The 72,089-nt window shown below is 39.6% G+C and overlaps 1 protein-coding gene and 2 non-coding genes across 3 annotated transcripts; all 3 read right to left on the bottom strand.

The window, feature by feature from the left end:
- Positions 1–40,676: 40,676 nt before the first annotated feature.
- On the bottom strand, positions 40,677–40,748 carry trnak-cuu. The gene has a single exon. It is a non-coding gene; the product is annotated as a tRNA-Lys (tRNA).
- A 553-nt stretch (positions 40,749–41,301) lies between these two features.
- trnav-cac lies at positions 41,302–41,374 on the bottom strand. The gene has a single exon. It is a non-coding gene; the product is annotated as a tRNA-Val (tRNA).
- Positions 41,375–55,056: 13,682 nt separating this feature from the next.
- LOC121400396 (vomeronasal type-2 receptor 26-like) lies at positions 55,057–55,806 on the bottom strand. The gene has a single exon (XM_041583362.1). The coding sequence runs from the start codon at positions 55,804–55,806 to the stop codon at positions 55,057–55,059; it is 750 nt and encodes a 249-aa protein (XP_041439296.1).
- Between the last annotated feature and the right edge of the window lie 16,283 nt (positions 55,807–72,089).

Genomic DNA, 72,089 nt, shown 5'->3' with positions numbered 1-72,089 from the left:
GTATCTGAGCTGCAGCCGACGGCTCTTTCTGTATAAGCTATAGAGCAACAGCCAATGAGGGAGGAGTGGGCGTGTCTGTGATATCTCTCTCAGTCCTTCCCTGCAGACTTCTGTTAACCCTTACTGCTGGTTTTCCTTTCCCTGCTCCTTTCTCTCCCTCTCTGCCCTATTTATTTAACCCCCTCTGTGTCCTATGTATTTAACCCCCTCTCTGCCCTGTTTGTTTTCCTCCCCCTCTCTTCACTGCTTGTTCCTTTCTCTTGCCCTGCAATAATTGTGGAAAAGAAAGAAAAGCAAACTTCGGTATAAATAAAACATAATCTGCAGCTAAATGTATTTTATTCTTTTATGGGGGCAATCAAGCTCTTTTTGGGTTTTCCTTTGTAGCTCCCTGTATCTGTTATTATATGTTATACAATTCCATCAGCTGCATTTATTCCCTTGCAACTCCCTGCAGCTGATCATAAATTGTACCAGAAGTGCTGCATTTATTGCCTTGCAACTCCCTGCACCTCCCTATAAATTGTTCTAGAACAGCTGCATTTACTACCTTGCAACTCCCTGCACCTGATCATATATAAATTTGAAGGAAAACAAACTTAGAGCTGTTATTATGGAATATTATACCAGTAAATACTAATGGACACTGTTTGTATAAGTGTATAATATCATAGAGGCAGGGAGTTGCACAGTGTATAACAATATATTATGGACTATAGATTATGTCCAGGTACATGTGTGACTGATGCCTATTTGCTGTGGAACACAGGACAATACTGTTGTACTTTAAATAAAAGAAAATACTACTATTACATTACTATTACAGTTTGTATTAACCTTCACATCTATTGATTTATGTTGAACATGTAAGATATATAGTTATAAGTGAATGATCAGGCAGCAGCATAAGACAGTTATGTACAGACTGGGACACACAGGACAGAGGGTGGGAGGGGTTTGGCTGCTACAGCTCAGGAGTTCAGCCTGTCAGTCAGTGCTGTGACCACTTCCTGTGAGAGAATGAACAGACACGCCCACTCTTCATTTCAGCCTAGACACCGAGCGAGAGGTTCTCTCTGCAGCTCTGATATAATGACAGTTCTAGGAGGTAAAATGCTTTCAAAACGTTTTTCTTTTTGCATTATTACATGTTTTGAGGAAGGATGAGTAATATATCTGAATATGAAGGTTATATGAAATGTCCCCTTTAACAATACGCATCTGCTATGAGACCTCTGGGAGCAACATGCAAGGGTTTCTTGAGCAACATATTGCTCACAAGCTATGGGTTGAGGATCACTGATCTAGAGAAATCTAACATATTCTGTATGTCCGAATGTTGTTCCTAGTACTTATGTGTGGGTCAACAAACTGTTGACTCCTTTGACTGCCCATCTCCGGTAGATAACTGATTTTTTTTCAAGTTTGTAGATGACATGACATTGCTCTGTCATTCACATGAATATATTGGTGTAGCATCGCAGTATCACACGACAGGGAAAATGTATTCTTCAAACAATTGTCAAAATGGCTGAATGTCTTATCGCATCCATCACTATCCAATCTTGACACTGCCACTTGCAAGAGAAATATCAAATCCAGAACAGCAACCCCAAATTCTCTGGGCGTAAGCTATTCATCTGGTACAGACACCATTTTCACTAAGGCAGAGAAGACATAAAAACTAGAAGGAAGAGATTATCCATTAACTTTATTCTATAAGCTATTAGAGCAATCACCAAAGAGTCAAGATGTAATGTACCTATTGCACAACCTTATTATTTATTTCATCTTTTTATCTATTGTATATTAAATAGTGAACAGATACATTTTTCGCCAGATTTCATCTCATTTTTACCAAAGCAAAACGGACAGATTCACCCATCACTAATTGTAAAAAAAAATGTCTTACTTCACTACTGTATATTATAAGAATATATTTTAAGACTATGGATTATTTGGATAATAGGAAGTCTATGGGAGACATGCTTCCTGTAATTCAGAGCTTTCTGCAAAATGAGTTTACGGATGATGGATGTCATACTTATACTTGATTTGACTTGCTCAAACCCCACACTGTAGCACCATCAACATTATCCTCAGGAAATCATAGACCACTTCAAATCTAAAATGAATCTTATACACCAGAGAATCTTCTGACTCCTACAATGCTATACTACCATCAATACTAAGCTATCCTGAGCATCTCTCCTTTCTATGTAGTATAATAGCTGCTCTCTTCCTCCCAAGCCACCGCTTGCTCTATCAACCTCAACTCATCACATCTCCTAAAAGATCTCCAATGCACAGTTTTTCCTGCATTACTCTTTTCCCAAATCACAACAATACTCTCAATCTTTTTATCTTACAGGCAAATGTCATCCCTGCTGTTCACCTCCAACCTCCTCAAAGGGATTGTGTCTAACCATTTACAGAACTACATCACTTGCACAGGAATCCTTTTATTGACACATTCCAGTGAGGTTACTTCATACATATTTCTTATGAAACCACAGTGAATGAGTCAGGCTCTGCTGGGATTTGGTCCAGGGAGCTCCTGGTTGGTGGCTACTTGACCTAACCACTGAGCCAGTAGAGCAGCCAGCAAGCGCTAATCTCCTTTGCATCCGGATCCATGGATTTGTTCTTGCCCCAGCAAGTTTATTGATGGTTTGGGGGTCAGCCAATCAGGGCTGACCCTGTCCTATTTAAACCCATCCTACCCCACAGACTGTGCCTGGCCATTGGCCTTTCTGAGGCTTGCCCTTAGCTTTGGTTTCCTGCTCTGGCTCTGAACTTTGCCTTGTCCTATCTGCTCTGTTATCCAATCCTGCTATCCAATATTCACCTGCACCATCCTGCTCCTGTCCAGTTTCTGTTCTCTTTGCCCTCATCACCCTGATCCTGCCCATTTCTCTCCATGTCCCTTGAGCACTAACAGATCCGGCCTCAAAAACTCACCCTTCCCACCTCTGCCTCCACAGTACCCCTACCTATCCCTGAGAATGATATCCATACTTCTAAGGACCAAGGATATTGTTTATGCTCATACTCCTTGATCACTCTGCAGCATATCAAATAGTTTATCATTATCTCATATCTCCTATATCCTGGTTCAATCTCTCTATGGGAACCTTCAGTGTAACAGTTTGTAAAATGACCTCTTCATCGGTTGGTCTCTCTTATGGCATCTTTACATTCTTTCTCTTGGTGAACTCATCACATCCTTTGTCTCTTCTTATCACCTTTATGAAGATTGCAAACAAATCCATCTCTCATGTCTTGATCTCAACCCTGCTATTCACCTAATTTTTACAGTAGTGCTAAGCAAATTTTTTTGGCCATGCATAGATCCACAAAGAAATGTCACAATTTTTTTTTTTACTAAACTGTGGCGATAAAAAAATTCTCTGAAACAAAAAAGTAAAAAAGTTGCTGCAAGAAAAAAAAATTTACTTTAATGTATTTTGAGTGAGAAAAAAAGTCAAGCACATAAAAAATTGTTGTCTCAGACACATTTTTTCAACTATTGACTTCAATGTGTATTTTTCAACAAAACAGAACAGATTTTCTCATCACTGCTATTTTGTTTCCTACCATGACTCTGGAATGCTCTACTATTTTCCCTCAGAAAAGCTCCCATTTTAACTCTAAGGGTATTATTTACTAAACCTTGATTTTGATGGACACTAAAGACTAAAAAAAGAATATGGTGGGGGCGTGGCCTGGACATGGTGGGGTGAAGACGTGTGTTCCTGAGCTTCGATCCGTAAGCCATTTAAAAGCGGTTATTTTAGCTCGACTACCTATTATTTCGCTATGGGGAAACAAAAGAAAGGCAAGAAAAGCCCGGAGAAAACTGAACAACAGCAGAAAACGCAGCTCGCAAAGTATTTTCAGCGCCGTTCCGTTTCCTGCTCGGATGTGCAACAAGCTGCGCAGCATCGGGCGCCATCTTGCAGCCCCCCTCCTCCTACGCAACATGCCAAAAGCCACTCTCCTGATGGTCGCGGGACGCCTGTAGATGTACTGCAGCAACAAAAGCATGTCTCGAAAGTGAGTAAGCACTTATTCTCACAACCAGAGCCCTTACTTCACGAACCTTCACTGAGCTGGGACAGTGGTGACGACTGGCAACTGATGCCTCCGTCACTCCAGATGCCAGTTAGGCCCGAAGATGACGGCGTTGCAGAGACCCTCCATCCAACCGCAAGTATACCTTCACTTCCTGTCTCCCCCTCAGATGGTATTGTGAGTGGCCTTGTTTATGACGTGCCTGGAGTACAAAGCATTTTGTCCCCTGACCATCCTGCCCAGCCTCAGGCTGATGGGCCGCACCCATTAGTGGATATGGAGTTGAGATCTCATATACTCTCATTACCTTCCAGGCAGGACATTGTGGCTCTCATATCCCATACGGAATTGACTCTGAAATCTGAAATTTCGGCTGTTCATACAGAACTACTCCAACTGGGCGAAAGATATGGAGCGTTGGAAAAGTCGGTCTCAGCCAATACACTTGGCGTTAAACATGTGGCAAAAGATGTTGCTTATTTTGATTCACGGCTCACTTATTTACAAAACATGCTGGACGATCAAGAAAATCGTTCCAGGAGGAATAATGTCAGGATCAAGGGTTTGCCTGAAACGGTCTTGCCCCAAGACCTGTCCAGATCCGCTACTGTTCTGTTTAACTCATTGCTGGGTGTACCTCTTGACACACCTATCGAAATTGACAGGATACATAGGGAACTGAGACCCAGAGATGCAACTTCTGAATTTCCCAGAGATGTAATTTGCAGAATTCATTTTTACAAGGTGAAAGAGGCGATTATGATTAAAGCTAGAGATCGTGGGGATATGGAGTATGAAGGTTCCACGGTCAGATTTTACCAGGATCTCTCCAGAAATACCCTCCGTCAACGTCGACTTTTGAAACCTATTCTGGATTTACTCAAAGAACGCTCTATACGCTATAAATGGGGGTATCCTTTTGCTCTGATCGTTGTCAATAACGGTAAATCATACTCGGTGAGATCCCCTAAAGATATCCCTCAATTCTTGAAAGGCCTGGGTTTACCCCACATTGATGTTGCGGACTGTGATTCTTGGGACTGGTTTCCGTCTGCAAGGGCCCCTCAACAAAGTCAGAACTCTTTGCAAAGGTTTACGAAAAGCAATATCCCGAGAAGTGGTCAGTCCACTCCAACGAAGAAGCGTATCCTGAATACCTGACTAGCTCCTGGACATTAAGCTACAAGGCTTAGTTGGTTTGTCCTATTTCTGGTATCGTGTGTTATTTGTTCTACTTTTTGGTAGTCGAACTTCAGGGTAATGTCTCCCATACCTATATGGCTTAGTTTAAGGTTACGGAGTGACGGAAACTTCATTTTCTCTTTTTTTTTTACCCCCTTTTTTTATCTTTTTTCTCTTAGTATTTTTTCTATTGCATTTGACTTTCACAAAATGCACCCCATACTGAACCAGCTACGACCCCCCCATAGGCCCCAGAATCTGACTCAGGAATGCTTAGACCATTGTTGTTCTATTGTGTGTTTCTGCACAGATTTCTCGACTGCTTGCAGTTGTACTCTCAACCAGTTTTGTTCTATTTTAGAAACATTGTTTTTAATGTTTTTTGCTCTTTTCTCTTTCTTTCTGCTCAGTCGTTCCCATTTGATTATGCTTGCACTAAGAGACAATCATGGCTGACATGAAGATATGCTCCTACAACGTTCGTGGTTTCAACTCTCCGATGAAAAGGTCACAAATCCTTACAGGTTTACATAAACAACATGCTATGGTAGTGTTTTTGCAGGAAACACATTTTAAGCTTGGTCACAGGCCTAATTTTAGACACAGATATTATCACGATTTGTATGTTGGCGACAATCCTGAAGCTAAATGTAAGGGTGTTGCAATAGCCTTTCACAAAAACTTTCAATATACTTTAATTGATACCTTTATTGACCCCCATGGACGATATCTTTTGTTAAAGATTAACACTGCAGGGCATGTGTTTACATTGGCTAATTGCTATGCGCCGAATCAAAATCAATGTACTTTTCTTGAAAAGGTTGTGACCAAGCTTGAAAGTTTCTCCCAAGGAATACTTATTTTAGGAGGTGATCTGAACCTTGCTTTGGATCCGAAACTGGATTCATCCTCGGGTAAAACTAATTTATCTTATAAGGTTTTAAAACGTATTAAACTGTTGCTTCACAATAATCAATTAATGGACAGTTGGAGAGTTTGCCACCCTTCTGATAGGGATTACTCATATTTTTCCCATGTACACCAGTCCTACAGCCGTATTGACTATTTATTTCTCTCTCATTTTGCTTTGCAATGGATGATGGACTGCTCTATTGGATTGCAAATTCTATCAGATCATGCCCCCCTATTCTTAACGTTATCTATTCCATCTGCTGAACGTAAATCATGGACTTGGAGGCTTAATGAATCACTTTTGAGGGATAGTGAGTGTCTGGCGGAAATTATACGGGAAACGCAATTTTTTGTCAAAACCCATCAATTGGATCCATCTCATCCGGTTATAAAATGGGAGGCCCTAAAATCGGTCCTTAGGGGTATATTTATTAAACATGGGTCTAGACTTAAAAAAGCTTTCTCTCAGCGCCTCACGGACCTTTTCAATAAGGCATCTATTTTGGAACAAAAGCATAAAAATACGTTTGATGGTGAGACGCTGACGGAACTTACAGCTACACGTGAATTGATAAAAGGGGAGCTAAATAAAAAATCTATTTCGGCTTTACAGAAATGTAAGTGCCTATATTATGAACATAGCAACAAGGCTGGTAAACTCTTGGCCAAAACAATTAAACAAAAACAAGGGCTCTCGTTTATCTCTGCTATAAAAACTCAAAAAGACTTCGTAGTTCATAAAACCCAAGAAATTGCTAAGGCGATGCATACATACTATACTGGTCTCTACAATATTAATTCCCATACATCTAATTCGGATGGGGCTTTTGTAGAAAAGCTTAGAGATTACGTATCTCGGACAGCCCTGCCTGGTCTTTACCCAGAAGACATAGATTTCTTAGAGACTCCACTGCCTAAGGCAGAATTGAGTTTTTCCATCAGTACTACTCCTTCGGGGAAAGCACCTGGCCCTGATGGGTTTCCGGCATCCTTTTATAAAGCCTTACATTCGGAATTATCAGATACACTTCTGCTAGCATTTAACAATTTGGATACGAATCCTTGCTCCCCTTCGGCAATGTTGGAAGCACATATTTCTTTGATCCCTAAACAGGGTAAAGACCCTTTATCTTGTGCCAGCTACAGACCCATATCTTTATTAAATGTTGATATTAAATTGTATGCAAATATCTTAGCGGAAAGACTCAAAAAATATTTACCACACTTAATTGACGCTGATCAGGTAGGCTTTGTTCCATTTAGGGAGGCAAAAGATAATACCCTTAAGGCTATCTCGATTCTTGACTATGCCGGACGCTCTCATCTCCCCATGTTGGCCCTGTCGACGGATGCTGAAAAAGCGTTCGACAGGGTCAACTGGACCTTTCTCTACTCTCTACTTCTCTAGTCTCTAGTCTCTACTTCAAATAGGAATGGGCCCTAGGGCTATTCTCCGTATTATGGCTCTTTATAACAGACCTCAGGCTCGGATTAGAGTTAATGGGCAACTTTCGGATCCCTTTTCTATAAGCAATGGGACTAGGCAGGGCTGCCCTCTTTCCCCTCTCTTATATGCTATAGTGATGGAACATCTAGCTATTGCTATTCGTAATGACCCAAATATTACAGGCGTATGCATTAAGGGAATTGACCATAAAATTGCATTGTATGCTGATGACCTCTTAGTATTTGTTACTCAACCTATCACCTCTCTTCCCTCTTTGATGCAAAAATTTCAAGAATATGGGCGATTCAGCAATTACAAAATTAATTTTGATAAATCTGAGGCTCTTAATGTCTCCCTCCCTGTTCACTTGCAACAAGTTTTGCAAACTACTTACCCTTTTAAGTGGAATCGCACTTCCTTGCGATACCTGGGTATTCATATCCCGGCAGACTTCACTGTCCTTTCATCTATAAACTATTCGCCTTTATTGTCTCAAATTTTGATGGATCTGAAGCGCTGGCGATCTCTCCCACTGTCCTGGTTCGGCCGCATTAATTTACTTAAAATGAACGTTTTGCCCAGAATCTTGTATCACTTTCAAACTATACCTGAAGCACCCCCCAAATGTTTTCTAGACACTCTCCAGGCCGCATTTGGATCCTTTATTTGGAAAGATACTAAACCTAGGATTCCTAAATCTACATTAATTAAACCTAAATCATTAGGGGGTGTGGCTCTTCCACATCTAGACAGTTATCTAAAAGCGGGTATGTTGAGTAGAATAGTGGAATGGTTTTACTACCCTATGCATAAACGATGGATACAATTTGAGCAACTCATAACTAATAGACCATTGCAAGCACTATGGTGGCTCCACCCCTCTCAAAGACCCTCTTTCACTACCTTACCCAAAGTCTGTAGGGAGACTTTGATTCGAGCCGATAAATATCTTCTTAAATCTCCTTCTCTGATTTCACGTGAGGGTCTTCTTACCCCTATTATTGGCAATCCACATTTTGCTCCTGGCATGCTGAGTGCTGGCTTTCTTGGGAGACGGTATAATGAAAACTTTACTTGCGCACAGGTCTTGGATAAGGAGGCTTTGTTACCATTAACTCACATTTGTCCTGGAGAACCAGACTCTTTTCTGCTCAGGTTTAGATATAATCAGTTACGTCACTGGCTCATGGCTCCTCAAAGGAGAGTGCTGCGACAATCACCTCTTTCCCCTTTCGAAGCTCTTTGTACGCTTAAACCCCCAGCTAGACATTTGATTTCTAGATTATATCATCTTACAGATCAGATGGGAGTACACCCCTTGCCTACATATACAACTAAATGGGAGAAAGAATTACAAACTGACTATACGTTAGAGCAATGGAATACCTGTTTCTCTTTAACACATAAGTTTTCCATAGCATGCAAATCGCAAGAAACTAATTATAAGATTTTATCCAGATGGTATAAATGTCCCGAAATTTTGCATAAAATATATCCTTCTGTATCAAACTTATGCTGGAGATGCGGTGCTGAGATCGGATCTCCATCACATGTCTGGTGGTTTTGTTCAGCCCTCCAACCTTTTTGGACGACTATTTTTCAAACTATCAATAATCTTACTGGTGCAGACCTGGGTGCCGACCCCGCTATAGGCCTTCTATCCATGCTACCTGGTTCTCCTTCCAAATATAAAAAATCACTTACTGGTTTTTGTCTCAGTGCAGCTAGAACAGTGATCCCTCGCCATTGGCGTTCTACTTCTCCTCCTACAGTTGCAGAATGGTGGGCAGAAGTGGGGTCGATCATGCGCATGGAGGAGTTATTAAGCTTTGCACATGGTTCACAGGATCAATTTGTTAAGACCTGGGCCCCTTGGGTACTGTTTATGGAAAATGAGGCCCGACCTCATTGATCGAAGGATGAGGAGCTTTTTTCTTACCTTTTACTGTTGCCCTTATATTTGTCTGTCATATAGGTTGGGAACGACTGAGCATACTTACCTCTTTTTCCTCTTTTTCTCTTCTGTTTCTTTGGCATCTATGCTACTCTACTTCTTTCGTTTTCTCTTTTTCATGATTACTTTCTTATTTTTCATTAAGTTAAACCTTTTTATTTGAAGGGAAAGATGTTTATATACAAGGTTACGTGTTCATTGCCTTGGTTACTATGCTGCAACTGGATTGTTTATCTCTCTGTTGCTGGAATCTTTATTTTTCATTTTACTACTCATTTGCTGAGATGATCTTTTCAGGATTGTGTATCTGTTAACATGATTATTGTGAAAAATAACCTGTTCCGAATGTGAATTTTTGTGTGACTTTCTTGTGGACCTTGTCTCAATACTTGTCATGTTTGATCTATATTGCCTTTCTCTTGCAATAAAAACAGATTATACAAAAAAAAAAAAAAAGAATATGGCTATAATGTTTGTCTATTTGTTTTGGGCTCTTGTACCAACCCAAAACTACCAAAGCTCTACAGCAATGAAGATCCATGCACCAATCGCTAAAAGGGGTCAGGAAGGAATTTTCCTCATAGTGCTAATTGGCTTCAAAGCACTCAAGTTTTTGTCTTCATCTGGGGTACCATTATGTGTGTTGGTCAACAGTACTTACCCATGGCCGGATTTGTGGAGAGGCCACCAAGGTTTTCTCTGGCGCTTGCGAGGGGACATGATTAGACTTTACAAGTACATTAGAGGACATTATAGACAAATAGCAGGGGACTTTTTTACCCATAAAGAGAATCACGTACCAGAGGCCTCCCCTTCAGACTAGAGGAAAAGAAGTTTCATTTAAAGGAACAGAGTAGGGGGTTACATAGTTAGTTAAATTGGGTTGAAAAAAGACAAAGTCCATCAAGTTTAAACCCTCCAAATGAAAACCCAGCCCCATACACACACCCCTCCCTACTGTCACATAAATGATATATACTCATATCTATACTAACTATAGAGTTTAGTATCACAATAGCCTTTGTATTATGTCTGTCCAAGAAATCATCCAAGTCCCTCTTATAGTCATTAACTGAATCATCACCCGGCAGTGCATTCCCCAACCTCACTGTCCTCACTGTGATGAACCCCCTACTCTGTTCCTTTAAATGAAACTTCTTTTCTTCTAGTCTAAGGGGAGGCCTCTGGTACGTGATTCTCTTTATGGGTAAAAAGGTCCCCTGCTATTTGTCTATAATGTCCTCTAATGTACTTGTAAAGTCTAATCATGTCCCCTCACAAGCGCCTTTTTTCCCAGAGAAAACAACCCCAACCTTGTCAGTCTCCCCTCATAATTTAACTCTTCCCTCCCTCTAACCAGTTTAGTTGCACTTAGTCTCTGCACTCTCTCCAGCTCATTTATATCCCTCTTAAGGACTGGAGTCCAAAACTGCCCCCCATACTCCAGATGAGGCCTTACCAGGGACCTATAAAGAGACATAATTATGTTTTCATCCCTTCAGTTAATGCCCTTTTTTAAAGACAGAACTTTATTTGCTTTAGTAGCCACAGAATGATACTGGCTAGAATTAGACAACTTCTTATCTACAAAGACCCCAAGATCCTTCTCATTTAAGGAAACTCCCAACACACTGCCATTTAGTGTATAACTTGCATTTATATTATTTTTGCCAAAGTGCATAACCTGCATTTATCAACATTGAACCTCATTTTCCAGTTTGCTGCCCAGTTTTCCAGTTTAGACAAATCACTGTGCAAAGTGGCAGCATCCTGCATGGAACCTATAGTTCTGCACAATTTAGTATCATCTGCAAAAATAGAAACAGTACTTTCAATGGCCACCTCCAGGTCATTAATAAACAAGTTGAAAAGCAAGGGACACTGATCCAATTAGAAAATGTTCCATTTACCACCACTCTTTGTAGTCTATCTTTTAGCCAGTTCTCTATCCAGGTACAAATACTATGTTCCAGGACAACATTCCTTCAATAAACCAGTAACCTTTTGTGTGGCACTGTATCAAATGCTTTAGCAAAGTCTAAGTAAATCACATCCACTGCCATCCCAGAATCGAGGTCTCTACTTACCTTCTCATAAAAAGAAATTAAGTTAGTCTGGCAAGATCTATTACGCATAAAACCATGCTGGCACAAACTCATAGTATTATGATTTGCTATGAAGTCCAGTATCTATCCAGTATCTATCCTTTATTAACCCTTCGAAAAGCTTTCCTACCACTGACGTCAGACTAACTGGCCTATAGTTTTGAGGCTGAGAACGGGATCCTTTTTTGAATAGAGGCACCACATTAGCAATTCGCCAGTCTCTCGGCAGTATGCCAGATCTCAATGAATCCTGAAAAATTAAGTAAAGAGGTTTGCCAATCACAGAGCTAAGCTCGCTAATTACCCTGGGATGAATACCATCTGGCGCTGGACCTTTGTTAATCTTAACATGTTCTAGTCTCTTTTGGATTTCTTCATGTGTGAACCATGCATCATTAGTTGTATTACTAGAATTGGGACTATTAAGAAGGAAACCTTCACTTACTGGTTCCTTATTTGTGTAGACAGATGAAAAATATGAGTTCAGAATCTGCACTTTTATTTTGTTTTCATCAACCAGCTGACTCCCCTCTGATAGTAAGGGTCCCACCCCTTCCTGCTTAATTTTTTTACTATTAACATATTTAAAAAATAATTTTGGATTTCTTTTTTTACTGCTTGCTGCAATATCCTTTTCTATATAAATTTTAGCTTGCCTTATAGCTTCTTTGCATGATTTATTGGCCTCCTTGTACCTTATAAATGATTCGGCTGTACCAGCTAACTTGAAAGCCTTAAAAGCAGGTCTTTTCTTACCCACCTCAACACCAACACTTCTATTGAATCAAAAAGGTTTTGCTTTGCAACGATGTTCCTTGCTTACAAGTGGAATATACTGACAAGTATATTTATTAAGTAGCATTTTAAAGACTTCCCATTTTTGTTCTGTGTTTAACCCTGTGAAAAGCATTTCCCACTTAATATGTTGCAGAGATGCCCTTATACTGTCGAAGTTTGCACGTCTGAAATTTAGTGTTTTAGTTCCTCCCTTATAGAATTGCTTCTGCAACAGAATCTCAAAGGAGACCATGTTATGATCACTATTCCCTAAATGCCCCTCACCCACACAAATGTTAGAGATGAGTTCAGTATTATTAGTTATTACAGGTACAAAAGAGAGTTATTCCTAGTAGGTTCTTGAACGAGCTGGTTCATCACAGTGAGGACAGTGAGGTTGGGGAATGCACTGCCGGTTGATGTTGTGATGCTGATTCAGTTAATGACTATAAGAGGGACTTGGATGATTTCTTGGACAGACATAATACAAAGGCTATTGTGATACTAAACTCTATAGTTAGTATAGATATGGGGATATATCATTTATGTGACAGTAGGGACGGGTGTGTGTATGGGGCTGGGTTTTTATTTGGAGGGGTTGGACTTGATGGACTTTGTCTTTTTTCAACCCAATTTAACTATGTAACTGTGTAACTATGTAACTATAAATAAATAAATGATGATGATGAACTATCTAATCTCCCAGATATTCATTGATGCATGAATGTGATTTATAAGGTTAGACCTCACCACAATAAATCTCTACTAATCCCTTTTCATTTCTGTGGGATTTACAAAGGCATAAACATCTCAAGTTCCCCATAGACGCAAAGATTTTTCTTGCAGAAAGACCGATTTTAGCGACCGACCCTTCAAAATTATCGTGAAGTTAGTGGGATTCAAACGATCGTACATCTTACGATTTTTTGGCTAACATCTGTCAGAAAATTGGTCGGCCAGGTTAAAAAATCTTTATGGGTCCCAGTGCAATCTATCTATGTCTGCAGGGCCAAGCAGGCAGCTACTCTTCAGTTTTACTGGCAATATTGCCTGAAATGATCTATTTAGTTGATGGACACATCGTACATTTAAACGATCATTTTGAGATAATCGTGGTCTCACAATAAGGATTGGATCTTTTAAAAATCTTTACATCTATGACCAGCTTAATGCTGAGCTCTGATTTCACACTCTGCTCAATCTGCCCCCTAATCACTCACAGATAATCAGACATGGAGACTAATATATCAATTGTAAAGCTTACCTTGTACCTGTAATTATACATCCCTTTGTACATTCCAGACGTTTCCATACCAAACAAGTAATGCGTATGATACAGGGCACTAGCAAAAATTTCAACTGCCAATATCATGTTTAAAGTATGAAATCCATTATCAAAGGTATTAATTTTTGAAAGACTTTCTTGTCCAGAGCAATTGTGCAGACGTTTATTAAACTGTCTTTCAAAGAGCTTGTTCTTTTGGTGATTTGTTGACAAACACAAATGGTAATGCATCCATATGTTTTCAAGTAACTTGTCTTCAGGGTATTTTGATGGGTGGAAGTGCTTTGAGAATGCGACATATGGGGAATTACTGGGGTAATCTGCTTTATTTTGCATTATTACCAAACTGCCTTGAAACCATTTATGACCAAAGTTTAAAACATGATAATAATGTAACCAGTGAAATGGGAAAATATATGTTTTTTTACTGATTGTGTCATATAGATATTTAAACTGTAATACAGTTTGTATATTAACTGCTCCGCAAAAAATAATTACATTTGTAGAGGATTTCTGTATCATCTCCTCGGACCTTATGTCCCCAAAAAATGTATCAATTATCTTTAGTGTGAACTCAATGCAGATGTTTTCACTAGAGAGATAATATTTCAGCAGTTGGAGATCTCGCTCTCATCATCAAATAATATAATTCCAACCCAGTTCCATTGGAAATACTTTGCTATTTTGCTTATAACTAAATAATAACTGTCATCACTTCCTGTTGTGCGAAAAAAGTATGGGAAGTTGAATCTGTCGCTCAACACTGGGTCTGTAGCTCCGTAACTGATCTGTAAATATAGAAAGGAATTGAAATACTAATATATTTCAGATCGGCTCATATTTTGCATGTGTGGGTTATTTTTACATCCCACTTAAAACCATGTCATAAAGTCTTGGGTGCTCTTTTTTAGTGATAATGAATTGGAGTCAATTTGTGTTTTTTTCCCATGTGTTTTTCTTATGTCAAATGTATTAGAGTGAATGAGACTATTTCCCCAGAACAAATACACTGACACAATCTGATAATACTGTTAATTCTGGTGAAACAAAATACATTTCTAAATTCTAATTTTAATAATGTTTTTTCCCCTTTTTGTGATTTTTCTCAAATAAAAAACACAATTCTCCCCCATCAAACAAAGCACCTTGCTGTTGGTTATTCTTCTGAACATAACAGGACCATTTGCCAGAATCTTTCTTAATTCTCAATTTCTCAAGGGAAATACTTTGAAGAAAAAATATTTCTAATGCTTAGTTAAATAAAATTGACATTTTGCCCAATGTTTGTAAACGAGCCCCACTATATTAAGAGAAACATTTGTTGCATTTATTACAATCTGGCACATAACCTGGGGACTGCCTGTATATTAATTATAAAAGAATGAACATGAAAGGGACAGTACCACTTTCACCGTGCAATACAACTGAATCATTTTGATGAGCAAGCCATACTCAAGCAACTGGGACTCACCCTGGATCCTATTGGGCAAAATAGCCAAAGTAGCAAAAATTATGGAACTGTACCCAAATATGTGAATAATTAATAAACCAATGCAGTATCTGAGCTAATAGCTTTCAAATTCCCATAAAATGTATTACTAAAAAAAAGGACAAAAACTTACAAAAAGTGGCATCATAAACACACTAGAGAGGTCCTCAAAGGTAGTAATAAATAAGTGCAATGGTAAAACTAGTGAAATAGATAGAAAAAATAAAATCATCAAATACAGTGAATATAGCTTGAGTCAATGACAAGACAATTATACAAGGCAGTTAGCTTATATCTTAATAATATATATCTTATATCTTATAGAACTATGGATACTATCAGCAATTGGTTTCTATGGATTACTACCCAAGTTCACGTTTGTCAAGTTTTAAAACACGAGCCCCACTCTGTTTCATTAAATGTCTCACCTGTGTGTAGCCAAACACACTCAGTATCTGGGCTATGGGTACAGTTGTCTCTGAGGTGAGATCCCCAATAAATCCAGCAAGTGTTCCCTTTCCCACACAGGAGTAATTAGGAACCGGCTCCCTGGATCCAGATAATATCTGTAATATACTCTTTATAGCCTTCCGCGGGTCTCCACAGGAATTATATATACGGTATCCAAGAGTTGTGTTGTGTGGACCAATTTTTTTTTTATTAATGCTGTCAATCACATAAATAAAATCTACAAGATATTTGTAATTTTGGACACTTGGACTTGAAGAAAAAACAAATGAATTACTATAATGCCTATTAAAGTTCTAACAAACATTTTTATATATGTATTTTAGGAACTGACATAAATCGTTATCTTGTAAGTTAAAATCTGTTTCAGCATCTCACTCACTGGGCCAGATTCAATTCAGTGAGAAAAAGTTTTATCACGTAAAAACTCATGGACACGATTCAAATTGAGAAGAAAAAACATTGTTTCAAATTCAGTTCCAGTTTTTTTCCCATAGACTTCAAAGGAGTTTTCATGTGATAAACCTTGAGATAAGTTTTTCTGAACTGAATTGCATTTCAAATTGAATCTTGTCCATGAGTTTTTACATGATGGACCTTTTTCTCACTGAATTGAATCTGGTCCATTGTTAGAATATGTTCATTATCAGTGACCCACAACCTTTTTTTTCAACCAAGAATTCCAGGAACACTCAACACTTCAGAGCAAGAGAAGCCAAATATCATCAATGGAAAGAAATCCTTAATATATGTTAGTGGGAAAGGAGAGGGGAGTGTTCAAAAATTCAATCAAAAATGAGGCATCTGATGCATTTTGGATCCACTGAGAATCACTGGGCTTCCCTTTAACTTTGTGAGAATAATTGAAGGGAACTAACAAAGCGGGATTTCTGCATTAGAATTGTATAAGTTCAATATTAACGTTTAATACATTCTAAATTCATTTAAACTGCACAGTAATTAGACCTGTTGCATTATACAGAACATATTATAACAATGTTTGCAAGAAATAAAACAACCTCCGTGCCCCCCCAAGCAAAAAGAACTTTACAGACTAACGTCTGTCTAGTAATTCACAACAGCCAATTAGATGGGAGCTTCCAAAAAGGTGACCAGTAATTTTTTCCTGATGCCCAACCTTTGCACCTATTATTATATGATGCACTTAGTTCTTTATTTTCTACTCAGCAAACACAGAGCAGAATGAGGGGCCAAATCACACAACTTTCAACTGTTTGGTTAATGTTAGCCACCTTGGCTTGTTTACTTGCAAGAAATGCCACTCACTAGTTACACGTCAGTCCTGTGAAATAATCCGCTGGGTGAAACATACTGACAGTCATCACCCCTCCGATCATGATGTCTCCTTCCTGAATGTATTCATGTTCCTCAACTGTTTTAATGATCTCCAGGTGACAAGCAGGTTGGATGATTGGGGTCTCAGATCTGCAGGGTCCCACACACATTACAATTAGATAGAACAATATTTTTATTACAGGAGTGTCTCCCAATATTGCATGGAATATAATGCACCACAAAGCAAGGCAGAACATTTCCTCCACTAGGTCAGTAACTGGGGTCCCAATAATGAATGTGGTGTTTGGCAGCACACGTAGAACAATACAAGGGACGTGGCTAATCCAACCTCATTTTATAGAGAGAAGAGAGAAGATATAGACACAGGTGCCAGGGGATCTCTTCTCTATTCTGAAAGTGCTTAGAATTATTATCTGTTTTGTAGTTAAAAAATAAAATAAAGTCTGAAATAAAGTCTCTCAGTTTATTGGATATTTTGGTTCCTTAGCAAGTGTACATGTTATAGCACTTTGCACACTGCACTTCTATTACTTTATCACTTTAAATCAATAGTGTAACTATCGTACAGCAGACCCTGCAACCCTGGGGGCAAAAGTAAACTTCTTCCATATCAACATGTGGTGTATGGGGTGCCGTTTGTCCCAAATACATTCTGTATACAAAACTATCCCTAATACACAGAATGAATGTCTCTCATGGTATATAAGTATTTGTGACCATACACAGAGAAAAAAAATATACAAAAGACTTATTTCTATTAAAGAATGAGAACAAAATCTGGTTCATGCACAAAAGGATGTCATTATATCACAAACTCCATTCTGTACATTATAACAAGCAATCTGTCTCACAAATGTATAACCTCCATGTAACGGACACACTTATGTGCAAAGTTACTTACAGAATGAATTATGTAAAAACAAAGTTGGACATAATATATAATAGTGTAAGTAACTAGTGCTTGTCAAGCTAGATTTGACTGACAAAATAGATATCTGTGACAGAAAGCAAGATTTTATAGTACAGGATTCATTCTTTCCACAAAATGACAGTTTTGTTTCACAAAATAGATATCTGTGACAGAAAGCAACATTTTATAGTACAGGATTCATTCTTTCCACAAAATGACAGTTTTGTTCCACAAAACAGATAAAATATCCATTCTGTGAAGCAACACTGTCAGTCACATTCCTGAACCAATAAGAACAAAGCTTATTGTCATATACAAACAAGATGAGAAGTGGCCAGCTCTGCTCCACATGGCTACTTATGAACCTGTAGTGTTTAGCAGCAGCTCTTTTAGGAAATGTTTGTTCATGTTTATTACTATGCAGCACAGGGGACATTAGAGGGCGCCCTCTATATCAGGTCAGATACTTTGCCTTAGCCACGTGGAGCAGAGCTGGCCACTTCTCATCTTGTTTGTATATGGCAATAAGCTTTGTTCTTATTGGTTCAGGAATGTGACTGACAGTGTTGCTTCACAGAATGGTTATTTTATCTGTTTTGTGAAACAAAACTGTCATTTTGTGGAAAGAATGAATCCTGTACTATAAAATCTTGCTTTCTGTCACAGATATCTATTTTGTCAGTCAAATCTAGCTTGACAAGCACTAGTTACTTACACTATTATATATTATGTCCAACTTTGTTTTTACATAATCCATTCTGTAAGTAACTTTGCACATAAGTGTGTCCGTTACATGGAGGTTATACATTTGTGAGACAGATTGCTTGTTAAACTGTACAGAATGGAGTTATATAATGACATCCTTTTGTGCACTAACCAGATTTTGTTCTCATTCTTTAATAGAAATAAGTCTTTTGTATATTTTTTTTCTCTGTGTATGGTCACAAATACTTATATAACATGAGAGACATTCATTCTGTGTATTAGGGATAGTTTTGTATACAGAATGTATTTGGGACCCCATAGTGGTGGGGGGAATTTATTTCTAGGAGGAATGTCTCAGTATCATTGCTTTTAGTGGCATAACTAGATGTTGCTGGACCCCACTGCAAATTTAATTTAAAGCACTAAAATTGGTAAATTGACTTTCTACCAAGTTATATTGAAATCTATTTATAATTCAAGTCTTACCGGACCTTCTAACCCCCCTCCCGCACATTTGAGGGGTCTACTTCCTCTATAGCTTTGAAGATTATGGAAATAAATGATTCTGCCCTCTGCATTCATATATTTGTAACCCTTTACTGAAACACTCTCATTTCAATTAACATCTGGCCTTTGCTTCCAGCATGTTTTCAGCACTTCTCCCACCTCCCAGCCAATTGGATTGCTCCCTGCATATAACCACAGGACATACAGGCACAGGAACTGGATTGCTCCCTGAAAGGAATACAGACAGAACTGAAGAAAGAACCCATTGATCTATTATATTATTCTGTTCAACAATCCAGACTCAACTGGGGAGTCAAACCAGTATTTTTTCAGTGGCGCACTCTCTGGAAAGTTAACTGCTCTGCATTCACTGGCTTAAAATCTTCTGTGGTCCTTTACCTTTAGCATCAATATCAAGTGGAACCTTCCCAGGTTTTTTTGGTCTCTCAAGATGTATCCTTCATCTTGAGCCCCCTATATGGTGGACCAATTCATGCTCTTAGTTGTTTATTGGTGCAGCCACTTTGATGTGGTCACATGGACACTTAGATGCAAGTGTATTTCATGTGCCAAGTATTCAGTTTAGTGTGAGTAGATTATGTTTCCAGACTAAAACTGACATTTCCTTTTCATGTTATCTTTGGTTTTGGCTTTGGCTCCTGTTGACTCCTTATTAACAATGCTGAATGATTCCTGCCCTGACTAGTGATGGGCCAATCTGACCCCTTTCACTTTGCCAAAAATTTGTGAAATGGCAAAAATAAAAGATACCAAAATATTGGGAATTAAGTGACCCGTAAATGGAATTTTAATAGTCAAAAACAAAGTAGAAGGAATCAAACAACTCCATGCAGTAATTAACGAACTTTAAATGTTTTTATTAGTAGTTTAAACATTCTAGTTCTTTCAGGCAATGCCCTTATCAAGGACGCAAAATTGCCTGGAGCTGTTTGATTTACTGTACTTCATTTTTGGCTGTTACGGTTAAGGTGTAACACAAAGACTTACATATAATCTACAGCCATATTAATTTCAATTGCACATGCTTAAATCAAACTCTCTATTTTTTAATGGAACTTTAAGTAGCCAAATCTGAAGGGAACTTTCCTTGCATTCCGTGACACAAGCAGAGGCATTAACCCTATAGTGCAAGAGTCACACTGGGACTAAAAAGATGCACAATGTCCATTTTCCTCTCTTTTCTGTATTTGTGGGCACAGTATGCAGGCCAACCAGCATCAACAGTCTGTATACAAACACATAAGAGGATGGTCTCTTTCAAGAAAGAAATTCACTATAGCATTCTGCTGAGCAATTTTTTTATGAGGATGAGGATCATTTTAGATTCTACGGAATAGGCCTGAACATGGTATCCTGGAACCAATAACTGTACTCTAACCCTATTGCTCTAATAAAGGTCAATAGTTCCCTCTTACAACCAATCCACATAAGAAAGGGCACTAGACAGGGCTCCCCCTTCCTCTTTCTTCTATCACTTTAACCCTTTTTAAATACAATAAGGCAAAACCCAAACATAAATGGCTTGAATCTCCATCACAAAATCCTATCTTACACAAATTATTCATTGTTTACCATTACAAAATGATCCAGTCTATCACACCTAAACAAGGCATTGGAAAAATTGGGGAGACGTAGCAATTTAAAAATCAACCAAAGCAAATCTATAGTTCTAAACATTTCTCTACTAAAAGAAGTAATAAATTCCATGCAACCAAATAGCTCCCCTACATTTGGACACCAAACACGCTAACATACTTAGGTATAAAAATATCAAAAACACAGAATGGATAGACATAAACAAACTTTAGAATATATTAAAAGAACAATAACACAAAAAAAACTTTAATTTTTTGGAGTAATTCATTTTTTAACACCGGGATACTCAGCCAATTTCCTGGTTTGGGTGCATCAATGTGGTAAAAATGAATATTCTCCCAAGACTACACTACACTCTGCAAGCGATACCTATGCCTGTACCAGATTCATACTTAAAATTATACAATATACAAATGTAACCCTTTCGTGGCAGGAAAATCCAGGGCCACACTGTGGCGCTAACAGTATAGATCCCAAGCCTCCGCTAAGTGGGATATTAGTGGGGTTTAGATAAGTTTAAGCCAGGGCTAAAACCAGATATTGGTGGTATACAACTCCCTGGGAACTGCAATAGCAGTGATTTTGGTACCAATTGTAGCAGACAATAAACCACACAATAGGCAGATATGCAGTAATATGTAATATTAGAAATGCAATATATGCAAATGCAATAAGAACAGTGAAATAACAATAATACCATGACTATAAGACAATATAATAAGTATCACCCTTGGTATGAAAATGTCCACTGTCACTTTAAGAATGGTGAGTGTGCACACTAGAGGTCTGAGGGGATATAACAAAGTAGTAAGATCAGAGGTATGTGTTGCAACACTAGATTGATGCCCCCGGGGTGTGTAAAGTGAAGGTCTCAGCAACTCCCAGTGATAGTGAAAGAAGAAGGATCCTGTGAGGCAGAGCAGATACAGGGAAGCAGTCTGGCAGCTTTAATCCACACTGAGCTTGGAATGCTGGGAAAGGCTTCCTGAATTCCTGAGGATCCACTGTACGTGTCACAGAGGCTGATGGGAAATCCACAGTCCAGATCGGGTGTACACGCTGGCAACTCACTACAGGGCTGAAGTCCTCTCTATCCTACAGGGATTACTCCCCTAGCAATAGCTCAGCTGCACTAGTTCCACTCACTATGATGGCTGACTGGAAAGGGTTAACTCCCTGTGCTCTGACTATGGGATTCCCTATATGGGTAAATATTCTATAGGTGAAATCCCTGACTTCCTACTCAGATAAATCAGCAGGAACATGATGTGAGGAGAAATCTCAGGCTGCTCTCAGTATTTCTGTGCAGAGACCAGGCTTTCTTCTTCTCTCCTTCCTGGTTAACCTCAGCCTCACTTTCATTTTGGCTCCAAACTTCTTTTAGAGAGGTCACAAGGTCAGAAACAAGTCCTTCTTGCTGATTGGACAGGCTGTGGTAGAAAACGGTCTCACTGCAGTGCAAGCAGCAGCCATGTTTTTGGTGGCTCCAGATTTAAAGTCACAGGATTATGCAGTTAGGGAAAGGGCAAATAACACTTCCCTACACAAATAAATATTAAAAATATATGAGCCCTACTCACTATATTCATTTGGTTAGAGAAAAAACGGAAAATACTGAACAGACCACGTCAAAAAACAGGGACAGGTCTTCCAAATATTGAATACTACGACTATGCAGCAACAATAGATTGGGCCGCACCACATTTAATACAAACTGTGGGTACAATTAGAGCAACAGACCAGCAGTACCCCCTTAATACACCTCCCTTGGATAAACAAAATGTTACACAAAGACCAACCCCTGGTATAACACATGGGATAAATTTAAGACGTTATACTCCTTAACTAAACATCCTTCACTACTAATACCTTTATTAATAATCCAGCATTCCTGGTGAGTGGTGAACCAGGATCATTCCAGCATTGGCTAATACATGGGAATCTACAATTATTGTACTTTATGGAAATGGAGAATTCATTAGCAAACAAAAATGTCAAAGTCTTACATTTTGCTCCTAAAGATCATTTAAAATTGTCACAAATTACACATTACTACAGAACAGCAACTGTATCTGGACCATTAAGGAAAAATATTTTGCACCCAGACACAACATCATCATGATCTACAAGTGCCTCCAGAAATTCAATGACTTATGAAACCTGCACCGATCTAGGACTTACACTTACAGAGGACCAGATTGGTGACCATATATGAAAACTCATATGCAGCTGTAGGTGCAGTTGACCAACTGAACTATTAAATCCTTACAAAGTGATATAGGACTGTAGCAAATCTTAAGAATTTATTTCCAGAAGTGTCAGATATATGCTGGAGATGCCTAAGGGGCAAAATATACATAGTTACTGTACATAGTTAAATCAGGTTGAAAAAAGACCAATGTCCATCAAGTTCAACCCCTCCAAATGAATCAGCATCACAACATCACCCGGCAGTGCATTCCCCAACCTCACTGTCCTGACTCTGATGAACCCCCTACTCTGATCCTTTAAATGAAACTTCTTTTCCTCTAGTCTGAAGGGGAGGCCTCTGGTACGTGATTCTCTTTATGGGTAAAAAGGTCCCCTGCTATTTGTCTATAATGTCCTCTAATGTACTTGTAAAGTCTAATCATGTCCCCTCACAAGTGCCTTTTTTCCAGAGAAAACAACCCCAACCTTGTCAGTCCCCCCTCCTAATTTAACTCTTCCCTCCCTCTAACCAGTTTAGTTGCACTTAGTCTCTGCACTCTCTCCAGCTCATTTATATCCCTCTTAAAGGACCAGTAACATCAAAAAAAAAATAAAAAATTCGTTAGTGTACAACGAAAAATAAACACCAAGACAAATGAAACTTTTAAAAAGCAAAGCCTTTATTAAGAAATAACTTACAGAAAATCCACTTCCTGTCCTCTTCAGAATCGGTGAAAAGACGACCATCGATACTGCATCGATCGATTTCTCCTCCCTGGCTCCTCACTGACAGGCATCCACCTCCCGACGTCCAGCAGCAGCCGTGTCTCAGGCTCTTCTCTCCTTCCCCGTGCATCGGCTTCCCTCCTCCGCTCTCCTCACCTCGCTCTCTGTCTTCCCTCCTCCCCTACTCTCAGAGAGAGACATGCGGCACCTGATTACAACCCAGGCAGAATAGAAAGGCACCAGGTCCCAAGCATTCTGGATAAAGGGTCCCATACTTATAAAACAGCACACGATTCTTTGCAAAAAGTGTATATTAAATATCAGAACATTAGTACAGCGACGTTTTGGGCAAGCCATATAAAAAAATCAGGGTTACACACGCGAGATTTAAAAGCAACATACAGGAAATGACTTCATAATTTGCATAATGACTGATCCACATCCATCATTACACTAATTTAACACTATACAAACATTTAATGGATTAAAGAAACAAAAATAAATCATAGTCCTAGTTGAAAGCAGACTTCATCAACAGGGGCTACAACCCCATGATTGTAGATCAATACATTCATAGAGCCACCAGGATTCCCAGAACTCACCTTCTACAATATAAACAAAAACCTGAAATAAATCGGGTCCCCCTAGTGGTCACATACAATCCACAACTAAGGAACCTCAGAAAAATAGCCAGAGGTACATTACAAGGTGCACCTCATAAGGACGAGAGGCTCAAACGTATATTCCCAGACCCACCACTCCCAGCATTCAGCCTCCCAACCTAAAGTCACTAATAACAAGAAGTGCCTTATTGCAACCCACCAAAAATGGAACATATCCATGTGGCAAAAAACCTGCCCACACATCCTGACTTCAGACAAAATACCAATTCCAGACACATTAGAGGAATACAACATCCATGGTCACTTCAACTATTCTACTTCTAATGTGGTGTAGTAAATGCAATGGGGTGTACATAATACAATGTGGTATACTCAATACAATGTGGTGTACTTAATACAATGCATTAAATGCATAACAGGGGGACTATATATATAGGAGAGACTGGGCAAAGCCTGAGAAAGAGAAATAATCACCACTGATTCATTATAACCAATAAAAAACTGGACACACCAATAGGAAATCACTTCAATGGCCTCGTCACTCCATAAAGTATTTAAGAATTTTAAAACAGATAATGAAAGATGTGCGGATACAAATTAATGGAAACTTCCAATTCTCAGAAGAATGGGCCTTGGATTTCTGGCTAATTATATGGACAAAGAAAGGACTGAACCAGGTCACAAATACTAACATGTCTGGATTTGGACTAAGAGGAATATGGAATTCTTTTGACTCTACACTCCAATAATTCAGCCCTAATTTATACTCAGTCTCTTTGACCCACATTATCTTGTACCTTATCTGCTCGTCTCTTGCAGATCCCCTCGTAAATGACTTTACACCTCACACATAGATTGATATTCCTTTTTGTTGGTCATTGACCTATGAGCTGAATGTTGTGTGTATATATATTTATATACCAGAGAACAGCACAGCTTCAGTGTATTCAGCTTGAAAAAGGAACTAAAATGTTCTGAAAGCTTGTTATGATTATATAAGTTATGATTTTATTAGTTAGCCAATAAAGGGATCACCTTTATACCACTTTTGTTATTTTTTTATTTCAAAAGTATTGCAGTCTAAGCAACCTTATTTCAGACCATGGCTGTACCATATTTGATAATGGGTATATTCCTTTACCAGGATTTTTATTAATATGTACAGATTTGCTCACTACTACTATATGTATATAAAACCTTATAGATACAGTCCATAATGATGTCTTTAAAGCAATGCCAATTATACTGAGCCAGGACACCCAGAAAATAATCTAAGCCACACTCATAAAGGCATATTATTTATTAACATGTATTTATATAGCGCCAACATATTGCGTAGCACTGTAAAGTAACTGTGATTATACAACTACATCACATGAATTACATACATAGAATATATGGAGTAACAAACATCACAATCAATACAGGTACAAAGAGGTGAGGAAGGCCCTATGCATAGGCATACAGTCTAAAGGGAAGGGAGTAATACACAAGGTGTGGGAGTGGGCAAGATCGAAGTAAGTGGGTGAGAAATGTGGTGTTGTATGTGGTGTTGCGTTTGGTAGTTAAGCAGAGTGAGGGTAGGCTTCTCGAAAGAAGTGCGTTTTCAGAGATTTTTTGAAAGCAGAAAGGTTGGGAGAAAGTCGGACAGATCGTGGGAGAGAGTTCCAGAGGAGGGGTGCAGCCCTTCCAAAGTCTTGAATGCGAGCATGTGAGGAGGTAATGAGAGAAGAGTTGAGTAGCAGGTCAGTAGAGGAGCGTAGTAAGCGAGTGGGTGAGTATATAGAGATGAGTTCAGAGATGTAGGGTGGGGCAGAGTTGTGAAGTGCTTTGAAAGTCAGTGTCATTAATTTGAATTTGATTCTGAAAGGTAATAGGGGCAACTTGCACCTTCAAAACCCCCCATGACTTGCTGTATTTTACTTAAGCCACTGATTTAAGGTTTTATATATTCAACATCAGTCTGTGTTCATCCAGTACAGTATGCAAAGTGCTATAGCATGTACACCAGCCAAGGAACCAAAATATCCAATAAATTGAAGGACTTTATTTCAGACTCTTTAACTACAAAACAAATAATAATTCTAAGCACATTCAGAATAGAGACACAATCCCCTGGTGCCTGTGTCTATATTCTCTCTCTCTGCTCTCTATAAAATGAGATTGGATTTGCCAGTTCTCTTGCATTGTTCTACATATGCTGCCAAACACCACATTCATGATTTGCTCCCCATTTACTGACATACTGGGGGGAATGCTCTGCCTTGCTTTGTGGTGCATTATATTCCATGCAATGCTGGGAGACACTCCTGAAATAAAAATATTGTTCTATCTAATTGTAATGTGTGTGGGACCCTGCAGATCTGAGACCCCAATCATCCAACCTGCTTGTCATCTGGAGATCATTAAAACAGCTGAGGAATATGAATACATTCAGGAAGGAGACATCATGATCGGAGGGGTGATGACTGTCAGTATGTATCAGCCATCGGATTATTTCGAAGGACTGACGTGTTTCGTGTAAGTTGCCCTTTCTACAATTAAACAAGCCAAGGTGGCTAACTACAATTAACTCAATCAGCGCAATAAACAGTTGGATATTGTGTGTTTTTGCCTCTCATTCTGCTCTGGGTTTGCTGAGTAGAAAATAAAGATCTAAGACAAGAATATAATAATAGGTGGAAGGGTTGCACATCAGGTAACATTAACTGGGCACTTTAGTGAAAGCTCATATCTTATTGGTTGCTGTGAGTTATGAGATGAAGCCAAACTTTAGTCTTTGGTACATCCCCCTATTATGTTACTTTTTCTTTTGTACCTTATTACTTTTACTTTATTGTTGGTTTTAATGTCTTCTTGAATTCATTGTCATAGGTTGTTCTCAATAATGTAACAGATTACATCTGAAATGAATTTGTGTAAAATGTAAATATTGAACCTATAAGATTATAAAGCAAAAACAAACCCCCCATTCTCCACTTTTCTCTTCAATTATTCTTGAAATATAGAGAAGCCCAAACACATTTATCTGTGATTCTCAGCTGAACCAACATGAAAAATGAAAAGTCACTGATAAATATCAGTGACTTTTCATTTTTCTTTCATCACTTCCCAACCTTTCCCACTAACATTAATGGTGATTCCTTTCCTTTGATAATATTGGGCTTCTCCTGCTCTAAAGTGATGTGAGTTTTTATAATTGTTATGGAAACAGGAGGCAGTGGGTCACAGTTTTAGTATAAAGAATTGTAAGAATTGCATAAAAATAGCTTGGTTAGAACTCAAAAATATGCTACAGTTATTGGACTTAACAAAGCAATTGAGTTGATATTTTTTTTTCAGTCCAAGTGCCCCAAATTACAGATATCTTGTGGATTTTATGTATGTGATTGACCGCATTAATAAAAATCAATTTGCTTCACACAACACAACTCTTGGATACCGTATATATGATTCCTGTGGAGACCCGCGGAAGGCTATAAAGAGTCTATTACAGATATTATCTGGATCCAGGGAGCCGGTTCCTAATTACTCCTGTGTGGGAAAGGGAACACTTGCTGGATTTATTGGGGATCTTGTCTCAGAAACCACTGTACCCATAGCCCAGATACTGAGTGTGTTTGGCTACACACAGGTGAGACATTTAATAAAACAGAGTGGGGCTCATTTATTACCTTTAGAGACAGCCTATGAGTAAGTGCCCTAATATGAACGATGTTCAGGATGTTTTAGGATTTTTAGCCACTTTTTGGCTATTTATTTCTTTATTTTTATAAAACTCACAATTTCTGTTGTTGTCTCATTTATTACTTGACAAATGTGCACCTGGACAGTAACCCACAGAAACCAAAACAATCAACACGGTTCTGCTTCTTTGACAGAGATTATAATGTACTTTGGCTCAGCCATAAATGAGATTATAAATATGAAATACTCCAATCTGGTCAGATCTGATGTCCCTTATTAGCAAATTAGAAGGAATAATTTAAACTATTGTATCCCCCCCCCCCGAGGTCTCTGTGAAGCTGAAGGACCAGAGTAATTGACCTCTTTCAGAAAAGACAATTTACTCAGTACTGAGCGCTGACCAAATCATGTCAAGGGACGCCTTGTGTAGTTTCAGTGCAGCTTTATTACAGCATACAGTGCTTTACATGCAGTGGGTGTGTAGAGAAATCCATATTAAAGCACTGTATGCTGTAAAAAAGATGCACTGAAACTACACATGATAATCCAGTTTATCATAATCTACTGAAAAACCAAGTCTGAATAGAGGCGGGGGGGGGGTGCGACATCTATTGTCTGCCACATACAATGATGTTTTGGCTCCTCTCCCTGGAAGGCACAATGATGTCATTAAGTGTTGATTATATTAGCAAGATTGGAGCTTTGATGTGTTATTAATAATAACATCACATCAAAGATCCAATCTTGCTAATACAATCAACACTAAACTTAATGACATCATTCTGGATTATGATAAACAGAATATGCTGATTGGAGCAACATTCCACCTGTCACAACTTCTGTCACACTTCCCTGGTTATATCCCAAAAATCATTACAGCCTACCAGATACACATCCTCTCATAACATATACATTACAGACCTTGGACTCCTTCAAGTTCAAAACTACTGTAAGATGATGTCTGAGAAATCACTACTTACAGCCCTAATACATAATCCTGACTTTCCCCCAGGTATACAAAAGGGGTACAAAAAGGGTACTTCACCTATTGGGAAAATGAACTAGTGCCATAAACATTTCATATATACTCAAGGCAGAGCTTCCCAGATGGGAACAAATAAGAGAGTATTTTATACTCCTTCCATGGGAATACTTTAAATATCAACAAATTGTGAGTTTACTTTTATGAGTACCACAGGTGACCAACTCTACACAAGCTAGAGGGAATCATTCTCAAGTCATTTATGGGACAAAGGAACTGTAGAGTACAGGAAAATAACTACAAAACACTACTTCAGACAAATGCTGGCAATTTAGTCCCTCCCCTGAGACATCACTACATATACTCTGGAAATGCATGGAGATACGAAAATTTTGGACTGAGATACTAGATATTTGCAATACTAAACTACAAATAAAGATTGAAAAAGTAGCCTTAAACCCTTGAGGGTAGTAAAGTCACAGACATCTATTCACAATGGTTCCAATAAACTTCAGTAGGATGTTTGCTGAAACTCACACGTGTGTGAACATTTCATACAGTCACAATGGTACCATGATCCTCGTTGAGGAAGGTGTTAGGGTGGCCATACACGATGATCCACTCTTTTTGTGACCTCGCCAAATGAGCAGATCTTTTCCCAATATGACCACCTATGGCAGTGCAATATCAAGTTAATCTAAACGTTTAGCCCTAGGGCCGATAATCGGATTACAACAAAGAGAATGGGCGCCAACGGATCATAGGACCACATCAACTAGACAATGTGGTCCTCTATTGCCAGAAAAATCAAACTTTACCAATTGATATCTGGCCAATTTTTGGCCTGAAAGTGATCAGGGAGACCCATTGGAATGCCCCATAGATTGACAGATAAGCTTCTGAATCAGTCTAAAGGACCGATATAGGCAGTTTTAATCTGCCTGTGTATGTCCAAATTTAGTTTTTCAGTGTACAGATGAAGCCCATGGGGTATTCACATATTGGCACATTGTGTCCAGACACCATTTAGAAAGTGTCTCTGGCCTCTGGATGCTGCCAGAGGGCATATTTTTTCAGAACATAGCCTGACATGCTCCTTGTGATGGACTAAAGCTAAATCAAGAACTCCACAGGCAGACGGCACATCTGGATATATTTATTGGGAAGGCTGCTGTAAACTGCCTAACGCGTTTCGGGATTGTATCCTTTAATCATAGGCTAAACACATGCCCAGATTTTTCAGAAGTGCCAAAATGCACAGTCCTGAGGTGGAAAGTAATTAAAGAAATAGTTCAGCGTAAAAATTAATAAGCAATACCCCTTACCCCCCATCATTGCATTTCTTTGTGCTATCTAGGGCCCCAGGATGTCTTTATAAAAGGATTTTGTGGGGATATAAACATGACACACGCCTGCAGAATATGAATAATGTTATTGTGGTATTAATGTTTGTGATCTCCTTTCTATATTCACAGATCAGTTATGGAGCTACAGACCCAGTGCTGAGCGACAGATTCAACTTCCCGTACTTTTTTCGCACAACAGGAAGTGATGACAGTTATTATTTAGTTATTAGCAAAATAGCAAAGTATTTCCATTGGAACTGGGTTGGAATTATATTATTTAAAGATGACAGAGGAGAGAGAGATCTCCAACTGCTGAAATATTATCTTTCTAGTGAAAACATCTGCATTGACTTCACACTTAAGTTAACCAGTGTTCTTCTTGGGAACATAATGGTTATGGAGACCTTGCAAAAATCCTCAACAAATATTATTATTTTTTGTGGAGCAGTTAATATAGAAACAGTAATACAGTTTAAATATCTAAAGGAAATGGCCAGTGAAAAGACATTTATCTTTACAACTAACTGGTTATATTATAATCATATTTTGACCTTTTCCCAGGAATTTTTTTATGGCAGTTTGCTATTAATGCAAAATAAAGCAGACAATGCCAATAATGACCCGTATGTTCTATTCTCAAATCAATTCAAACCATCAAGATTCCCTGATGACAAATTACTTGAAAATATATGGATGTATTATCATTCATGTTTGTCAAAAAATCATCAAAAGAATAAGTATTTTGAAAGATTATTTAAAACAAGTCTGCACAATTGCTCTGGACAAGAAAGTATTTTAAACATTATTTTGTTTAATAATAGATTTCATACTTTTAACATGATGTTTGCAATAGATTTGCTCACCAGCACACTGTATCATATGCATTGCTCATTTGGCATGGAAACTTCTGGGATGAACAGAAAGATGTATAATTACAGGTACAAGGTAAGCGATACAATTGCTAATACACAAAATACGGGTTGGGGGAGCACTCCAAGACCAAGTACAATATATAAGTAAAATTGAAGTGCAGCTGATTTGGTCAGATTATCTATAATCATACAAAAGAGATTGGATTGATCAATGCACATTCCCTGGTCCCCTGGTTCAGTAGTAATTTAGTATATATGCAAGGTTATATATTTTAAAAACCAGGAGTTTTAATTTAAAGTGTTTTGACCATAGAAATTGCAAGCCACCATACTACCTCCAGATAAACCACATATTGTGGTCCCAACTATTTACCATGAATCATATTATTTATAGGCATGTAAACCACTGTTTATGAAAATATATTGGACACAGTGTTTATTAGTGCACAATAATTGCAGAAAAAAAACATCAGAAACATTATATTAGATTGTATTAAAACATACCACAAAGCAGTGTCCTCCCGCTTTCAGGATATCTCATGTCACCTCCTCTGATGAAGCGCCCAATGGCACAAAATGCCCCAAGAGGGAGTGGTTGACATGAGGTATACTGACAGAGGGCGGACACTATCTCACAGTATGTTTCAATACAATGTTTCTGATGTTGTTTGCTGTGATTATTGTGCACTAAGAAACACGAGGCAGTTTATGAAGGGTCAAATTGAAAAATCTAATTTTTTTTTATTTTTGAGCTAATTTTAGTGTACTTTGACGAATATTCAAAATTCAATTCAAATTTGAAAAAAATGTGACTATTTGAATATCAAAATGTATCAGGTACTGTCTCTTTAAAACTTTGACCATTCGCAGTCTTAAACCTGCCAAATTGCTGATTTAGCCTATGGGGGACCTCCTAGAAACTATTTGGAGTCATTTGTTGGACCTTGAAAAATCAAAGTTTTTTGGGGGGATTCAAATTATATGGAATACGATCCAAATTCTAATAGAAAAATCAAATACAGCCTATTCACCCAAAGTTTAAAAATGTGATTTTTATTTTATTACATTTCCGTTTTATTCCAATATTGAGGTGATCACCTCGAAATTCGACCATTGATAAATCTTCCCCTTAATTTGAGCCACCTTGCATATTATTTATTTTTCACTATGGTGGTTATTATATTAAAGGTTTTAGAGTTCTCTTTACCTTGCATGAACTCAATTAACTAGGAACTTGAATGGTGTCTTATTTAAGAAAAAACTGAAATGACAAATAAACAAATTTGCGAGTTTGAGTCCTGCAACCCGAAAACTCAAGTTAATTGAGTTTTCAGCAAAAAAAACCTTAAATTGTTCAAATAATTTCAGTTTTCAGGCAAAACTCTCAGAAAAAAAACTTGAAAATCAAACAGGCTATTAATATCTTCAAATGGTTGCAGGGACCTCTGCCATTGACTCCTACATGACCTACACAGGTTTTAGATGGTATATTTTCAGATTGAAGCTTTAATAAATATTGAGTTTTCAAGTTTACAAATTTTCATCGAAAAAACAACTTTAAGCTTAATCAATATGCCCCGATATGTTTTTGGACCCTATGTGAAGGGGCTCAAATGGTGATAGTAAACATTACATATTTTGTTAAATTGGCATATTCAGGAATTTGTTTTCCAGCAATGTAATTTGCTTCTTCTTTAGTCTTTACTTTCTAGAGGAGAATATTCAGTCAGGAGATACAAAAAGGGGGGTTGTGGGTGCACTACTATTCAGTCGGGAGATAAATATTTTTGACTTTTTCAGAAATACTGATTATTGATGTTCATTGCTGGGGACAATAGTATTTCCTAGTAATTGATTCCTATCCTACAACTTTAGGTGCATCACTATCTAAAAAGAATTAATATAAATTATTCTAGAATTGAAATCCTTTTCTCGAAAGAAAGGGGAGAGTTTGTTTCACAGTATGTGATTATGAATTTATATGGCAGATCAGATCAAAAATCTGCTTGGAAACAATGTGGAACCTACATCCCCTGGGCTCCAGCACATCAGCAACTGTATATCACACCAGATGAAATACAATGGAAAACCAAAGGCAACAAGGTCAGAAACTTATTGATCCTCTTCTTAATTTTTCCAGTAGCATTTCAGTGGCCAGAAATTCCAGGGTTTTGTCACACCGGCTGGGACACAATTCAAACCATGTGCAACATTTCTCCCACTCACCATTCCAAATGTGGAGACAAAATTCTGTTATTTCTGCTTTCAGAAATGAATGTGTAAATCAAGTGTTTTAATTATGTTAATTATTGTCCCAAATTAATCACATTCAATTAAAAACATACTGCTTACTGCTGAATCTCTCAGTTCTGGTCCCTCCACCTTCAGTACTTCCTCTGATCCTGATTCACTGGTAAATACCTACAACTCAGTTCTGTCTCCTGCTGCTATCAATATCCATGCTGCTTGGGATCCCTGGGCCACTTAGGGGTGCCAATTACTAACAACTGAATTCATTTATTTCCACGAATCTTGAACATTTTTTGAGTTTTTTCTATATTTCTTAAAAGCACTAAAATTTGAGACTTATAGGAGCAGATTTGTCAAGGGTCAAGTTGAAAATTTAAATTTTTAAATTCAAATTACACTTAAATAAACTAGAAATTTGAATTAGTTTATTTTAGTGTAATTCAACTAGGGAATAGTCCAAATTTGATTTGATTTAAAAAAAAATCAAAATTCGAATTTTTAGATTTATTATGTACAGTCCATTTTAGAATTCAAATTCAACTATTCGCCATCTAAAACCTGCCAAATTGGTGTTTTACAACCATTTGGAGTCATTTGGTGGACTTTTAGAAACAAAAAATTATGAAAAAACTCAAATTCGATTTGATTCTTCGAAATTTCGAAAATTTGATTCTTATTTACAGGTTGATCCTATTCGCTCGAATTTAAAAAAATAGAATTTTAAATAATTTTTTCTTACGAATTTCGAGTTAGAATTTTAAATAAGTTTTTCTTCCGAATTTCGAGTTATAGGAAACTCCCATAAACTCGAAATTCAAACCTTGATAAATCTGCCACATAAAGTGAACAAAAAACATGAAAACCTCTAAGGCAAAACATTTACTAATGACAAAGTAAATGTTGTTGAGATCCTGCTAAATTTAATGGGGACTGCGCTGATCTGATTGGACTGCTTTAAATGAATTTGTACTTTAAGGGCTCTTACTGAGGAGCGGTTGAAGCTGCGCTCCCCTGCGTTCCGTTTTTCTGCATTCAGCTGCAGGGGAGCACAGGAATAGACACATTAAGCTTTTTTTCAATGGGGCTGTACTCACACAGGCGTGTGTAGGCGCTCAACGCAGGAAAAATGCAGCATGTTACATCTCAACCTGCATTTTTATTTGCCTACACCCGCCTCTGTGAGTACAGCCCCATTGGAAAAAATGTAATGTGTCTATTCCTGCGCTCCCCTGTGGCTGAACGCAGAAAAACGGAATGCAGGGGAGTGCAGCTTCAACTGCTCGTCATTAAGAGCCCTTAGAGGTTTTCGGATTTGTTTTTGCTAGGAATTGTCTGAAATTTTTTAGAGGTTTTTGAGGTATTCTTATATTTTAGTGCATCGTTCAACTAATTTTTCATTCATGCTTTTTTTATTTGGATTTTTTAATAAATTCAATGACAACTGTGGTTTAAGAGTTTGTGAGTTTAGTCATTTAGCTCTAAAACTACTAATATTCGACCTTTAATAAATCAGCCTCTAATGGGGGAATGTAATATTTTCCTTTAGCACAAAAAACATTTGCAAAAGCCACTGCAAATTTTAGCAGCAACCTTTGCGTCCTTTTTGACGAATTACAGACCTCAAAGAATTTCTCGCAAAGTTTGCGAGCAAATGGCTTTCAAAAGATTGGCAGTGTATGTAATAAAGTTTCACAATTGCAAAGCAATAGAGAAACTCTTGGACAATAACATAACCTCGTGTTGTTAAGTTCTAAATAAATATGTTTAAAGCAGAAGTTCCGCCTCGGTATAACATTGGATGGTTTCCTTTTTAAAGGTCCCAAGAGCTCAGTGTTCAGACTCATGTCCCATTGGATTGAGAAAGACACCAAAGCCAAGAGCCCAGTCTTGTTGTTATGATTGTTCCCCGTGTTCTGAAGGAGAAATTTCCAACACAACAGGTAAAAATGTTTACAAGATTATATGTTCTTTATTAGACATTCCTAAGTATATATGGCCTCTGTTTAATAAATGGTGTAAATACAAATAAATAAAAACCAGAATAACATTTTGTTCATTGTACAGTTTTGCACTGCAAACATTATTTCTGTGTTGTGCACCTTTAAGACCAGATTGATGTATTTTTTTAATTGTGTAAAGTAAATCTTTATAATTGACATTTTATTACAATCACTGGGCACTGTTGCGAACATTAAATTGGTGGTTGCAATGTATAGTTTAATGGTGCGCAAAGGAAAATTTGTATTATATTTATTTCCCACAGCAGTAATTTTTTCATAAATGCTTTTTTTAGTAAAATCTGCCCTTTATATAAATAAAAAAGCCATCAATTAAGTCAAGAGATCTGGCAAGTGGCAAACTACATGAAATATTATAAAATCAACAGGGCTCATTTATGGACAGAACAGAAGTGGCAGCAAAGTTGACATCACATTCATGAAAGGCATTCAGCTTCTAAACTCAAGTTTAGGAGCTGAAACGATAAAATAAACCACTGAATTTTTCACAAAAGATCTGTGAGTGTAGTTCCTTCCTTTTTTGTACATATATATATATATATATATATATATATATATATATATATATATATATAATTGCTTCAGTACCATATAGCTTTTATTAAGCCAACATACATCAACCACCTTCTGTGACAACCCACAACATATTCCTCTCACCTCCTGTGAGCTCTCTACTCCTAAAAAAAAGATATAAAAATGGCCATACACATACACACAGTATACCGACTTGCACATACAATCAAATAAAATGCTAATCACAACAAATGATGAAATCTGTCCCAAACTCCCTTTGCTGACAAATTGTTTCTTGATCACCACCTCTATACCAGGTGAGACCAAACATATGATTAATATTTGTGAAATTCCCATTGCCTTATTTATTTGATGATGGTTTTGCTTAAACCTCCATAGCTGTTCCTATCCTAAAGGAATGCAAAATAAAATCCTTGTCTTGTAAACCATAAACTGGAATTCAGAGTGAATTGAACTATCCTCATGCAGCAGCGATGAGGTCCTTCCTGACTTGTTCCACAATAATCCAGAAGCATAAGGATAAATGGGGTAACACCTCCCTCAGCCCGCTTGGACCAGATAAATAATTCCCCAAAGCTGAACACCCCATAAAACCAAAGGCTAAAACAAAGTAATTTCATAACTCAATCTGCAAACCTTTCAAGTTATCCAAACAAAGCCTCCAGCAGTGCAAAATTCATGGGCCACAGACACACACCAAAAACTTACTGAATGGCACATTCAATTGACTATGTAACCACATGTTGACTAGAAACCAAAGGAGCAAATTGTCCCTCTCCACATCCCCTAAGGTGCCAGGTACATAAACCACTGCTGCCTCCCACTGCCTCCATAGAATAGTAAATTGTTGACCAACAAGGAGCATGAGATAACATTGTAAATCTTTAACACTACTGCCATGTTGTATAACTGAAAAACACTTTTTTATTGGCCAAAATCTTTTCCCATACTTCGACTGTCATACCAGTAGGGAAGATTTAGGGAAGCACTCTAGATTTCTGGTGAGCCCTTCTGAAATAGTGGCTTTGATAATTTCTTCTACTAATTCTCCTACTAAAAGGTTTTCGAATTTCAGTTTTCATTACCATATTTTATCATTCCTAAGAAAATCTATTTTCTTCTCATTTTTTGTTACCATAATAGACAGTGAAAGCTGCATTAGATGCCCATACAACGAATGGCCCAATCAGGAGCAGAACCAGTGTATTGCCAAAATGGAAGAATTTCTGTCATACACTTCTGATGCTATTCCTGTGTTTTTTTCAGCAATTTCAGCCCTTTTACTCCTTATAACGATGATAATATTGGGAGTTTTTGTTTCATATTGGGAAACCCCTATAGTGAGAGCCAACAACAGGAGCCTGAGCTTCGTCCTCCTTGTCTCCATCAAGCTGAGCTTCCTCAGTGTGTTTCTGTTCCTCGGTCGCCCTATGGATATAACCTGCATGTTACGTAGCTTCACCTTTGGAATCACCTTCTCCATAGCTGTCTCTTCTCTCCTGGCCAAGACTATCATGGTTTGTGTTGCTTTCAAAGCCACCAAGCCAGGGAGCTTATGGAGAAAATGGGTGGGAGTCAAACTGTCCAATTCTGTAGTCTTGTTCTGCTCATCCATTCAAATAATAATCTGCATGACTTGGTTGTCCATTTCTCCTCCCTTTCAGGAACTGGACCTTCACACTTACCCTGGAACCATCATCATTCAGTGCAATGAGGGCTCAGCTATTGGCTTTTACTCAGTTATTGGGTATATGGGGCTTCTGGCAGCTGTTAGTTTTGTTTTAGCATTTTTAGCTCGGACATTACCGGACAGTTTTAATGAGGCCAAGTACATCACTTTCAGCATGTTGCTCTTCTGCAGTGTTTGGATCACAATGATCCCGGCCTATCTGAGCACCAAAGGCAAAAACACTGTGTGTGTGGAGATATTTGCCATACTCACCTCAAGTGCTGGACTTTTATTCTGTATATTTCTGCCCAAATGTTACACAATTTTATTTAGAACCGAGATGAACAAAAAATCTCATTTAATTGTCATCAAAACTTGATAATATTTCAAATGTAATTTAGTAAAATAGTTTTTTTTATTTCATCTAATACATTACATGATATTTTCATCAGAATTTTAAAGTCAGTGCTAATTCAACAAGGGGTACATTATTTTTATAATTTTAGCGAGTCAGGTGACCAAAATGACATCACTACTCAACCTTGATAACTGATGACATCACTAGTCACCGTTTATGATAATTTACAATATATTCATGGCATTTGTGTATTATATAGACATATGATAAATAATTCTATAGATATGTTGCTTTCCTTATAAAACGTTGGTATCCAGACATTCACATAAGTTTATGTTAACCTTTGGCCTAGGCACATTCCAAGTTGTGTATACTCTGTAATATCAGCTATATACAAGTGTGCCAATCAGATTTTCAAAAGTTAACATGTATCCAATTGATTTAAAAAATATATAATTTAAATTTTTTGGAGGTTAAAAATAAAGATGTGCTCGGGACCAGCAATCTCTTGTGTTGCTGGTCCAATCAATTCTGTGTAATAAACATTCTTTGGCAGAAATTTCTTTGTTTCAGAAAACCACTGAGTGAAATATATTATCAATAAAAACCCACATAAGAAAGTACTTGAATTTTGACTCTGTCATTCAGAATTGTTTATTGTCTGGTTCCTTCATACAGATAAAGGCTTTTGGTTTCCTCCTTCATAACAGAATGTGGTTTAGCTTTGTCCTCAAGCTTTTTGGCTTTCTCATGAAGGTCAATCTTGTGCCTCCATTCTGATTAATAGGATTCTGTCATGGGAAAATGTGTTATTTTCATAGTGCTGCTTGTTATTATAAAAATATCTGGAACGGTCTAAATCCTAAGACGGACGAATGGCTAGTGTCAGAAGGTCAAAATGGTACTACAAAAAATACCATCATGCTCCAGCAGAATTCTGGACTGAAATCCATATATTAAAAGAGCAAACAGATATTTTTATATTTAATTTTGAAATCTCACAAGGGGCTAGACATGTCAGCTTCCCAGGTGCCCTCAGTCACTGGACTTAAAGCGACCTTGATAATAGTGAATGTGATTGGGACATTGGACTGTAAGTCCCAGGCAGTGAAGGTCTGATAAATGTATGTAAAGTGTTGCAGAAATGTTCTCAGAACTACAGAAAATAATCTACAGTATGGACATTTTACAATTGGCCAAATTGCAAATGTTATCCTATTAAATGATGTATTCTGACACCATCATAATCCATTTATAGTTTAAAGAAACAGTGCTTGCAACAGCTCGTCTCTCTCAACCCATCTTCCTCTTCTTATCCCACTTAACTCTCTATTCCTTACTAGGTACAAGGCACTCTCTTCCTCCCCTCTGGTCCCACCCTCTTCCCCTCTGGACCTGCTGCTCTAAATTGGGAAATTATGAGTCTTCATACTTTCCACACTTATAGAACATAATCTGCATTCTGCAGTAATCCTACCCCATCCAGCCTTGTGGGAGCATTGTTGGTAGGTATTATGCATCCCCCCAAATATTGTCCTGTTTTCTTGTGTACCTGTTTGCTATGAAAGATTTATATAACCTGTTATATGTGCAGCCACCTTATGGCATTACTATACCAGTAATGTATCTTTCTGTAATTTGGATCTTCATACCTTAAGTCTTCTATAAAATCATTTAAACATTAAATAAACCCAATAGGCTGGTTTTGCCTCCAATAAGAATTAAGTATATCTTAGTTAGGATCAAGTACAAGCTACTGTTTTATTATTACAAAGAAAAAATAAAACATTTTAAATAATTTTGATTATTTGGATAAAATGAAGTCTATGGGGAAAATTTACTTAGCCTCTGAAGTTGCGCCAGCGGTGTCTTTGCTGCACGCCACACTTTGTCAGGCATAGTTTCGCCAGGGCTGCACAAATTCACACAGCGTGAAATAGAAGTTTGAATGGACGTGTATGCTGCAGCAAATAAATAACACTACACAAGCCCAGGGAAACTTAATTAAATTATATAGAGGTGTTCAAATGCCCTACACATGTGCCCACAGTATAGTTTAGGTGCCATGTGTTAATAAAAGTAGGGAGGAACGAGGGTACCCTTAAATTTTTTTATCTTTTTCAGTCTTTCACCCTATAAAAAGTAAAAAAAAACTCTACTCGATTGCACTTCGTCTGGTCTGACCTGGTGAAATAAACTCTGGTGAAAGAGGTAACGTTCAGAAAAAAAACATAGTAAATTTGCGTAGTTTTGCCCCTTCACGCTGGTGTTAGGCTGTGAAGTTGCACTAGTCTACTTCGGTATTGAATTTTTTCCAGGGAAACTTTTAGTAAATTGGCAAAGTGACAAAATGACATAACATTGACAAATCTTCCCTAGCGTTAGTTATTTTTTTATATATTCCCCACCGGTTAGTGAATTTGTCCCTATGGGTGATGGCCTTCCTGTAATTTGCAGATTTTAGGATAACAGGTTTCCAGATAACAGATACCATACCTGTATTATATTTTATTGTGTCTAAAAGTCAGGCCTATAATAAATGCACGACATGGCTTTAAATAAGACAGTTTCTTCAGTTTATCTCGAGTCATGGCACGTTTACCATACGAATACAAGCGAATACACCGTAGTTTGGGAAAGACTTTCTCAAGCCCCAGCCAGAAAAGAGCATTTTCCCTGACCGGGAATCGAACCCGGGCCGCGGCGGTAAGAGCGCCGAATCCTAGCCACTAGACCACCAGGGAGGCTGATGTTGGCTTCCTTGATGCAACTGAGGTCAATCAACTCCTATACAGAATTGTTTATGATGACATTTCTTTTAAAGACATAATAACGTAGGCTATTGTGATACTAAATTCTATAGCTAGTATAAATATGGGTAAATATCATTTATGTGAGAGTAGGGAGGGGCGTGTGTGGATGGATGCAGAGTTTTGATTTGGAGGGGTTGAACTTGATGGACTTTGTCTCTTTTCAAGCCGATTTAACTATGTAACTATTTTGTAACCCTCCTCTTCTAAAGAGTTTCTTCTGCGTTGTGCTCGTGCCACCTTCTGCATAAAGTAACTGAGGCTTCGCCGAGCTTTCTCCACTTTTGGCGTGGTCAATGTTTTTCATTTGTAATAATGTCTGGATGCCATTAGTATTCTTGGGATGGGTGAATGTTTTGCCCTTGTTCCCAAACATTGGGCTTTCCATAGTCTGTACAAAATGTAAATTCTAAAGGAAAGTGTGCCGCATCTTTCCCATTTCCGCTTTGGGTTGATAAATGACAAACAAGCAGCTTGAGCAGAGTTTTGTTTCTGCCCGGTTTCGAACCGGGGATCTTTCGCGTGTGAGGCGAATGTGATAATTGCTACACTACAGAAACTCCCGTGCTGTACCGGACACCAGACTTTGTGACCTTTTTGCGCAACAGTTTCCACAAATGTTGCCGATTATGATCGGGTTTATTTTCTGAAATTGTTTTTAATGTTCTGTGTAACACCGGTCCACAGCTACAAACAAGGACGTCTGACTTATAAAAGCCCCACAAGTTTTATGAAGTCATTTAAAACAGGTCATCGTACAAATGGAAGGAACCCATGACGAATCCAACAAGCTATTTCCCAAGATCCCTTAGGTTGAGAGTAGAATGCAACTCCTCCCTTAATTTCGTCCAGTGATGAATTCGGGGACGTGAAGTCTCTCTCCTTACCATATTGTGGGGTGGAACGCAGAGTCTCTGGGATTCACAGCAACTTCCGAGAGATCTGTTTTGCAGCCGCAGCTTAACGGGGGGCCTGTGGCGCAATGGATCATGAGTCTGACTATGGATCAGAAGATTGTAGGTTCAACTCCTGCCTGGCTTGACATGCTTCTAAATTACTTTTCAATCGACTTTAAAAGGGACATTGAAATTTGATTCCCATTTATAATTTATCGTCGAATTTCAGTGCACCAGCACCATGTGAAACCGATGGACGCATCCTGCTGCCTTCTGTGGGGATGCAAGAAATGTCCCCATCGCTCGTTCCTATCGGTTTTGCATTCTTTTTTTTTATTTCTTTATTTATTTTTGCAGGTTTACGTTGGTGAAGCCTTTGCAAGAAAACAAAGCCACGCCAGGGCAAAAATATTCTTGGCTTCATCAGTCATCATGTAGGATGTATGAATGCATGATGACTTTTTGGCTATCAAACCATAATAATATCTTTGCATTTCAAGTGTTGCCAGTCTGCATTGGGTTAAATAAAGAGGATACAACCACCAAAACCCATGCAACTGATTTGCTATGAATGCAAACAGCACTAAAAGAACCTTTGCCAAGTGGCAGTCATGTGCCCCAGTGGCCTAATGGATAAGGCACTGGCCTCCGAAGCCAGGTATCGTGGGTTCAAGTCCCATCTCCGGTGCTCATGGTGTGACTTGTTTGAAAGAGGCTTTGAAGCAGCTGGGACAAATTATTCTGTTGAGTCTCAGGTCCATGCATTAAAATTACAAAGAACACTTTTAGTTAGCTCGATGTTATGTCAGCAGGTCCGGAAGAAAACACGTTCCCTGATTAGAGATCATATAGAGGTAAGATGAGGTGAGTTAGGAACACCAAGAACACAAGCCGACTTCTGGAAGTAGCTTCCAGCATTAAGAGTAGACGGGTCAACAGTGGACCGTTACCGCTTGTTACTCCTTGAAGTGCCTCAAGTACATCTGTTGGACCGCTTTTTGGCTCAGAAATGCCCTTCCCTCCCTAAAATAGTTTTCTCCCAGGCAATGACATAAAAATTGATTAGCAGCCATTTATAGGGAAAGAGAGGAAGGGGCTTGGCATGTGAATATTTGGGGTAACATTTGCCCACGGCAAGCCTCTCTTGAAAAAGTTTTGGCCCTTGTCCGACTTTCTGTGCAAAGAAGGAACACTGACTCACCTAATCCCTTTGGCTTTCCCATTTACAATTTCTTCTTCTTTTCAAAATGCAGTTTAAACGAAAGGAGGCGAACCTCAAACCTTCCGATCCACAGTTAAAATTCATGATAACCCACACACTCACTTCATTTGCCCGGGTTTTTGTTTTTTCCAATTGTTCAACTGGCTTAGAATGCTTTTTATTTGTAAATACATTTCTGCGAGAGAGGGCACTATGGGAAAGGAAGAAATAAAAGGTGCGCAGCATCAGTGTTTCTGCCCAGTTTCGAACCGGGGACCTTTCGCATGTTAGGCGAATGTGATACCACTTGAGGAGCTGCCCTAGGAGCCTCCGATCTGAGTCACTGAGAAAGCCGTCCCGCCAGTGACAGCTCTGAGGCCGTCAAGCAGTGTTCCTAATGAACACTAGGAGACGCTGAAAAAGGCCATGGAAAAGCAGGAAAGGGCGGTGTCACAAAGGCCAAGAGAACAGAGGGACTGGAGGAGGAGAGGCTGGTCCACCGAGTCACAAGAGCTGAGAGGTCTAGAAGTGTAAGTAGCGAGAATTGGTTTTTTGGCTTCAGCTAAGCGCTCAAGTGGTTTTGAGCTAAAGGGAAGCAGAGGGGAGGGCTTTGCAGCGCAATGTCCTATTTAAATGGTGTTACCTAAGCTCCTTTGCTGATTTTGGTTTCTTTGCTGCCAGGGTTAGACTGGGGGCCCGGGGCCCACTGGGACTACTGTCCAGGGCCCTCCGACCCCTACCGTGAATCGCCGGGAGCGCTCCTGCTTGAAAGGTGCCGGGAGCGCGCCTGCTTGAAAGGCGCTGCTCGGCTCTCCTGCATGAATGCATGAATTAAGGGTCCGGCCCACCGGGTTTTTTCTCGGTTTCCCCCTGGGCCAGTCTGACACTTTTGGTTACATTCAGCAGAAAGCCATGATTACCTTTTTTCAAAATGATTTTAGTTCTTCTAAGTCACCTCGGAGCCCAAGACTGTACCATAACATAACATATTGTTTATAGAACCAGCTTCCACCTTATCTCACAGCTAGCCTTGAGACTTGTTATGTTCCTGTACATTCATGTTTCTTTCTGCATATACATAATCAAAATATCCAAGCTACAATGAAAAGATTGACCTGACATTTGCTTAAGAAATAGAAAATGAAAAGAAACCAGAGTTCAGAGATTATATAGGCCTCAGACTAATGATTGTTGATTAATGATTCTATTGCAGTCTAAGTAACCTTATATCAGACCATGGCTGTACCATATTTGATAATGGGTATATTCCTTTACCAGGATTTTTATTAATATGTACAGATTTGACCACTACTACTATATGTATATACAACCTTATAGATACAGTCCATAATGATGTCTTTAAAGCAATGCAAATTATACTGAGCCAGGACACCCAGAAAGGTTGGATTTGCCAGTTCTCTTGCATTGTTCTACATATGCTGCCAAACACCACATTCATGATTTGCACCCTAGTTACTGACATACTGGGGGGAATGCTCTGCCTTGCTTTGTGGTGCATTATATTCCATGCAATGCTGGGAGACACTCCTGTAATAAAAATATTGTTCTATCTAATTGTAATGTGTGTGGGACCCTGCAGATCTAAGACCCCAATCATCCAAACTGCTTGTCACCTGGAGATCATTAAAACAGCTGAGGAATATGAATACATTCAGGAAGGAGACATCATGATTTATTTTAAAGGACTAACGTTTTTCGTGTAAGTTGCCCTTTTTACAATTAAACAAGCCAAGGTGGCTAACTACAATTAACTCAATCAGTGCAACAAACAGTTGGATATTGTGTGTTTTTGCCTCTCATTCTGCTCTGGGTTTGCTGAGTTGAAAATAAAGATCTAAGACAATAATATAATAAATGGTGGAAGGGTTGCACATCAGGTAACATTAACTGGTGTCAGGGCCCGAAGGCACAATTTGGAGTGCGGCCCAAGGAGGAAGCAATTAGGCAAACACAGTTCGCAGTACAATGGATTAGGCAGAAAAATCGTCAGTTCAGGCAAAGGTCGTCCAGGCAGCAAGATATTGTGGTCGAGGTTTCAGGCAAAGGTCTGGCCAGTCAGCGAAGTATCAAGGTTGAGGTTCCAGGCAAGGTCCAGAATCAAGAATCAATATTTAGAAGACACCCAGGAACTCTAGATAGAAGAACCTATACTCTGAGAGAACCTTCTGGCGTCCTTAAATAGGTGGGTTTTGGGCGCCAAAACATGCTAGATGACGTCACAGGACGTGCGCCAGAATGTGCGCCAGCGTCTGCACATTATGCTGTGCGAAAACGCTGACATATGGGAAACTTGGTTGTTGGCAGCTGCTACATTGGAGAGGCGTACATCTTGAGGAAAAGCAAAAGGGTGTTGCCCATAAACACAAAAAAGGAGATCTGTCTGAAGAGGCATGAAGAGAATTATTGTGAGCAAATTCGGCCCAGGGAAGTAAATCAGCACAATCATCTTGGCACAAGGAAATATGGCATCTTAGGAATTGTTCAAGAGCTTGGTTGACATGTTCAGAAGCTCCGTTGGGCTGAGGATGATAGGCAGAGGAAAAATGTAATGAATTATTGAGAGATTTGCATAAAGACCTCCAAAACTTAGAAATGAACGTTGAACCTCTGTCAGACACAATTTCCGAAGGAAAGCCATGAAGGCGAAAAATGTGTTGAATGAAAAAATTAGAAAGTTCCAAAGCAGAAGGTAATTTACGGAGAGGGATGAAGTGAGCCATTTTGCTGAACCTGTCAATTACCACCCAAATGACTGTACAACCATGGGAGGGAGGAAGGTCCACAATAAAGTCCATGGCCAAATGTGTCCAAGGCCGGGATGGAATGGGTAGTGGTAAAAATAATCCCTTGGGGGAGGTGTGACAGGTTCTAGATGCGGCACAAATGGAACAGGAAGAAACAAATTCTTTAACGTCTTTCCGAAGGGATGGCCACCAAACAAAACGGGATAATAACTCAGCAGTCTTCTTGATTCCAGGATGGCCAGACTGCTTGGAACTGTGTGATTGATGAAGAATAGATTGACAAAGATCCGGGGGAACAAAGGCCACACCAGGAGGTGTATCAGCAGGAGCAGAAGTTTGAGCAGACAAGATTTGAGACCCCATAGAAGGAAACAAGGCAGCCACGATCTTTGCCGACTGAATAATCGGTTCTTCGTCCTTCAAAGAAGTGTCCACAGGAGAAAAGCTTCTGGATAAGGCATCTGCCTTTTTGTTTCTAGAACCAGGTCGGAAAGTAATGACAAAATTAAAATGTGAAAATTACAAGGACCAACGAGCCTGTCTGGGTTTCAGACGTTTAAGGGTTTGAATGTATTCCAAGTTCTTATGATCTGTAAAAATGGTCACAGGAACTGCGGAACCTTCAAGAAGATGCCTCCATTCTTCTAATGCTAACTTGACCGCCAGAAGTTCACGATTGCCAACGTCATAATTGCATTTTGGAGGAGAAAATTTTTTAGAAAAGAAAGCACACGGATGAAGTTTCCCATCACAGAGTTGTCTTTGAGAGAGTACGGCTCCAGCACCTATGTCAGAGGCATCGACTTCTATGATGAAAGGTAGAAAGGGGTCTGGATGTCTTAGGACAGAGGCCGAGGAGAAGGAACTTTTCAGAGATTCAAAAGCTTCTTTGGCTTGAGAAGTCCATACATCAGGTCTTCCACCATTACGGACAAGAGCCAAAATTGGAGAGATCCTAGACGAAAATCCTTTAATGAATTGCCTATAATAATTGGCAAAGCCAATGAATCTCTGTATAGCCTTGATACTATTGGGTAAAGGCCATTCTTGAATAGCAGAAATCTTGGCTGGGTCCATCTCAAAGCCTTCAGAAGAAATTATATAGCCCAAAAATGGAATTTTAGGAGTCTCAAAAGAACATTTTTCCAGCTTGGCAAACAAGGCATTCTTCCTAAAAAAATAAGAATATCGTCCAGGTAAACGACTACATACAGCCCCAGCAGATCCCTGAAAATATCATTGACAAACTCCCGGAAGACTGCGGGCCAGTCCAAAAGGCATGACCAGGTACTCGTAATGACCATCCCGAGTATTAAACGCAGTCTTCCATTTGTCGCCATCCCGGATTCGGATCAAATTGTATGCCCCTCTGAGGAGCCAGGGTAAGCCCAGGACTACAGGTGTAGAAGGGCAATTTATAATAAGAAAATAAAGTCTCTCCACACGCAGTGCCCCAATCATAACGGAAAGTTCTGGTGTGGCATGTGAAATGAAGGCTGTAGATAATGGTCTGTCATCAGTCGACAGGACTCGAAGAGGAGCCTCAAAGGAAGTAGAGGAATGTTGTGCCGAGCAGCAAACGCCTTGTCCAGTTTCCTATAGCCCCAGAATCCAGAAATGCTTGCGTCGAAATTTGCTTAGCCGAAACTTGAAGCTGCAGTGGAAGCAAAAAGCGACGAGAAGGTTGATGAGGGAAAGGATCAATTCTGCCCAGGTGAGTCTCCCCAAACTTACTTAGGCGTGAAAGTCTCCCTGCTTCATAGGACAATTAAAGGCTAAGTGAGCCTTGCCATCGCAGTAGAGACATAAGCCGGCAGTACGTCTGCGTAACTTTTCCTCTTCGGATAAGCGGGCTCCCCTAATCTGCATGGGCTCCTCAGAATAAGCAGGAGTTGGAGCAGTAACAGGGGTAGTAGGAAGGAACGGTCTCTGGAATCGGGGAGCTAGGGGAGGAAGAAATTTCTTGCTTCTCTCTCTGTCGGACAGATGTTCACGCATCCTGGTATCAACTTTGATGGCAAGAGCGATGAGGTCTTCCAATTGCTCCGGAAGATCCCGGGATACCAGGTCGTCCTTTAGGCGAGTAGAGAGACCCTGGTAAAAAACTGCATGGTAGGAATCATTATTCCAATTTGTCTCTGCTGCTAAAGTGCGAAAGTCTATGGCATACTCGCTCCCTTGGCGAATCTGCAGCAAACGGGAAGCAGCGGTGGACACCCGGCCAGGTGCATCAAAGACCTTGCGTGAGTAAGGGGAAAGTTCTTCTCCCACAAGGGGGACGCCCACTCCAAAGCCTTCCCTTGGAGACGAGTAATCATGAACCCCACTTTAGCCCTCTCGGAAGGATATTGCGAAAGGCTGGAGCTCGTACTGGATTTGGCATTGGTTGACAAACCCACGACAGGATTGTGGGTCTCCATGGTAGAGTGGAGGAGCTGGAACCTTAGGCTCGGAAGCATGAGAAGAAGAGATGCCGACCACCGGAAGAGGAGCTGCTGCGGCAGCTGGAGGATTAATAGATGATTTCTCTAAGATGGACCCCAGCGCTTGACCAAAATGGACCTGCTGAGCTTCGTAGGATTCCATACGTGTAGCCAGTCCACTGAATGCTCTTCCGAAATCCGGAGGAGGCGGAGCTTCCTCAGAAGGGTCCATGGCCGAGTATACTGTCAGGGCCCGTAGGCACAATTTGGAGTATGGACCAAGGAGGAAGCAATTAGGCAAACACAGTTTGCGGTACAATGGATTAGGCAGAAAAATCGTCAGTTCAGAAAAAAGGTCGGTCCAGGCAGCAAGATATCGTGGTCGAGGTTTCAGGCAAAGGTCGGTCCAGGCAGCGAAGTATCAAGGTTGAGGTTCCAGGCAAGGTCGAGAATCAAGAATCAATATTTAGAAGACACCAGGAACTCTAGATAGAAGAACCTATACTCGGGCGCTGAGCAGGCCTGGACTGGGAATCAAAATAGGCCCTGCCATTCCAAGTACAGAGGCCCAAACAGCCCCCTACCAGCCCACTACTGTATATGGTAACTTTCTATGGAACCATACAGCAGCCCCTCTGGCATTTGCCAGAACCCACAGATTGCCAGTCTGGGGCTGGCGCTGAGAGAACCTTCTAGATGACGTCTAGATGACGTCACAGGACATGCGCCAGAATGTGCGCCAGCGTCTGCACGTTCTGGACGCCAGCGTCTAAAGGATGCGCCAGCATTAATATGCTGCGCAAAAACGCCGGTGTCACGCTGGCGTCTGACTGCCGCATGGCCTCTTCTGGGCGCCGCCATCTTGGACGCGCGGAGGACGGCCAGGACGCCTTACAACTGGGCACTTTAGTGAAAGCTCATCTTATTGGTTGCTGTGGGTTATGAGATGAAGCCAAACTTTAGTCTTTGGTACATCACCCTATTATGCTACTTTTTCTTTTGTAACATTACTTTTACTTTATTGTTGGTTTCAATAAGTTTTCTTGAATTCATTGTCATAGGTTGTTCTCAATAATGTAACAGATTACATCTGAAATGAATTTGTGTAAAATGTAAATATTGAAACTATAAGATTCTAAAGCAAAAACAAACCCCCCCATTCTCCACTTTTCTCTTCAATTATTCTTCAAATATAGAGAAGCCCAAACACATTTATCTGTGATTCTCAGCTGAACCAACATTTATCAGTGACTTTTCATTTTTCTTTCATCACTTCCCAACCTTTCCCACTAACATTAATGGTGATTCCTTTCCTTTGATAATATTGGGCTTCTCCTGCTCTAGTGATGTGAGTTTTTAAAATTGTTATGGAAACAGGAGGCAGTGGGTCACAGTTTTAGTAGAAATATTGATTCTAACAATGATTTATAAGAATTGCATAAAATTGCTTGGTTAGAACTCAAAAATATGTTACAGTTATTGAACTTAACAAAGCAATTGAATTTATATATTTTTTCAGTCCAAGTGCCCTTGAATTACAGATATCTTGTGGATTTTATTTATGTGATTGACAGCATTAATAAAAAAGAATTTGCTTCACACAACACAACTCTTGTAAACCGCATATATGATTCCTGTGGAGACCCGCGGAAGGCTATAAAGAGTATATTACAGATATTATCTGGATCCAGGGAGCCAGTTCCTAATTACTCCTGTGTGGGAAAGGGAACACTTGCTGGATTTATTGGGGATCTTGTCTCAGAAACCACTGTACCCATAGCCCAGATACTGAGTGTGTTTGGCTACACACAGGTGAGACATTTAATAAAACAGAGTTGGCCTCATTTATTACCTTTAGAGACAGCCTATGAGTAAGTGCCCCAACATGCATGAAATGCATTAGGCTTTCACATGTAATGTCCTAATGGCTTCTCTTTTTTTTTTTTTATAAAACTCACAATTTCTGTTGTTGTCTCATTTATTACTTGACAAATGTGCACCTGGGCAGCAACCCATAGAAACCAAAACAATCAACATGGTTCTGCTTCTTTGACAGAGATTATAATGTGCTTTGGCTCAGCCATAAATGAGATTATAAATATGAAATATTCCAATCTGGTTAGATCTGATGTCCCTTATTAGCGAATTATAATGAATAATTTCAACTATTTTATCCCCTCCCGAGGTCTCTGTGATGCTGAAGGACCAGAGTAAATGACCTCTTTCCCCACCCTAAAACTTCTCCTATATACAAAAAAGATTTAGCAGGTGTATTGTGGGGCGCATCTATAGTAACTCTTGTAAATATATTGCAATGTTATGATGATTATGGTACATTATGATGCAAGAACAGTGTGACGTTACTTTCATTGTGAGCTGATGATATAACAATCTGAAATACACTGGAACCTTTTCATACAAAAATCACCCAGTGACTCAGATTGGAGTCTCCTCCACCAGCTCCTCCTTTGGGTTTGTGTAGTGGTTATCACGTTCGCCTAACACAGCGAAAGGTCCCCGGTTCGAAACGGGCAGAAACACTGATGGTTCGCGCATTTTATTTCTTTGTTTCCCATAGTGCTCTCTCTTGCAGAAATGTATTTACAAATAAAAAGCATGCTAAGCCAGTTGAACGATTGGAAATGAACAAAAAAACAGGCAAATGAATTAATTGAGTGTTTGGGTTATCATGAATTTTAACTGTGGATCGGGAGGTTTGAGCAGCCGCCACTAATGGTGAACGTGGTCTTGGCAGGCAACATGCCTGATCGTATAGTGGTTAGTACTCTGTGTTGTGACTGCAGCAACCCCGGGTCACAGAAACTTTTTACCCTAAAATTTTTCTGGTGGCCACGCCCCCTTTTGTTGCCACGCCCCCAACTAAATCAGGATGGCGTTGTGGCAATTTCATGTATAAATATCCCCAGAACCCATAGCAGGGAGGCACATAGACAATTTCATATATAAATTAATGCAGCCTGCCAGGAATTGTACTCACACATGGTAAAAAGCTGTAGTCATTCTTCTGTCCTGCCATATATCATGCTTTGATCTCCCTCATTGTGTCTCTGTCCTGGCCACAAATCAAGTTGAGATCAGGGATGTAGCGAACGTCGGAAAAAAAGTTCGCGAACATATTCGCGAACTTGCGCAAAAATGCGAGCGGTTCGCGAACGGTTCGCGAACCCCATAGACTTCAATGGGAAGGCGAACTTTAACATCTAGAAAAGACATTTCTGGCCAGAAAAATGATTTTAAAGTTGTTTAAAGGGTGCAACGACCTGGACAGTGGCATGCCAGAGGGGGATCAAGGGCAAAAATGTATCTGAAAAATCTGCCTGTGTGTGCTTGGAAGAGATAGTGTAGGGGGAGAGCTGTTAGTGATTTCAGGGACAGATGATAGTAAGTTTGCTGGCTAGTAATCTGCTTGATACTGCTCTGTATTGGAGGGACAGAAGTCTGCAGGGATTTGAGGGACATTTTAGCTTAGGTAGCTTTGCTGGCTAGTAATCTACTGTTCTCTTTAAACAACTGCCATACGTTGACCTTGTAGGCATTGTTTGCCCAGTTTTTTTGGTTGCAGCCACTGAAGCACAGTTGCCAGAAAAAATATGCCATATAAATGCTGAAATAGTCATTTTTTGCCATACGTTGACCTTGTAGGCATTGTTTGCCCAGTTTTTTTGGCCGCAGCCACTGAAGCACAGAGGCCAGAAAAAATATGCCATATAAATGCTGAAAATAGTCATTTTTTTGGTCGCAGCCACTGAAGCACAGTTGCCAGAAAAATTATGCCATATAAATGCTGAAAATATGCATTTTTTTGGTTGCAGCCACTGAAGCACAGAGGCCAGAAAAAGGTCAACGTATACACTACTACAGCGGTGGATACGGATTACGTAAAATATATGAATGCTGCTTGAAAAAAGTCACTCCGGTGTTTTTTCTGGAGACGGTAATATTATGGATATTTAGACAGAATGTGAACAAGGTCACACAGCTAGATGGCGGGTTGAAGAAAACAGTGTGCAAATAATGCCTACAGGGCAAATAATGCCTAAAAGGTCAACTTATACACTACTACAGCGGTAGTAAAATAAAAAAAGTAAAATAAAAAAAAAATGAATATTAAAAAAAAAAAATTAAAGTTGGTGCTGCTGAACTACTAGGAGCAGCAGATTAGCACACCAGTCCCACTCCCCAACACTGCTAGACTAATAGCACTGGGCTCTTATAGTAGTAGTAGTAGTAGTAGTAAAACAACATAAAAAAATAAATAAAAGCAGTCCTTACAAGGACTACTGTTATTGCAGCAGTCAGCAGATGAGATCAGAAGCAGGACAGCTGCCCACTGCAGCTACATACAGAGCACTGCAGTAGAAGGTAGATTACTAGCCAGCAAAGCTACCTAAGCTAAAATGTCCCTCAAACCCCTGCAGACTTCTGTCCCTCCAATAACAGAGCAGTATCAAAACGATTACTAGCCAGCAAACTTTCAACTGTCCCTGAAATCACTAACAGGCAGCAGCTCTCTCCCTACACTATCTCTTCAGCACACACAGGCAGAGTGAAAAAACGCTGCAGGGCTTCGGTTTTTATAGGGAAGGGGAGTGGTCCAGGGGAGAGCTTCCTGATTGGCTGCCATGTACCTGCTGGTCTGGGGTGAGAGGGCAAAAAAAAGCGCCAACAATGGCGAACCCAAAATGGCGAACGTCGCGCGACGTTCGCGAACTTCCGGCGAGCGCGAACACCCGATGTTCGCGCGAACAAGTTCGCCGGCGAACAGTTCGCGACATCTCTAGTTGAGATCTTGCTCCTCTAAAGTGAGTATTTTACTTCTGTGCTCCCACCTCAGTCTTTGTACTTTTCATTCTTCTCCCTCTGACTTCTGCATTATTTAATACTATAGTTCACTGTTCATTTTCTATGAGGTACCCATTTTAATTCCTGCCCATAATGTTTTACATAATACTGCAAACTTCCAGCCAATATCCTTTTAATTATTTAATTTTAACCAATCTTGTTTAAGCAGGCATTTCTAATATTTAAAAGAGCCATATTTTTTTTTGTCCAGCCAATCAGACAGGCAAAGTTCATATTGGCCTGCATTTGGACTTACAAGTTAGTTAAATTACTTATGTTCCTATTTAATTTAAATACTAATCTTACCATTTATTAATCGTTGGCTGCAATAAAAAAAATATAACGAAGTGGCTTTTTTAAAAATTGGAAATGCCTGCTAAAACAGGATTTGTTAAAATGACATAGAAAAGGAGCAGTGAGTGAAATATAGTATGAAATAAGGCTAAAGTCAGAGGAATTATATAGAAATGTACAGTGACTGAGGGGGGAGGTTAGAGCACCAGAGTGAAGTATGTGCTTTGCAGAGGAGCACTAAATAACAAGTACAGAGAGGGGGGAGAGAGGTTTGAGGAAGGAGATATGAAAAAGGTATGGAGGGGCAAGGAAGGAGAACAAAGAACTAAAGTGGGAAGAGGAGACTGAAAAGCACAATGACTGAGGGGGAGCACGGATCACAGAAGTAAAATACGCACTTTGCAAAGAAGCTGAGATCTCAACTTGATTTGTGGCCAGGACGGAGACATCACGATGGGTTAGATCAGCGCATTATAAATGGCAGGACGGAGGAGTGAGCTGTGTGAGTACACAAACACAATGCAGGATTCAATTCGGATCCGTAACAATCTGTACTGATAGCATGTAGGCAAAGTAAATAAAGTGATTCCTACATTGCCGTTTTTGGAGGTGAGTGGATTCCACTCTGCAGGCTGTTACTTACACTGGGGCTTCTCTTCCTTTCCCTGCAGCAGCGCATCAATACTGCCGGTACCTGTTAACTCGGCTACTACAGCTGAAATCGGGTAACTCTGCCTGACTGGATATGGGCACTCACTGCTCCTGCAACCAAACTGCCCCCCCGTCGGACTAGGCCTGTGGGAATTGGCTCTTTTGGGCCCTCCAACCCAGACCCGCTCCCTGCACTCCTGCTTACTTACCTCCCTTGCTGATCGCTGCAACACAAAGGAACTGTGGCGCGCAGGGGGGGATTGGCGAGCTGAATGGGTGTCCCTGAGGTGGGTTGCAGCTGGGAATGGTGTGGGGGCCGCTGTGCTGCAGGTCCGGTGGGCCCTGGTCCCCCACAGTCCGACGCTGAGTCCAGACAGGTTCTCCTGGCCAAATTGCACTTTCATTTTGCGCGCGCTTAAGAAGAACTGTGCAGCAATTGGAGGGGAGGCAGGTTCTATGTGTACACTGTTGTCCAATCACTGCCAGCCTTTATAGGGAGCTTAAAGCAGGACAGTACAAGCATGGACGCTTGAAGTGACGTAAAAAAAATGTCAGCACAGAAAAGCTCTGGTATGCAAAATGTTTGCATCCCGCCCGGCGGGATGCAATTTGGTGAAAAAAAGAAGTGGCGGCATGGCATCCCGCTGCATCCCGCCCCAATTCAAGCACTGGTTATCAGAAACAAAGTCATTTCTGCCAGAGAATGTTTATTACAAACAATTTTCTGGGCCAGCAGCACAAAGAGATTATTGACCACAAGCACATCTGTAAAAAATATTTTTAACTTTTTTAAATCCATTAGATACATGTTAACTTGTTAAAATCTGATTTACACACTTGTATATAGCTGAGATTACGGAGCATACACAACATCGAATGTGCCTAGGTCAAAGATTAACAAACTAATTTGAATGTCTAGATACTAATACTTTATAAGGAAAGCTGTGTTTTGATTTAAATACCCACTAGATATATATTCTATCTATCTATCTATCTATCTATCATCTATCTATCTATCTATCTATCTATCTATCTATCTATCTATATAGATAGATAGATATTATATGTCTATATAAACACATTCTACATTCTTTGAAATTCACACAATTAGCTGAATTAGCATTGACTTTTAAAATTCTGATGGAAATATTATGCTATGACAAGTAAATTAGATTTTTGGTTTATCTCAGGTCTAAATAAAATTATGTAACATTTAGGCAGAAATATACAGAATAAAAGTCCAGCACTTGAGGTGAGTATGGCAAATATCTCCACACACACAGTGTTTTTGCCTTTGGTGCTCAGATAGGCCGGGATCATTGTGATCCAAACACTGCAGAAGAGCAACATGCTGAAAGTGATGTACTTGGCCTCATTAAAACTGTCCGGTAATGTCCGAGCTAAAAATGCTAAAACAAAACTAACAGCTGCCAGAAGCCCCATATACCCAATAACTGAGTAAAAGCCAATAGCTGAGCCCTCATTGCACTGAATGATGATGGTTCCAGGGTAAGTGTGAAGGTCCAGTTCCTGAAAGGGAGGAGAAATGGCCAACCAAGTCATGCAGATTATTATTTGAATGGATGAGCAGAACAAGACTACAGAATTGGAAAGTTTGATTCCCACCCATTTTCTCCATGAGCTCCCTGGCTTGGTGGCTTTGAAAGCAACACAAACCATGATAGTCTTGGCCAGGAGAGAAGAGACAGCTATGGAGAAGGTGATTCCAAAAGTGATGATGCGCAGCATGCAGGTTATATCCACAGGGCGACCGAGGAACAGAAACACACTGAGGAAGCTCAGCTTGATGGAGACAAGGAGGAGGAAGCTCAGGCTCCTGTTGTTGGCTCTCACTATGGGGGTTTCCCAATATGAAATGAAAACTCCCGAAATGATCATCGTTATAATGAGTAAAAGGGCTGAAATTGCTGAAAAAAACACAGGAATTACATCGGAGGTGTATGACAGAAAATCTTCCGCTTTGGCAATACATTTGATCTGCTCCTGATTGGGCCATTCATTGTATGGACATCTGATACAGCTTTCACTGTCTATTATGGTAACAATAAATAAAATAGATTTTCTTAGGAATGATAAAATATGGTCATGTAAACTGAAATGATAAACCTTTTAGTAGTTGAATAGTAGCAGGATATACATAGCAACATAGTTAAGTTTGGTTGAAAAAAGACCAAAGTCTATGATGTTAAGGCCCTCCAAATTAATCCAAGCACATGTACATGAACACACTCATACTGAACCTTATATTTACTCGAAAATTCTATAGAGAGTAAAGAATGGCCCCTAGATTGCACCTTCCTATTTGTTATTCCATAAGTCCCATGAACACAAGGTAAAACTTAACCTTTATTGGTATATATTAAAATGACACCAAGGGTTAAAATCAAAATGATTAAAATTACAACCAGGAGGAGCCCATTGTAGCTGGATTATGTAGCGTATAGGGATGTAGCGAACGTCGGAAAAAAAGTTCGGGAACATATTCGCGAACTTGCGTCAAAAATGCGAACGGTTCGCGAACGTCGCGAACCCCATAGACTTCAATGGGAAGGCGAATTTTAAAAGCTAGAAAAGACATTTCTGGCCAGAAAAATGATTTTAAAGTTGTTTAAAGGGTGCAACGACCTGGACAGTGCCATGCCAGAGGGGGATCAAGGGCAAAAATGTTTCTAAAAAATCCATTGTTGACACAGCGCTGCGTTTTGTGCTGTAAAGGGCAGAAATCACACTACATTTCTAAACCTGTGTAATAAAATGCTTTAAAACGTCCGGCGTCTACATGCCAATCAAGTCGTGTAAAGGTTACAGCCTGTTCACACGCAAAGACGAAACGCGGTGCTTACTGCAACGCAAAAAGACGCAAAGAGCTTTAATGAATGATACCGTTAAGTGAGCAAATAATAGTTTTTAATTACTAGTTGCTTGTCACCTCCAGGATGTTCGTCCTGTTGGTGGCAATATTTCTGTAGTGGTGTGTTTAGCAGTCACCGTGCTTGTGCGCACGTGCACGGTCAGGCAGAGGTCATTCAATGTACAGTGAAGCGAACCAAAAAACACTGATTCTGCAGTGTGGGCCCAGTTTTGGTCTACTTTATTGATCACCTGCGGTGACCATAAAAGATGCGATTTTGCCACTGTTGCAGAACCCTGAAAAATTAGGCATGTGTACTTTCCTGAAAAATTATGTTTTTTTTGTCGCAGCCACTGAACCAGAAGTCCAGAAACAATATGCCATATAAATGCTGAAAATATTAATTTTTTTTTGTCGCAGCCACTGCAGCACAGAGGCCAGAAAAAATATGCCATATAAATGCAAACAATATTAATTTTTTTTTGTTGCAGCCACTGCAGCACAGAGGCCAGAAAAAATATGCCATATAAATGCAAACAATATTAATTTTTTTTGGTCGCAGCCACTGCAGCACAGAGGCCAGGAAAAATATGCCATATAAATGCTAACAATATAAATTTTTTTTGTCGCAGACACTGAAGCACAGAGGCCAGAAAAAATATGCCATATAAATGCTGAAAATATTCAATTTTTTTGGTCGCAGCCACTGAAGCACAGAGGCCATAAAAAATATGCCATATAAATGCTGAAAATATTCTGTTTTTTTTGTCGCAGCCACTGAAGCACAGAGGCCAGAAAAAATATGCCATATAAATGCTGAAAATATTCATTTTTTTGTCACAGCCACTGAAGCACAGAGGCCAGAAAAAATATGCCATATAAATGCTGAAAATATTCATTTTTTTGTCACAGCCACTGAAGCACAGAGGCCAGAAAAAATATGCCATATAAATGCAGAAAATATTCTGTTTTTTTTGGTCGCAGCCACTGAAGCACAGAGGCCATAAAAAATATGCCATATAAATGCTGAAAATATTCATTTTTTTGTCACAGCCACTGAAGCACAGAGGCCAGAAAAAATATGCCATATAAATGCAGAAAATATTCTGTTTTTTTTGGTCGCAGCCACTGAAGCACAGAGGCCATAAAAAATATGCCATATAAATGCTGAAAATATTCATTTTTTTGTCACAGCCACTGAAGCACAGAGGCCATAAAAAATATGCCATATAAATGCTGAAAATATTCTGTTTTTTTTGGTCGCAGCCACTGAAGCACAGAGGCCAGAAAAAATATGCCATATAAATGCTGAAAATATTCAATTTTTTTGTCACAGCCACTGAAGCACAGAGGCCAGAAAAACTCAGGATTTACCTGGATTCAAATTAAACCAGTAGGGTTTGCACCCTAGTTTGTAACGGTGGTGGAGGGAGGAGGACGCTAAAGGACAGCTGTATGTGGAGTCATGAGGCGTGCAGAGAAGGACAGCTGCATGGGGAGTCAGAATCAGAAACTCAGCACAAGTCTTCCGGCGTGCAGTAACCCTCCGAGATCCACCCCTCATTCATTTTAATAAAGGTCAGGTAATCCACACTTTTGTGACCTAGGCGAGTTCTCTTCTCAGTTACAATCCCTCCTGCTGCACTGAAGGTCCTTTCTGAGAGGACACTTGAGGCGGGGCAAGACAAGAGGTTCATGGCAAATTGTGACAGCTCTGGCCACAGATCAAGCCTGCGCACCCAGTAGTCCAGGGGTTCATCGCTCCTCAGAGTGTCGATATCTGCAGTTAATGCCAGGTAGTCTGCTACCTGCCGGTCGAGGCGTTCTTTGAGGGTGGATCCCGAACGGTTCTGCCGCTGCCTTGGACTGAAAAACATTTGCATGTCTGACGTTACAGAGTGGCCAAAGTGCTTTGTCCTTGCAGGTGCGCTCGTGGCAGGATTACTGGCACCTCTGCCCCTGGAATGTTGATGAGTTCCTGAAGTGACATCACCCTTAAAAGCATTGTACAACATGTTTTGCAGGCTGGTTTCTAAATGCAGCATCCTTTCAGACTTGTGGTATGTTGGTAACATTTCTGCCACTTTATGCTTGTACCGAGGGTCTAGTAGAGTCGCGACCCAGTACAGGTCCTTCTCCTTAAGCCTCTTGATACGGGGGTCCTTCAACAGGCATGACAGCATGAAAGACCCCATTCTCACAAGGTTGGATGCAGAGGTATCCATCTCCGCTTCCTCGTTATCAAGGACTGCATCATCCACGGTCTCCTCCCCCAGCCACGTACAAGACCAGGGGTCCCCAAAAGGTCACCACTAGCCCCCTGGGAAGCCTGCTCCTGTTGGTCCTCCTCCTCCACAAAGCCACCTTCCTCCTCTGACTCCACTTCTGACACCTCTCCCTGCGTTGCAGCAGGTGCCTGGGTTCGTTCTGGTGATTCCGACCAGAAATCGTGCGCTTCCTGCTCCTCGTCACGCTGGTCTACAGCCTCATCTGTCACTCGTCGCACGGCACGCTCCAGGAAGAAAGCGAAGGGTATTAGGTCGCTGATGGTGCCTTCGGTGCGACTGACCATATTTGTAACCTCTTCAAAAGGGCGCATGAGCCTGCAGGCATCGCGCATAAGCACCCAGTAACGGGGTAAAAAATCCCCAGCTCTGCAGATCCAGTCCTACCACCCAGTTCAAACAGGTATTCGTTGACGGCTCTTTGTTGTTGCAGCAGACGTTCCAACATGAGGAGCGTTGAATTCCAGCGAGTCTGGCTGTCGCAAATCAAACGCCTGACTGGCATTTTGTACCGCTGCTGAATGTCAGCAAGGCGTGCCATGGCTGTGTAGGACCGTCTGAAATGGGCCGACACCTTCCTGGACTGCCTGAGAACGTCCTGGAATCCTGGGTACTTTGAGACAAAACGTTGTACTATTAAATTCAGAACATGTGCCATGCAGGGCACATGTGTTAAATTGCCCAGTCTCAGTGCTGCCAACAGATTGCTTCCATTGTCACACACCACTTTTCCGATCTTCAGTTGGTGTGCGGTCAGCCACCGATCGGCCTGTGACTGCAGAGATGACAGGAGTACAGATCCGGTATGGTTTTTGCTTTCCAGGCACGTCATCCCCAAGACAGCATGACAACGGCGTACCTGGCACGTCGAATAGCCTAGGGGGAGCTGGGGGTGCACAGGTGTGGAGGAGGAGGACCCAGCAGCAGAGGACGAAGAAGAGGAAGAAGACGAGGTAGAGAGCGAAGGAGGAGTAGAGGTGGTGGCAGAACCGCGTGCAATCCGTGGCGGTGACACCAACTCCACTGTCGTTGTTGAGCTACACATTCCCTGCTTCCCAGCCATTACCAAGTTCACCCAGTGGGCAGTGTAGGTGACATACCTGCCCTGACCATGCTTGGAGGACCATGCGTCAGTAGTCATATGGACCTTTGGCCCAACACTAAGTGACAGAGATGCGGTGACTTGGCTCTGCACATGGTGGTACAGGTGTGGTATTCCCTTTTTTGAAAAAAAATTGCGGCTGGGTACCTTCCACTGCGGTGTCCCAATTGCTACAAATTTGCGGAAGGCCTCAGAGTCCACCAGCTGGTATGGTAAAAGCTGGCGGGCTAAGAGTGCGGACAAGCCAGCTGTCAGACGCCGGGCCAAGGGGGTGACTAGCAGACATTGGCTTCTTACGCTCAAACATGGCCCTCACAGAAACTTGGCTGGGGGCAGATGACTGGGAATGGGAACTGGTGGTCAAGGTGGTAGGCGGAGTGGAGGGTGGTTCAGACGGGTGAAGGACAGCAGAGGTAGAGCAGTAAGATGCTGGACCAGAAGGAGGGTGGCTTTTAGTTTGCCTGTTGCCTTTGAGGTGTTGCTCCCAAAGTGCTTTGTGCTTGCCGTTCATGTGCCTTCGCATAGAAGTTGTACCTATGTGGCTGTTGGGCTTCCCAAGACTCAGTTTCTGACTGCACTCATTGCAAATGACAACGCTTTTGTCAGAGGCACACACATTAAAAAAATCCCACACTGCTGACCTTTTTGAGGCTGGCAATCTGGCGGTAACAGTAGAAGTCGGCGGCGTTGGCGGCAATGGCGGGTGCGTTGGCCGGCTGACCACAGGTGCCGATACATGTTGTTGCCCTACTGTTCCCTGCGAGCTGTCCTCCCTGCTTCTTCTAAGTCTTATTCTCCTCCTGCCTCTCTGACTCTCCATCTCTCCATCTGAACTATCCTCCTCTTCCTCTCTTCTACTGGGCACCCATAAAACATCAATCTCCTCATCCTCATTCTCCTCAGATGCATCAATTTCTTCTAACAGCTCACAGAAGGAAGCAGCAGCGGGGACCTCCTCGTCATCACTCATTATGTCCATCTCTGTTGTGTTCTCTGCCAGAATTAAATCTGGTGTAACGTCCTCATCTCCTTCATCTTCTTCTGCCAATAATGGTTGCGCATCACTCAGTTCAAGAAACTCATGTGAAAATAACTCCTCTGACTCCAGTGAAGAAGGGGCGCCGGTGGTGGAGGAAGTGTTACGTGGGGTGCCCATAGCAGTGGAGGATGAGGATGTTGTGGTAAAGTTAGAAACGGTAGAGGATGGGGTGTGCTGTGTAAGCCAGTCAACTACCTCTTCAGCATTTTGGGAGTTCAGGGTCATTGCCTTTTAAAACTGGGCAATTTCCTAGGGCCACAGGATAGCATAGCAGCACGGCCCCTTGTGCCTCTGCGTGGCGGCCTGCCTTTGCCTGGCATTATTTTTAAAACAACAACAACAACAACTCAGGTGGTGTTTCTAGAGACGGTATTATTATTGATATTTAGACAGAATGTGAACAAGCTCACACAGCTAGATGGGAGTTGTTTGAAAATGAAGAAGAAGAACACACTGGGCAAACAAGGCCTACAAGGTCAACGTATACACTACTACAGCAGTGGATATGGAATATATTATTGCTGCCTGAAAAACGTCACTCGGGTGGTGTTTCTAGAGACGGTATTATTATTGATATTTAGACAGAATGTGAACAAGCTCACACAGCTAGATGGTTGTTGTTTGAAAATGAAGAAGAAGAACACACTGGGCAAACAAGGCCTACAAGGTCAACGTATACACTACTACAGCAGTGGATACGGAATATATTATTGCTGCCTGAAAAACGTCACTCGGGTGGTGTTTCTAGAGACGGTATTATTATTGATATTTAGACAGAATGTGAACAAGCTCACACAGCTAGATGGTTGTTGTTTGAAAATGAAGAAGAAGAACACACTGGGCAAACAAGGCCTACAAGGTCAACGTATACACTACTACAGCAGTGGATACGGAATATATTATTGCTGCCTGAAAAACGTCACTCGGGTGGTGTTTCTAGAGACGGTATTATTATTGATATTTAGACAGAATGTGAACAAGCTCACACAGCTAGATGGTTGTTGTTTGAAAATGAAGAACACACTGAGCAAATAATGCCTACAAGGTTAACGTATACACTACTACAGCAGTGGATACGATATATATGATTGCTGCCTGAAAAACGTCACTCGGGTGGTGTTTCTAGAGACGGTATTATTATTGATATTTAGACAGAATGTGAACAAGCTCACACAGCTAGATGGTTGTTGTTTGAAAATGAAGAACACACTGAGCAAATAATGCCTACAAGGTTAACGTATACACTACTACAGCAGTGGATACGGAATATATTATTGCTGCCTGAAAAACGTCACTCGGGTGGTGTTTCTAGAGACGGTATTATTATTGATATTTAGACAGAATGTGAACAAGCTCACACAGCTAGATGGGAGTTGTTTGAAAATGAAGAAGAAGAACACACTGGGCAAACAAGGCCTACAAGGTCAACGTATACACTACTACAGCAGTGGATACGGAATATATTATTGCTGCCTGAAAAACGTCACTCGGGTGGTGTTTCTAGAGACGGTATTATTATTGATATTTAGACAGAATGTGAACAAGCTCACACAGCTAGATGGTTGTTGTTTGAAAATGAAGAACACACTGAGCAAATAATGCCTACAAGGTTAACGTATACACTACTACAGCAGTGGATACGGAATATATTATTGCTGCCTGAAAAACGTCACTCGGGTGGTGTTTCTAGAGACGGTATTATTATTGATATTTAGACAGAATGTGAAAAAGCTCACACAGCTAAGTGGCAGTGGTTTGAAAATGAAGAAGAAGAACACACTGGGCAAACAAGGCCTACAAGGTCAACGTATACACTACTACAGCAGTGGATACGGAATATATTATTGCTGCCTGAAAAACGTCACTCGGGTGGTGTTTCTAGAGACGGTATTATTATTGATATTTAGACAGAATGTGAACAAGCTCACACAGCTAGATGGTTGTTGTTTGAAAATGAAGAACACACTGAGCAAATAATGCCTACAAGGTTAACGTATACACTACTACAGCAGTGGATACGGAATATATTATTGCTGCCTGAAAAACGTCACTCGGGTGGTGTTTCTAGAGACGGTATTATTATTGATATTTAGACAGAATGTGAACAAGCTCACACAGCTAGATGGGAGTTGTTTGAAACTACATTTTTTGGAACAACATAATCACGTTAGCAGAGGTCTCCAGTAACTGGACTATCTAGAATATCCATGGGGATCAGAGGTGGAGACCTTGAATCGTCCCTTCTCACTAAAGAAATTGAATGGATTTTTAATATGAACGCTATGGGCCCCGATGGTCTGAACGAGAGTATCACTATGAATATTTTTATTTGAAGTATTTTGGTTTCAGAAAATCACAACCTATATCTTCATTTTGATAGTTCTCATCTGTGACTCTCATGATTCAGCTCCTAATGCGGATATGATTCTGTCAGTAATATGATTAAAATTGACTTGTATACATGTGGAAATTATTATCAGCCATATATGGCTATGAATCAAAGTGTCTAGCCATTTTCCCATTATTGGTTACATTCTAACTGAGTTTATTCAGTGGGATAAAATATATACCATGTTACTTATTCAAAGTAGATACCATGTTACTCATTCATTTCCCTCTAGTACTTTCTATTACATAATAGATAGTCCATGAACCAATCAAGGGATACGAGTATGGGGCCTAAGAATCAGTCAAAATAGCTCCTCCCCACATCTCGGTACACTCCTGCACATTGGCTCATTCAAATAGTAACGGACTTTGTGTGTCTTTAAATAGACGCACTTCTCTGTGCGCCGCAGATTGCCTTTGACAAACGCGCGTCAGCCGCTTGTTACTTTTTTAGCTCAATCAGGCAGGGAGATACTCGTGCTGATATTTCAGTCATTCTTCGGGAACGGATTCTCCCGTTGGCAATATAGTGTTTCTGGGGGTGCGGTAAAGGTGTCTGGTTCAATGGCACCATAGCAGTCAACAGTGATAGAATGTAACGCTGATCACTACATTCGCGCAGACAGGCCCTTTAACCTTATACTGCCTGTCTTATCAGGCATATATTGTGAATGGATTTGGGCTGATACCATTGGTGTCCACGTTCCAATTCTATCTCATTAACTGTTACAATCTGCATATCTTCGCTCTCCTCAGTTAATTAACCCTTTGGATAACCACTATGGGCCTTTTTACCTAATTTACAAGACTGAATGCAGTTAATCCTCAATATGATGCTTTTCATATGATCCTTTCAGTCCTGAACACGATCAATTTCCAAGCATCGGGGATACGCTACATAATCCAGCTACAATGGGCTCCTCCTGGTTGTAATTTTTATCATTTTGATTTTCACCCTTGGTGTCATTTTAATATATACCAATAAAGGTTAAGTTTTACCTTGTGTTCATGGGACTTATGGAATAACAAATGGGATGGTGCAATCTAGGGGCCATTCTTTACTCTCTATAGAATTTTCATTACATATTACTTGACCCTGCACACCATTTTTGTTTGCTGATAGGTGGAAGGTGCTTCTTACTCCATTCTCTTTGCATTTTCATACCTTATATTTACCCACAAAAACTATATACATATATATTACTGTATTACCAAAATGACAACTATGAAAGCTAAATGCATTGTTATTACTTTTGTAATTTATTTTAAAGATTAAACTCAGTTTTTATTTCCTGATTGCAGTTGGTTGCCCTTTTGTAAAACTGTAATAGTACAGTAAGTAAAACAGAGATTCTGATCTGATAAAGGGGAACAAATACAGAACTTTCTTATTGCATTTGTTGAATACTTGTCTTTGCCCTCAAACCGTTTGTTTGTGGAATTTTTATTTTGCTGGACAGAGGGAAGCCCATTTATCAACCATTGCCTCAGAACAAATGCAGGGCCCGTCTCAGGTCTATTGGGCATAGAGATTGATTCCCTGGTGATGGAATATCAGCTACTTAAGGAAGAAGAGAAGTTTGACTCTTAAGCAAATGCAGCCACTTTTACAGAAGCTCAATTTTGCCTTCAGGATCAGGCCCATAGAGAGGGTTTTCAGCAGGACGCTAGCTGTGGCAACAGCGGGGATTGAAAGGACACGTAACTTTATTTAGGTTAATAGGCAGCAAAAAGCTGACTTGATGGTTAATGTCAGTTGGATATGTTGGCTTTGTTGGTAGTTGGCCAGGGAAATGGCTTTCAGAAGGACTCACCAGAAATAGAGTTCTTGGAAATTTTAACTGTCATGGCAGTCAAAGTATGGGGAAAGGATTTGGCCAATAAAAACTATTTTTCCCTTACATAACATGGTAGTAGTGTTAGAGATTAACAATGTTATGGCATGCACCTTGTTGGTCATCAATTTACTATTCTATGGAGGCAGCAGTTGTTTATGTACCTGGCTCCTTAGGGGATGTGGAGAAGGAAGACTTTGGTTTCTAGTCAACACAGGGTTACACAGTCTATTGCAACTGCCATTCTGTAAGTTTCTGGTGTGTGGGTGGTGGAAGACTTTTGCACTGCTTTGTTTGGATAACTTGAAAAGTTCGTAGATGATCTGAAATTACTTTGTTTTGGCTTGCTTTCTTTCTTTTGTGTTTTATGGGGTGTTCAGGATTGGGGAATTATTTAGCTGGTCCAAGCGGGCTCAGGGAGAGGTTACCCCACTTATGCTTTGCTTCTGGACTTTTATGGAACAAGTAACAAAGAACGTCATTGCTGGTGGATATTTCAATTCACCCAGTTTATGGATTGCAAGGATTTTAAGTAAAACCATCATCACCTGGTATAGAGGTGGCGAGCCAGGAACAATTTGTCAATAAGGAAAGGGAGTTTTGGACAGATGTTGTCTTTTGTTGTGATGTTTAAATACTTTATTTAATTCTAAGTGCAAGTCGATATACTGTGCTTGTGTTTCGCCATTTTTATATTTTCTTTTGAGTAGGAGAGAGCTCACAGGAGGCAAGAGGTATGTATTTTGGGTTGTCACAGAAGGTGGTTGATGTGTATTGGCTTGGGAAAATATATATGGTATGGAAGAAATTTCAGCCATGGTTGGTGGGCATGTTTGACTGCTGGGGTCCACCAAGAATGTCAGTGGTAGGAAACCTATTGGAAAGGATAATATATATATATATATATATATATATATATATATATATATATATATATATATATATATATATATAAAATATTAAATACAATAAAATACTGTTGGTAGCAGAGGTTCTCAGTATCTACCTGGTTTGTACATTATTATTACACATGATATTGCACATGAATTAGTGCAAGAACCTTTTATGAATGTCATGTTAACTTTTCAGCCACTTCTGTTCTGTCCGTAAATGAGCCCTGTTGACTTTATTATATTTCATGTAGTTTGCCACTTGCCAGATCTGTTGACTTTTTTGATGGCTTTTTTTATGCATATAAAGGGCAGACTTTGAACATTTTAGGAAGATAAATTATTAGTGTGAGAAAATAAATATAATATTGTTTTCCTTTGCGGACCATTAAGATATACTTTGCAACCACCAACTTAATGTTTGCAACAGTGCCCAGTGAATATAATAAAAAGTCAACGCTAAAGCCAATACTTAAAAAAATACTTCAATCTAGTCTTTAAGATTCACAACACAGAACTAATGTTTGCAGTGTAAAACTGTACAATAAACATTATTGCATTGCAAATTTACAAAATGTTACTCTGATTTCCATTTTTTTCTATTTACACCACATTTACATAGAGGCCATATATAATTAGGAATTTCTAATAAAGAACATATAATCTTGCAAACTTTTATACCTGTTGTGTTGGAAATTTCTCCTTCAGAACACGGGGCACAATCATAACAACAAGACTGGGCTCTTGGCTTTGGTGTCTTTCTGAATCCAGTGGGACATGAGTCTGAACACTGAGATCTTGGGACCTTAAATAAGGAAATCATCCAATTTTATACCGAGGCGGAACTTCTGCTTTAAACATATTTAGTTAAAACTTTACAACACAGGTTAATGTTCTTGTCCAAGAGTTTCTTTATTGCTTAGCAATTGGGAAACTTTATTACATACACTGTGAATGTTCTGACTTTGAAAGTCTTTGAGGTCTGTAATTGGTCAAAAAGGACACAAACATGGCTGCCAAGATTCCAATGGCTTTAGAAAAAGTTTTTTTGTGCTAAAGTAACATACTGCATTCCCCCATTAAAAGTTTATTTATTGAAGGTTGAATGTTAGAGGTTTAAGAGCTAAACGACTAAACTCACAAACTCTAAAACCACAGTTGTCGTTGAATTTATTTAAAAAATCCAAATAAAAAAAAAAGAATGAACGAAAAATACAGAACAATGCGCTAAAATATAAGAATACCTCAACAACCTCTAAAAAAAATTCAGATAATTCCTAAAAAAAATGCAGAAACCTCTTAAAGCAGTGCAATCAGATCAGTGCAGCCCTCATTGACTTCTGCAGGACCTCGTCAACATTTTCTCAGTAAAGTTTTTCCTTAGAGATTTTTGTGTTTTTTTTTATTTTATAAGTCTCAATTTAAGAGTTTTTAAGAAATATAGAAAAAAAACACACACATCTTTCGAGATTCGTGGAAAATTTGATTCAATTGTTAGTAATCAGGCCCTGTAAGAGGCCCAGGTATCCCATGGGGCATGGGTATTGATAACAACAGACAAAGCTGAGTTGTAGGTATTTACCAGTGTATCAGGATCAAAGGAAATACTAAAGGAGGAGGGAGAACAACTAAGAGAATCCACAGTAAGCAGTACATTTTAATTAAATGTGATTTATTTGGGACACTAATGAAAATAATCAAAACACTTGATTTACACATTTATTTCTGAAAGCAGAAATAGCAGAATTTTGTCTCCATATTTGGAATGGTGAGTGGGAGAAATGTTGCACATGGTTTGAATTGTGTCCCAGCAAAGCAACTCTTGTAGCTGCCGGTGTGAAAACCCTGGAATTTCTGCCCACTGAAATGTTACTGGAAAAATTGAGAAGAGGATCAATAAGTTTCTGACCTTGTTTCCTTTGGTTTTCCATTGTATTTTATCTGGTGTGATATACAGTTGCTGATGTGCTGGAGCCCAGGGGATGTAGGTTCCACAGTGTTTCCAAGCAGATTGTTGATCTGATCTACCGTATAAATTCATAATCACATAGTGAGAAACAAACTCTCCCTTTTCTTTCGAGAAAAGGATTTCATTTCTAGGATATTTTAAATCAATTCTTTTTAGATAATGATGTACCTAAAGTTGTAGGATAGAAATCAATTATTAGGAAATGAACATCAATTATCAGTATTTCTGAAAGAGATGAAAATCTCTTGACTGGATATTCTCCTCTAGAAAGTAAAGACTGAAGCAATAGCAATTTACCTTGCTGGGAAAAGGTGGTTTACTATCATCATTTCAGCCCCTTGACATAGGGTCCAAAAACATATAGAGGCAAATTTATTTAGGTGCAAATTTTATTTTCCACAAAAATTTGAGTTTTCGAGTTGTAATTTTTGGTCAAAACTTACAGTTTCTGGTAAAAAAAAATCTTGAATATCCTTTTAAGGAGGGCTTTGCGCCAAGTTTTTTTCAAAAAAAGAAAATTAATTCAAGTTTTTAGGTTGTGAGACTCGAAATTGCAGTTTTGGGGTTTAGCAATTTCAGTTTTTTCTTAAATAAGATACCATTCGAGTTAAAAAAAACTCTTGACACTCAACATTTGATAAATACCGCCGATAGTGAAAAATAAATAATATGCAAGGTGGTTTAAATGAAGTGTTTATTAGTAGACAATAATCACAGCAAACATTGTATCGATACATACCACAAGGTAGTGTCCACCCTCTGTCAGTATACCTCACGTCAAGCAATCACTCCTGGTGCATTTTGTGCCACTGGGCGCTTCATCAGAGGAGGTGACATGAGGTATCCTGACAGTGGGAGGACACTGCCTTGTGGTATGATTTAATACAATTTAATACAATGTTTCTGAGGTTGCTGTGATTATAGTGCACTAATAAACACCTGTGCAATATAGTTTAATACACAGAGGTTTCATGTCTATGAATAATATGATTAAAAGTTAGGACCACAATATGTGCTTTATCTGGTGTAAGGGTTTGGGTAGCTGGGATCAGTTTTTCTGGGGTAACACAGCCCACGGCACAAGCACAACTCATGAGAGTATAGTCTCTTTTTGGCAGTTTATTGTCTCTTGCAGCAAAATAAACAAAACAAAAATTCAAAATAAAATCCTTGCCACTTAATGGGCTTCTAACTAATACAGGTCAGTTTTCCTAAATAACCAGGAGAAGGCCTAACGCCTGTCTCCCCAAAACAGAGAACAAACAGGAATGGAGATCCCCAGCCAGGAGATCTCCACTCTGGCTTGAGCTGCCTTTTTAATTAACAACCTGAGATACCTCAGGACAACTCAAAACACCCGGGCTGGACTAGCAGTCCCGGAACCTCTGTTAGGAACCTGGGGCATAAATAAGCTCCGTCCTGGACTTTCCCAGGTATCCTACATGGTAAGGTGACTTGCCATGTATACAGTCAAAAAACTGTTAATTAAAACTCCTGGTTTTTAAAATATCTGAACTTGCATATATTCTATTTTACCAATTAACCAGGGGATCAGGGAAGTTGCATTGATCAATCCAATCTATTTTGTATGATTGTAGATAATTTGGCCAAATCAGTCGTATTTAAATTGTACAGGTGTTGGACCCGTTATCCAAAAAGCTCCGAAATATGGAAAGGTCATCTCACATAGACTTCATTTTATTCAAATAATTTAAATTTTTAAAAATGATTTCTGTTTCCTCTATATTCTATAATAATAAAACAGTAACTTGTACTTGATCCCAACTAAGCTATCATTTATCCTTACTGGAAGCAAAACCAACCTATTGGGTTTATTTCATGTTGACGTGATTTTCTAGTAGACTTAAGGTATGAAGATCCAAATCACAGAAAGATCTGTTATCCGCAAAACCCCAGGTCTCGTGCATTTTAGATAACAGGTCCCATACCTGAACTTGTATATTTGACTTGGTCTTGGAGTGCTCCCACAACCCCTTTTTATGTACTGTATTAGCAATTGTGTCGCTTACCTTGTACCTGTAATTATACATCTTTCTGTTTATCCCAGAAGTTTCCATGCCAAATGTGTAATGCATATGATACAGTGTGCTGGTGAGCAAATCCGTTGCAAATATCATGTTTAAAGTGTGAAATCCATTATAAAACATCTTCATTTTTGAAAGACTTTCTTGGCCAGAGCAATTGTGCAGACTTTCTTTAAATACTCTTTTAAAATGCCTATTCTTTTGAGGATTTTTTGACAAACAGAAAAAATAATACATCCATATATTTTCAAGTAATTTGTCATCAGGGAATCTTGATGGGTTGAATTGATTTGAGAATAGAACATACGGGTCATTATTGGCATTGTCTGCTTTATTTTGCATTAATAGCAAACTGCCATAAAAAAATTCATGGGAAAGTGTAACAGCATGATTATAATGTAACCAGTTAGTTGTAAAGATAAATGTCTTTTCACTGACTATTTTCTTTAAATCGCGAAAAAGTAAAACTGTTTCTATATTAACTGTTCCACAAAAAATAATAATATTTGTTGAGGATTTTTCTATGGTCCCCCAAACCATTTTGCTCCCAAGAAGAACACGGGTTAACTTTAGTGTGAAGTCAATGCAGATGTTTTCACTAGAGAGATAATATTTCAGTAGTTGGAGATCTCTCTCTCCCTTCTCATCATCAAATAATATAATTCCAACCCAGTTCCAATGGAAATACTTTGCTATTTTGCTTATAACTAAATAATAACTTTCATCACTTCCTGTTGTCCGAAAAAAGTATGGGAAGTTGAATCTGTCGCTCAGCACTGTGTCTGTAGCTCCATAACTGATCTGTGAATGTACAAAGGAGATCACACACATTAATAACATTGTTCAGATGACAATCATATTCTGCAGGTGTATGTCATATTTATATCCCCCACACAATCCTTTTATAAAGACATATTGAGGCCCTAGATAGCACAAAGAAATGCAATATGATGGGGGTGGGGGTGTTCTTTTCTTTTTAATTTTTTCATCATAAATATTTCTTTAATGGTGGGAGGGAAACCATTCAACTTTGATTCAGTAAAAAAATCTCTGCAGAGAGGGGAAAAAATATACTTCCTAACAAAACAAAGCACAAAATTCCAATGCACATTTTTGAAAATTTTTACCATTCACAAAAAAATGATCAATCAAATCAAAACCTACATTCATCCTTGATTCCAGATATAATAAATCTAATACATCTGAAATGAGAGGGCACCACTATGCAAGCTTCCCAATGCAAGTATGGCAAAAAGGGCTCAGACTTTGAATGGTCACCTGCTTTGATGTCTGATGTTTAAGTCATGCTAATCTTTCCATATTCTGTATAGGAGTCTAGAGAATTCACAATCCCCTGTAATTGAGTTCTGCTTTTATCTAGGATTCTAGGACATGAGGTATGTATCCAGTTGGATACTTCATGAAGAGGTTCTAAAGAAGGTGTCTTTGATGATCCGCCTTTGAGAAAGACTAAACATATGAGAATCAGCAGAAAACTGGAATCTTTGGATTGTATGAAAGTGCAAGGATGAATGTGTTCTTGCTGAGCTCACAAACTATTGCACCAACAAAATGAATGGAAGTTTTTTCCATTAGATAATATGTGGCTGGTGTAATACTACAATCAGACCTTTGTCGTGTGGCAGGTCCCTGAAATACAATAGAGCACTGGGGCCAGCAAAAAAAAAGATTATGGTGAATTATGACTTTAAAAAGTCGAAATTATGATATTTAATCTCATAATTATGACTTTTATT

This window comes from Xenopus laevis, chromosome 1L (assembly GCF_017654675.1).
Source record: "Xenopus laevis strain J_2021 chromosome 1L, Xenopus_laevis_v10.1, whole genome shotgun sequence".
Lineage (NCBI taxonomy): Eukaryota > Metazoa > Chordata > Amphibia > Anura > Pipidae > Xenopus > Xenopus laevis.
Note: the sequence above shows the minus strand (reverse complement) of the source record. Positions and strands in the feature narration are given on the sequence as shown.

What these genes read in the sequence shown, in the direction of transcription:
- LOC121400396 (XM_041583362.1), bottom strand. Translation starts at nt 55,806, where the DNA reads ATGATCATTTCGGGAGTTTTCATTTCATATTGGGAAACCCCCATAGTG.